The following is a 72,089-nucleotide window of genomic DNA, read 5'->3' as shown; positions in this document are numbered from 1 at the left end:
TCTCTATTCGAGTGGCTTGAACAGAGGCTGTTGCTGATTTGGAAAACATAATTTCATGGGCCTGGAACTAGTCTAAACAGCTTATGCTAATAAGCATTTTACCATGTTATTTTGGTTTTTGGGAAAATTTTATCCCCCAAATTCAGATCTTATGCACTGTACCTAAATTGGGGGAGCTGCTTTTTTAATTTTTTAAATGTTCATTTTATTTTTAATTGATTTGAAAGGCAGATGGATGTATGTGTGTATTTAGAGAGAGGGAGTGAGGGAAAGAGAGAGAGAGAGAGAGAGAGAGAGAGAGAGAGATCTTCCATTTGCTGGTTTGCTTGCAAAATTCCCATAATAGTCAGGGCTAGGTCAAGCCAATGCCAGGGGGCCTGGAACTCCCTCCAGGTCTTCCAAGGGGTTGACAGGGTCCCAGTCAACTGAACCATCATTTGTTGCCCCCAAGGATGCATTAAAAGGAAGCAGATTAGAAGCAGAGGAGCTGGGACTCCAAGTAGCACTTTGCTATGGGATACAGGCATCCCAAAAGACAACTTAACCTGCTGTACCACAACCACTGTTCCAGAGAGCTATCTTATTTTGCAATTCACACAAAGTCACAAATGTGGATAGAACATTCGAGTAGATCTGTAGATCTTCAAATTCTCTGTTGCTGGTTTTCCACTTTTAAAATGAAAGAATTGGCTTCATTCAAAGAAAACTTATCACCACATACTCTAAAATTATCTACTCTTGACTGCATGGAAACTTCCAGTGCTGGTGTTTGATGCAGCAGTTAAGTTGCCACTTGGGATGCTGTGTATCACATCAGAGTATCTGTATTGGAGTCCCAGTTCCTCTGCTGCTTTTTTTTTTTTTTTTTTTGACAGGCAGAGTGGATAGTGAGAGAGAGAGAGACAGAGAGAAAGGTTTTCCTTTGCCATTGGTTCACCCTCCAATGGTCGCCGCGGCTGGTGCGCTGCGGCTGGCGCACCGCGCTGATCCGAAGGCAGGAGCCAGGTGCTTCTCCTGGTCTCCCATGCGGGTGCAGGGCCCAAGGACTTGGGCCATCCTCCACTGCCTTCCTGGGCCATAGCAGAGAGCTGGCCTGGAAGAGGGGCAACCGGGACAGAATCCGGTGCCCCGACCGGGACTAGAACCCGGTGTGCCGGCACCACAAGTCGGAGGATTAGCCTGTTAAGCCATGGCGCTGGCCTCCTCTGCTTCTGATACAACTTCCGGCAAATGCACATTCTGGGAGACAGCAGGTGATGGCCCAAGTACTTGAGTCCCTGCCACCCATGAGGGAAACATAAATTGAGTTCATGTCTCCTATCTTTAGCCTGGTCCAGTCCTGGCTGTAACTGGCATCTGAAGCATGAAATAACAGAAGAAAGATCTCTGTCTCTTTCTCTGTGTGTGTGCGTGTGTGTGTGTGCGTGCGTGGTCTATCTCCCTGTCTTTTTGTCTCTGTCTCCTTGCCTTTCAAATAAAATAAAAATAAATAAATAATTAAAAAATAAAATTGTCAATTCTTCAAAACCCAAAGAATGATTGCCTAGCTCTACAAAATACTAAGTAGTTATTGAAAAGAAGCTGTTGAGAGCCGGGCGGCGGGAGCCGAGCCACAGAATCTCGCCAGCGCGGGAACCAACGGAGGAGGGTAAGACTTCAGAAACCCAAGACATTGGGGGGGGGGGGGGAAACAGAGGCCTCTCCCTTCACTCACCAAGCAAAACAAAGAGCACCGCGATTTTACATATCTAAAGCACAGCCAAACTCAGTAACTTTAGGAAAACTGGAGAACACATTGAGGACTGAATAAACTTTTTGTGTGGTCCCAGAGGTAGATCAAACGAATACTCACAGAGGCCAGATTTCAACTACCCTCAACTCCACTCCCAACTGAGTCAAAAAAAAAACAAACAAAAACAACAAAAAAAAACCATAAATTACCTCCAACATGCCAAACAACAAACATAGAAACCGAGTAACAAGAGCAAGGAAGACACTATGATGAGCCAAATGAACAAGACACTCCAATCCAAGATTATGAAGATGAAGAGATAGAGGAAATGCAAGAAGCAGATCTCAAAAAATTGATAAGAACATTAAGAAGTTCTCAAAAACAAATTCTTGAACTACAGAAATCCTTAATGGACAAGATAGAAAATCTTGTGAAAATTAAATATTAAGGAGGAATCAAAATGAAATGAAACAACTAGTAGAACAGGAAACTGTGATAGTGACAAAAAACCACAATGAAATGAAGAACTCAATAGATCAAATGACAAACACATTAGAGAGCCTTAAAAACAGAATGGGTGAAGCAGAAGAGAGAATATCGGAATTAGAAGACAGAGAACAGGAAAGGAAACAATCAAATCAAAGAAAAGAAGAAGAAATCAGAAATCTAAAAAATACTGTCAGGAATCTGCAGGATACTATTAAAAAACCCAACATTCGGGTTCTAGGAGTTCCTGAAGGCATGGAGAGGGAGAAAGGATTAGAAGGCATTTTCAGTGACATACTAGCAGAAAATTTCCCAGGTTTGGAGAAGGACAGAGACATCCTAGTACAGGAAGCTCATAGAACCCCTAATAAACATGACCAAAAGAGATCCTCACCACGACATGTTGTAATTAAATTCACCACAGTGAAACACAAAGAAAAGATCCTAAAATGTGCAAGAGAGAAACGTCAGATTACTCTCAGAGGATCTCCAATTAGACTCACAGCTGACTTCTCATCAGAAACCCTACAAGCCAGGAGAGAATGGCGAGATATAGTCCAGGTAATAAGAGAGAAAAACTGCCAGCCCAGAATATTATATCCTGCAAAGCTCTCATTTGTGAATGAAGGTGAAATAAAGACCTTTCACAGCAAACAGAAATTGAAAGAATTTGTTGCCACTCGTCCAGCTCTGCAAAAGATGCTTAAAGATGTATTACATACAGAAACACAGAAACACAGTAGCCAATATGAAGGAAGGTAAAGGAAGGAAACCTCACAGCAAAAGATCACAGGAATCTCAAACCAGATATTAGAAAATATCTTTGGCAAATGGCAAGGCAAAGTTACTCCTTCTCAATAGTCACATTGAATGTTAATGGCTTGAACTGTCCAGTTAAAAGACACCGATTGGCTGATTGGGTTAAGGAACAAAACCCATCTTTTTGCTGCTTACAAGAAACTCATCTTTCCAACAATGATGCATACAGACTGAAAGTGAAAGGCTGGAAAAAGATATACCATGCCAACAGAAATGAAAAAAGAGCGGGTGTAGCCATCTTAATATCGGACAACATAAACTTTACCACAAAAACTGTCAGGAGAGACAAAGAGGGACACTATTTAATGATTAAGGGATCCATTCAACAAGAAGATATAATGATTATCAATGTATATGCACCGAATCACAGGGCACCAGCTTATTTAAAAGACTTGTTAAGGGACTTAAAGGGAGACTTAGACCCCAATACAATAGTACTGGGGGACTTCAATACTCCACTCTCAGAGATAGACAGATCATCAGGACAGAAGATCAACAAGGAGACAGCAGATTTAAATGACACTATAGCCCAAATGGATCTAACAGATATCTACAGAACATTTCACCCTACATCTAAGGACTTTACATTCTTCTCAGCAGTACATGGAACCTTCTCTAGGATTGACCACATACTAGGCCATAAAGCAAGTCTCAGCAAATTCAAAAGAATTAGAATCATACCATGCAGCTTCTCAGACCACAAAGGAATGAAATTGGAAATTAGCAATTCGGGAATCCCCAGAGCAGGTGCAAACACATGGAGATTGAACAACATGCTCCTGAATGAACAATGGGTCATAGAAGAAATTAAAAGAGAAATCAAAAATTTTCTGGAAGTAAATGAGGATAACAGCACAACATACCAAAACCTATGGGATACAACAAAAGCAGTGTTAACAGGAAAGTTTATATCAATAGGTGCCTACATCAAGAAATTGGAAAGGCACCAAATAGATGAGCTTTCAAGTCATCTCAAGGATCTAGAAAATCTGCAGCAAACCAAACCCAAACCCAATAGAAGACGGGAAATAATTAAAATCAAAGAAGAAATCAACAGGATTGAATCCAAAAAAACATTACAAAAAATCAGCCAAACGAGGAGCTGGTTTTTTGAAAAAATAAACAAAATTGACACCCCATTGGCCCAACTAACTTAAAAAAGAAGAGAAAAGACCCAAATCAATAGGATCAGAGATGAAAAAGGAAACATAACAACAGACACCACAGAAATAAAAAGAATCATCAGAAATTACTACAAGGACCTGTATGCCAGCAAACAGGGAAATCTGTTAGAAATGGACAGATTCTTGGACACATACAACCTACCTGAATTGAGCCAGGAAGACATAGGAAACCTAAACAGACCCATAACTGACACAGAAATTGAAACAGTAAGAAAGGCCCTCCCAACAAAGAAAAGCCCAGGACCAGATGGATTCACTGCTGAGTTCTACCAGACATTTAGAGAAGAACTAACTCCAATTCTTCTCAAACTATTCAGAGCAATCGAAAAAGAGGGAATCCTCCCAAATTCTTTCTATGAAGCCAGCATCACCTTAATTCCTAAGCCGGAAAAAGATGCAGCATTGAAAGAGAATTACAGACCAATATCCCTGATGAACATAGATGCAAAAATACTCAATAAAGTTCTGGCCAATAGAATGCAACAACACATCAGAAAGATCATCCACCCAGACCAAGTGGGATTTATCCCTGGTATGCAAGGATGGTTCAACGTCCGCAAAACAATCAACATAATACACTACATTAACAGACTGCAGAAGAAAAACCATATGATTCTCTCAATAGACGCAGAGAAAGCATTTGATAAAATACAACACCCTTTCATGATGAAAACTCTAAGCAAACTGGGTATGGAAGGAACATTCCTCAATACAATCAAAGCAATATATGAAAAACCCACGGCCAACATCCTATCGAATGGGGAAAAGTTGGAAGCATTTCCGCTGAGATCTGGTACCAGACAGGGATGCCCACTCTCACCACTGCTATTCAATATAGTTCTGGAAGTTTTAGCCAGAGCTATTAGGCAAGAAAAAGAAATTAAAGGGATACAAATCGGGAAGGAAGAACTCAAATTATCCCTCTTTGCAGATGATATGATTCTTTATTTAGGGGACCCAAAGAACTCTACTAAGAGACTATTGGAACTCATCGAAGAGTTTGGCAAAGTAGCAGGATATAAAATCCATGCACAAAAATCAACAGCCTTTGTATACACAGGCAATGCCACGGCTGAGGAAGAACTTCTAAAATCAATCCCATTCACAATAGCTACAAAAACAATCAAATACCTTGGAATAAACTTAACCAAGGACGTTAAAGATCTCTATGATGAAAACTACAAAACCTTAAAGAAAGAAATAGAAGAGAATACCAAAAAATGGAGAAATCTTCCATGCTCATGGATAGGAAGAATCAATATCAACAAAATGTCTATTCTCCCAAAAGCAATTTATACATTCAATGCAATACCAATCAGATACCAAAGACCTTCTTCTCAGATCTGGAAAAAATGATGCTGAAATTCATATGGAGACACAGAAGACCTCGAATAGCCAAAGCCATCTTGTACAACAAAAACAAAGCCGGAGGCATCACAATACCAGATTTCAGGGCATACTACAGGGCAGTTGTTATCAAAACAGCATGGTACTGGTACAGAAACAGAAGGATAGACCAATGGAACAGAATAGAAACACCAGAAATCAATCCAAACATCTACAGCCAACTTATATTTGATCAAAGATCCAAAACTAATCCCTGGAATAAGGACAGCCTATTCAATAAAATGGTGCTGGGAAAATTGGATTTCCATGTTCAGAAGCTTGAAGCAAGACCCATACCTTTCACCTTACACAAAAATTTACTCAACGTGGATTAAAGACTTAAATCTATGGCCCGAAACCATCAAATTATTAGAGAGCATTGGAGAAACCCTGCAAGATATAGGTACAGGCAAAGACTTCTTGGAAAAGACCCCAGAAGCACAGGCAGTCAAAACCAAAATTAACATTTGGGATTGCATCAAATTGAGAAGTTTCTGTACTTTGAAAGAAACAGTCAGGAAAGTGAAGAGGCAACCGACAGAATGGGAGAAAATATTTGCAAACTATACTACAGATAAAGGGTTGATAACCAGAATCTACAAAGAAATCAAGAAAATCCACAACAACAAAACAAACAACCCACTGAAGAGATGGGCCAAGGACCTCAATAGACATTTTTCAAAAGAGGAAACCCAAATGGCCAACAGACACATGAAAAAATGTTCAAGATCACTAGCAATCAGAGAAATGCAAATCAAAACCACAATGAGGTTTCACCTCACCCCTGTGAGAATGGCTCACATCCAGAAATCTACCAACAACAGATGCTGGAGAGGATGTGGGGAGGAAGGGACACTAACCCACTGTTGGTGGGAATGCAAACTGCTTAAGCCACTATGGAAGTCAGTCTGGAGATTCCTCAGAAACTTGAACATAACCCTACCATACAACCCAGCCATCCCACTCCTTGGAATTTACCCAAAGGAAATTAATTTGGCTAATAAAAAGCCATCTGCACATTAATGTTTATTGCAGATCAATTCACAATAGCTAAGACCTGGAACCAACCCAATTGCCCATCAACAGTAGACTGGATAAAGAAATTATGGGACATGTACTCCATAGAATACTATACAGCAGTAAGGAACAATGAAACCCAGTCATTTGCAACAAGATGGAGGGATCTGGAAAACATCATGCTGAGTGAATTAAGCCAGTCCCAAAGAGACAAATATCATTTGTTTTCCCTGATTAGCGACAACTAACTGAGCACCAAAGGGGAAACCTGCTGAAGTGAAATGGACACTATAAGAAACAATGGACTGATCAGCTTTTGTCCTGACTCTAGATGTACAATGTAATACTTTATCCTTTTTAGTATTTGTTGTTGTTGTAGTTATTCTAGTACTAGTGGTTAAACTCTGTAAATAACACACAATTATTCTTAGGTGTTTAAATTTTAACTGAAAAATGATCCCTGTTAAATATAAGAGTGGAAAAAGAGAGGGAGGAGATGCACAGTTTGGGACATGCACAATCAGTCTTGCCCCAAATGAAGGAGTTAGAAATGTGCCAGGGGATTCCAATACAATCCCATCAAGGTGGCATGTACCAATGCCACCTCGCTAGTCCAAGTGATCAATTTCAGTTCACACTCGATGGCTTAGACAGGTCTAAAAATCAAAGGGATCACACAAACAAGACAAGTGTCTGCTAACACTAACTGATAGAATCAGAAAAGGAGAGAAAGATCCAACATGGGAAGTGGGATACACAGCAGACTCATAGAATGGCAGTTGTCCTAAACAACACTCCGGCCTCAGAATCAGCCCTTAAGGCATTTGGATCTGGCTGAAGAGCCCATGAGAGTATTGTAGGCATGGAAAGCCAAGATACCATGGAAAAGCAAAAAAAGAAGAAGACCTAAATGAAAGATCTCTGTTAGTGAGATCCCAGTGGAAAGAACAGGGCCATCAAAGAAGGAGGTACCTTTCTCTGAAGGGAGGAGAGAACTTCCACTTTGACTGTGACCCTATTGGAACAAGATCAAAGTCAGCGAACTCTAAAGGCTTCCATAGCCCTGGCAACTCATGACTAGAGCCTAGGGAGATTACTGACGCCATAAACAAGAGTGTTAAATTGTTAAGTCAGCAACAGGAGTCACTGTGTACTTACATCCCATGTGGGATCTGTCCTTAATGTGTTGTCTAATGTGCAGTGATGCTGTAACTAGTACTGAAACAGTATTTTTACACTTTGTGTTTCTGCTTGGGTACAAACTGATGAGATATTTACTAATTACATACTGAATCGATCTTCTGTATATAAAGATAATTGGAAATGAAAAAAAAAAACCTGGTGTTAAATTGGAAATGGCATAGAAAATTAATTAATTTTAAAAAATATATATTATGTAGGATCTCTGTCTTTAATGTGCTGTACACCCTTATTTAATGCTATAACTAGTACTCCAACAGTATTTTTTTTTTCTTTCTTTTCTTTTCACTTTGTGTTGCTATATGGGGGCAAACTGTTGAAATTGTTACCTAATATATACTAAACTGATCTTTTGTATGCAAAGAGAATTGAAAATGAATCACGATGTGATAGGAAGGGGAGAGGGAGCGGGAGGGGGGAGGGTTGTGGGTGGGAGGAAAGTTTTGGGAGGGGGAAGCCATTGTAACCCATAAGCTGTACTTTGGAAATTTATATTCATTAAATAAAAGTTTAATAAAAAAAAAAGAAACTGTTGAAAGTTAGACAAAATCACTCCTAATGAAAGAGGGATTGTTAAAAGCATGCATTTCAGCCCATCACTCAGGAGTAATTAGCAATTCTACCTACCCATTAGTTTGACTAATTTCACTGGCTTATCATTTCTAACACATTTTATAATTCCATTGACACTGACTCCCAGATTCTGCTGTACCACATAAATGCTTCTGAAAAGGAACACACTTTTATAAACACCAAAATACTCTGCCAATGGCCTTCTTGACTGGGTAAGAAAATGTTCATCTTCATACAATATACATATTGAGCCACCTCCATATATTATGAGCTATTTGCTTGGCTGTCGATTTTCTTGAAACACAGCAAGACTTCATTATTTGAATTGCTGGCTAAACATTAATCTCAGAAATAATCTCCACTGGGCATTATTTGTGAATGTTAAGGTCTTAAATGATTCTTATTCGGTTTAACTCACATTCACAATAATAATCACACTAAGGAGGACACATTTTAGAGAACATGATGTTAAATTGTTGTTCTAAAGAATTTATAAAATAAAATTTGTGTGTTTTCTTCCACAGCTTTCTCAGTGAATCACTGTGGACTCCTAATGACATCACCAGGAAACTTCTGTTTGAAGTGGGGTGTGAATTTGGTGAAAAATTATGGTGAAATGTGGCATAATACTGGGAAAATACAGAAAACATTGTTCCACTGCTTCATCTTACAGGAATAATCAATGTCAGGGAATAGTTCAAATCATAAGTTATATTTTTCTATGAAAGCCTGTGGAAATAAACATCTTCCCTCTCAGCTACTAACACCTTTTAAGTCTAGGTAGAAGCTACTCTGCACACATTCAATGTTCATGCACACTCAGTTATGCGCCATGCAATGATGTTTCAGTCAATGATGGGCCACATATACATCAGTGGCCATAAGGCTATAAAGGAACTGAAAGCTTTCTGTTGCCTAGTGCTATTTTTATGGTAATATCACAATGCAGCCCTTCAATCCCATGTTTGTGGTAATGTTTTAATCAAATCTGCCCTGCTGCAAGTCATAAAAAATATAGCACATGCAATTATATAGTGCATAATACTTGATAATAATAATAATAAATGTTACTAATTTTTTATTTAGTATGCTATATTTTTAAGATTAGTTTAGATGGTACTCATTTTACTTAAAAAAAGCAAAAATTGGGATATGCCTTTGGCATAGCAATTAAGATGCTTGGTATCCCTTCATACCATATCTGAATATCTGGGTTCAAGTCCTGGCTTTGCTTCTGATTCTAGCTTCATGCTAATGCACATCCTTGGAGGTAGCAGATAATGGCTCAACTACTTGGATCCCTGCCATACACATGAGAGATGCAAACAGAGACACGGACCCCTGGCTTCAGCCTGGCCCAGCCATAGCTATTGTGACTATTTGGGGAATAAATCATCAGATGGAAAAATCCTCCCCTCCACTGTCTCTATCCTTTTCAACTAAAGTGAAATGATAAAAAAATATTTGATTGTGAAACCATATGCTAATGTTATGCCAGTAAGAACCTCATACATCTCATACTTGTCATGTCTTTTTTATTACATTAAGAGATAACATTGGTCCATGCCATCTAGGTTTGTATAAGCACATTCTATGATGTTCACACAATGATGATATCACCTCACATTGTAGTTCTCATAATGTGTTCCCAACATTAGGCAACATATAGCTTTTTTTATAAGTCTTGTTGGATAAGTATATTGATGCAACATTAGTTACCGCATGGAGAATGGAACACAATAGGCAAAAATGATGAGTAAGTTGTTGAAAAAGTAATATTTATTGGCAATTTTTACAAGTATGTCAATATCTCAAGTGCTTAAGTCCAGTATACTGTTTCTCTTAACATCCCTTTAAGTAGAGTACAAGTGATTGCTCCATATTGTAAATGAAGAAACTGAGCAAAGGAAAACCAAGTAATTTCTTCTATGTTAACTTCATAAAAGACAGACTCTCGATTCCAGTAGTTCTGCTTCTGATACAGCTTCTTGCCAGTGCCTGAGAAGGCAGCATATGGGGATCCAAGTACTTGACACCTCGCCATCCAAGTGGCAGACCCAGATGGAATTCCTGGCTCCTGGCTTCGGCCTGGCCCAGCTCTGACTGTTGCAATCATTTGGGGAGTGAACAAGTGCATAGAAGCTCCTTTTTTTAAATTTATTTGACAGGTAGAGTTATATATAGTAAGAGAGAGAGACAGAGAGAAAAGTCTTCCTTCTGTTGGTTCACTCCCCAAATGGCCACTACAGCTGGCGCTGCATTAATCAGAAGCCAGGAGCCAGGTGCTTCCTCCTGGTCTCCCTTGCGGGTGCAGGGGCCCAAGCATTTGGGCCATCCTCTACTCCTATCCCAGGCCACAGCAGAGAGCTGGACTGCAAGAGGAGCAGCCAGGACTAGAACCAGTGCCCATATGGGATGCCGGCACCGCAGGCAGAAGATTAACCAAGTGAGCCACAGCGCCGGCCCCTAGAAGCTCTTTCTATCTCTCTATCTCTCCTTCTCTCTAAGTCCTTCTATCTTTCAAACAAACAATCTTCAAAAAACAAAAACAGACTCTAGTATATGCTTAGTCACCATGCTGACCTACATTAATGCAACAAAACAGTGGTCACTTGGGCCAATGGGTTGCAATGGAAATCGAGAGCGGTGCTAGATTGGAGATACACTTGCTTTATTTTGCTTCATCTATCAGAGTAAAAAGTGGCAAACAATGTTAATCCCCAACATTAAGGATCCAATTTAATCAATTTTAGCATATCTATGCAAAGGTACTCCAAAATATTAATGGGAAATGGAATAAAACATATTTATTTCAGTGCAAAAAAATGAAATCCATGTGTAAGTTTTTCATATGCATTTTATGAACTATTTGAAGGCCTCTAGTCTGAACACATTTCCATTTCTTGCACCAAAACTAATATCTTATTCCCATTTCCATGAACTTTTTGAAGTATCTTCATATAAAAGAACATCATGCACCTATTCTAAATCACCTTTTACAGTCATATTGGGTCAGATGCATGAAAGTACCATTTATTATTGACCTAAAATATGCTAAATGGAAAAATGAGTATTAAAATACCCACTTTGATAAATGATGTGTGTGCAAGTGTGTGTACATATGTATATAATACAAAGAAGAGATAAGAAATCACATAAAATGGGCTAATACTGGAATGTACCAATACTAATTGAACTCTGCATGTTTTACATTTTCTATTTTATACCTTTCTTATTTTTAAAAAAGATTTATTTTATTTATTTGAAAGACAGAGTTACAGAGAGAGGCAGAGTTAGAGAGAGGTCTTCCATCCAATGGTTCACTCCCCAGATGGCCGCAATGGCTGGAGCTGCCCCAATCCGAAGCCAGGAGCCAGGAGCTTCTTCCAGGTCTCCCATGTGGGTACAGGGGCCCAAGGACTTGGGCCATCTTCTATTGCTTTCCCAGGCCATATCAGAGAGCTGGATCAGAAGTGGAGCAGCCAGGACTCGAACCAGCACCCATATGGGATGCCGGCTCTTCAGACCAGGGCTTTAACCCGCTGCTCCAGAGCACCAGCCCCATATCTTTCTTTACTTTGGAATCCTTTGTACTAAAGCAGGCATTTTATCTGTAACCAGCAAAATTATTTGGGGATAACAAAAGGAAAATGAAACCACAGTTCAATCATGAGAATCAGAAAGGTCAGTGCTGATGCAAGACATGGGCTGATGGGAACAATGGCATGAATATGAGATTAACACTGAAGCTTCAAGCTCTTCAATGAGTCCATCAGGCTCTGTCAGTGGTGACCCAGGCACCAGGGGAAGCTGGGTTTGCAAAGAAATAGTCTTCAGTACCTGCTCCTGGACAACACTGGAAAAATCATACATTGACAGAATCAGAATAAAAATAGTGCACACAGGTCCTCATACAGGACTGAGCATGCTGTGCACTGAAAATGGGAACAGAAGGGGAGCAAGGAAGGAAGGGGGCTGGAGTAGAGCAGGTGGAGCTTTTAGTCATGCATTCCCTGCTATTGGGGGTGGAAAGCCCTTTGATATATGCACAAAGGTGGGCCACCTGCAGTCAAGATTACCAAGATAACCTGAGGCCAGATGCGGACTCTTTGGATTCCAGTCCTCAAAGTTGAAGGATGGATGGGATTTATATCAGGGAGTAGGAAGAAAAGGAAGAAAAGTAGCACCAGGGTAGAGAGAAATTTAAAAATTAAAGTTTAAAATAGGACCACAAACTGGATTTAAAGAGAATAAATAAGAGAAACTATTGGGATATCAGTATTTTCAGACTAACACGCTCAATTTTTTACAGCTAAGTGATAGACATAACAGGAATTTAGTCCTTACTGAGTCTGATTGGAACATTTATGGAAAAATGGAATTAAAAGATAAGTTTATTTTATTGCAAAACATTTTGACATTCATTCATGAGGGGTCTTCAAAAATTTAATGGAAAAAACATATTATATTTAAAAAAACTATGCATTGGGGCCGGCGCCATGGCTCACTAGGTTAAACCTCCGCCTGAGGCGTCAGCATCCCATATGGGCACCGGGTTCTGGTCCCGGTTGCTCCTCTTCCAGTCCAGCTCTCTGCTGTGGCCCGGAGGGGCAGTAGAGGATGGCCTAAGTGCTTGGGCCATTGCACCCACATGGGAGACCAGGAAGAAGCACCTGACTCCTGGCTTCGGATCGGCGCAGCACCGGCTGTAGTGGCTATTTGGGGGGTGAACCAATAGAAGGAAGACCTTTCTCTCTGTCTCTCTCTCACTGTCTATAACTCTACCTGTCAAATAAATAAATCAAAAAAATTTAAAAAACTATGCATGAATTTCAAAATATTTTACATATAATCTTTTAGTTCAATTTTCTACAAACTAGTTGAAGTCCCATCGTCCCAGCATGATGATGATCATTACATTAACCATGTCACTATACCTGGATAGCTTTTTTTCTTCAGATTTCAGCTTTCTCATATTTCTTCCCAAACTATCTGCCGTCTGGTTCAAGACTGACTTTTTGTAACTGGTGTCCCCATTGAGACTCTCTTCTTCTGCAGTAGAATTAAAACTCTACTAAGGAACATATAAAGAGATACATTCTTCAATTTGAACTATACTGAGGCCCACCACCCACTCTGCCCCATCCCATCTAGCCAATTATTTGTGCAGAGAGCCAGGAAGAGCAGGTGAAACTTTCGTTCAGCATTTCAAAGATGTTCTACTGAGAATATGCTTATTTCCCCAAGTGTGGGTTTAAGCATAATTTACTTGTCTTGGACTATGCAGTTCCTGGTCTATTTGCATGCTGTCAGTCATCCCTCTTTCTGCAGGGCATTTTACTGACAAGCACATTCCTGTGATTTATTAGCTAGTCCTCCACTAAAGGCTGAAAAGTTGTTGCTTCCTCCATGTTTATGGATGATAAAAGCAGAGCTACAGATTCATTAAGTGTCTTCCATAAGGTCACTCCACAAGTTTGAAGGACAGAGCTGGGGTTAGAACCGTTGCTCCCTGACTCACTCCATCTGAGGGGTGCACTGGGCCACACTGCCTCTCTGCAGGACAACATAACATGCTGTCAAGGGCAGATGTTGCCTGTCACCCTGACCATCCATCATGCTTGTAAGAAGGTGCAATTACAAAAGGAGATTTAAAAAAAAATAGCTCCTATCCAGGTGGCAAAAATCTCATTGGTGAATTAAAGGCTTAGAAACCAATGTCTGAGGGGTGGCCATATTTCTATCCTTTTTCTTGCTAGCTACCCAGCACTCCTCTGAGCCACTTTGCCCTGAAAGGTACTCAAAGAAGGAAAACGAAGATCATTTTAATGTTTGCCTAAGCAATTAGGAAAGGGAAACATAGTGAGAAGGAAAAGCCATCTGTTAAATTATAGAAGCAGGAAGGGGACTGGGAGATTCACACAGCCTTGGATCTTTCAGCAAAACTTCTCAATCCTGCCTGCTTATCTCTATCCTTTCCCTTTTTAGAAGAACAACTTATCATAGGTGTTTAGGAGATGACTTTAAATGTCACCAAGAACAATATGCCACAGAATTGATCTAGAAAAGAATAGCTTCTCCTGCTCCGTTATGATACAAGAGAGGCAACTGAAAGGGAAATTTCTGAAGACTATATGGCTAGTGACTGACTGCACAAGGTCTACAGCAAAGATCCATTGCCTGCCAGGTACAGTGTTTTCTACACCCACTCTGTACATAGCTGAATTAACATTATTCAGTCATTCACTAAACAAACTGTCATTAAGGTCATTGCTTTTGAAACAGTTGTGGCCAAAGGAATGACAGTGTAATACAATCTGATTTATAATTACAACATAATTTTATGCAATGTTTTAAATGTGTATTTATTTGAGAGACAGACCAACCATCTGCTGGTTTACTTCCTCAAAATCATATAATGGCTAGGCTGACTGTACAGAAGCCAGGAACTGGAAATTCAATCTAGGTCTCCCACATGGGTGTCAGGGACCCGATTACTTGAGCCATCCCAGAATCTGCATTTCAGGAAGTTAGAGTTAGAAGCCACAGCCAGTTCTAGAACTCAGGCAAGAATGAGTGGGATTCAGGCAGCTTAACTTGTATCTTAACTACTAGGACAAATGTACATCCCTACAACAAATTTTAAAATAGGTAACAATGTGAGGTAATAAAATTAATTCTGGGTTGACTTAAGATATAACATATTTGTAGTGATTTTAAGATTAGGGGAAATCTGAGAATGCCCAAGTCCTTTGTATAAAATAATGTAGTATTTGTATATATCAATTACACATCTTCCCATATATTTTACATCATCTCTGGATTACTCATAATACCTCAAACAGTTATAAAGTTATAAAGTTGGGGTAAGGAAATGTGCCTGAGGCCAGGAGCATGAGAGACCCAAGCAGTAGAAAGAATATTTTGCCTCATGGCTCTATTCCTGTGGAGTTCCTTACCTGCAAAGTCCAAGGAGGAGAAAAATGGGAGCTGGAAAGATAAAAGACTCTTAGAAATTAAATACTCTAACAGACTTTTCCAAATTTGACTACTGAGTGGAAACTAAGATAGAGACAGACATTATCAATTCCATCATGGCATCCTCTTGAGAGGACGAGTTAGAGAGCATCTTCTTTCCCAGGAGAGGAGAGGAGCAGAGGAAAGCATTGAGTTTAGGAAGTCATTTTTTAAGAGAGTTAAAGTCTGATAAAGTGCTTCAAAACATCCATAGACGGAATTAAGAGATAGATTTATTTGGGTACATTATTTTTGAAATCCATGCATAGAAAGGATTTTCGAAAAAGTTCTTGAAATGCATATGAATAAAAAAGCTGTGCATTTTGGATTATTGTCTTCAAAATAGTAAAAGAATTTAGGAAAGAAAAAGAATCATATTAAATGGGTAAATAAGAATTTAGGAAAGAAAAAGAATCATATTAAATGGGTAAATAGAAAGATAGCATTTTATCAATACTAAAGGCCATTTGTGTAGAAAAAAAGAGAAAATAAAATAGAAAGCATAATATTTAAGAAAAAGTAAGTGCTGATCCCGTTTATACCTATTCCAAGATAAATAGATACAAAACTTTTATAAAATATTACTAGTGTTCTGTTGAACACTAATTTGAACAGAACTTTAGTGGTTTTCTGGCCCTATCCCACACCAAATACGGAAATATTCTCCATAATTTCTGTAAGAATAAAATTTCAAAAAAACAATGGCAACTAACTTACTTCCTCATAGTCAATGATGCCATTTGCAGAATGCTACAAAAGTTTAAAAAGCTATTGCTTCGGCAGGCGCCGCGGCTCAATAGGCTAATCCTCCACCTTGCAGCGCCAGCACACCGGGTTCTAGTCCCGGTCGGGCACCGGATTCTGTCCCGGTTGCCCCTCTTCCAGGCCAGCTCTCTGCTGTGGCCAGGGAGTGCAGTGGAGGATGGCCCAAGTGCTTGGGCCCTGCACCCCATGGGAGACCAGGAGAAGCACCTGGCTCCTGCCATTGGATCAGCGCGGTGCGCCGGCCGCAGCACGCCAGCCGCGGCGGCCATTGGAGGGTGAACCAACGGCAAAGGAAGACCTTTCTCTCTGTCTCTCTCTCTCACTGTCCACTCTGCCTGTCAAAAAAAAAAAAAAAAAAAAAATTAAAAAAAAAAAGCTATTGATTTAATCCAGACAAATACTACTTCCATCTAACTACAACCCAAGTTCTTTTTCTTGGAGCAATGAAGAATGAAAGCTCCTCAGGCAAATGAATACAAATGTTTTGTACTGACTCCCTCCATTCTATTGACAATCTTCAAGTTGTACATAGGACATTGTGAGGGACGAACTTCCCAGATATAATCAGCATGCAACATGCTGGTGACTTTCCCATCCATGGTTCTCTAATTAGTTTTCTAAGAAAAATGGAAATTGTTGTTTACAAGTATGCACGTTTGACCTGGAAATTTCACTTAAAGACATTTATTCTAAGGAAGTAACTGGACAAACGTGAAAAAGATATATATACAAAAACATGAAATATGATGCTTCCATTCTATTGAATATCATGTAGAATTTTAAGATGTTGATGTATGGTTATATTTATTGCAATAGAAGATATTCACGTATATACAGTTAAGTGGTAAAAAAAAATCAGTTCAGAGAATTATGATTTTTTTCATTGCATTATTGTTTCATTTTCTTTATATGTAAGGGCAAAATACATATATGAATAGAAACATAAATAAAGGACTAGACATAAAAATTTAATAATGATTATTGCCACAAGTGTAATTATGGTTAAATGGGTTTTTTCTTCATACTATGTGTTAAACTTTTTACTTAGTGTGATCTTATGAGTATAAAGTTAACTGAAGTTGACTTAGTGAACATCCAGAAGACCCACGAGCAGATGCAGACGGAGAACAAGATTTCTCCCTATTACCGGATCAAGCTGCGGGGCCTCTACACGACCGCCAAGGCCGATAAGGAGGCCGAGTGCAACATCCTCCGGAAAGCCCTGGATAAGATCGCCGAGATCAAGTCTCTGCTCGAAGAGAGGCGGATTGCGGCCAAGATCGCGGGCCTCTACAATGACTCGGAGCCGCCTCGGAAGACCATACGCAGGGGCGTGCTGATGACCCTGCTGCAGCAGTCGGCCATGACCCTGACGCTGTGGATCGTGAAGCCTGGTGACAAGCCCCCGTCCCTCTGTGGGGCCATTCCAGCCTCCGGGGACTATGTGGCCAAGCCTGGAGACAAGGTGGCTGCTCGGGTCAAAGCCGTGGAAGGGGACGAGCAGTGGATCCTGGCTGAGGTGGTCAGTTACAGCCACGCCACCAACAAGTAGGAGGTGGATGACATTGATGAAGAAGGCAAGGAGAGGCACACCCTGAGCTGGCGGCTAATCATCCCACTGCCGCAGTGGAAGGCCAACCCCGAGATGGACCCGAGGCCTTGTTCCAGAAAGAGCAGCTCGTGCTGGCCCTGTATCCCCAGACCACCTGCTTCTACCATGCCCTGATCCACACGCCCCACAACGGCCACAGGAACTACTCGGTCCTGTTTGAAGACACCTCCTATGCGGACTGCTACTCCCCATCCCTCAACGTGGCCCAGAGGTACGTGGTGGCCTGTAAGGAGCCCAAGAAAAAGTGACGCAGCGGCAGACCCGCCCTGCACTGCCGCCCTCCCTGGAGAAGGCAGCCAAGGATTTTCTGTGACCAAATAAATCCCCTCAGCTCGCAAAAAAAAAAAAAAAAAAAGATCTTTGTAAAATATAAGAATGGGAATAGGAGAGGGAGGAGGAAGAAGTGTGGGAGTATGGGCAGGAGGCAGGGTAGGGTGGGAAGAATCACTATGTTTCTAAATTTGAATATATGAAAGAATGAAGTTCACATTTCTTAAATAAATTAGAATAAAAAAACTCTTATTTTTGCTTATATGTATTTCCTGTTTTTCGATAATGAATATGGATTTGCACAAGAGTTGTTTCTGTTTAATGCAGGGAATATGGATGAAAACCATAACATATTAGAATGAGGAATTTGATGCAGAAAATAAAGATTGATTATTCTCATGGTGGCATGTGCTCCTTCCTACTGGAAGATAAATAAGTGTTTTGTTTTTTTCTTAGGACACCAAATAAATCAGTAAAATCACTAATATCCTTTTCAGCCCATTTCTGCCCCTAACCTCATCTTCTTCCCCAGTCACATGTAGGGACCATTGAACAAATTCTTTAAACAAACAGGGAAAACACACAGTGGCTCTGACATGGTCCCAATGTCATACATGTTCTGATGCCATTTTGTTACACAAGCTTACCTGTGAAACACCTGAGCAGAGCCAGCATGAGCCGTTCAGGTGAACAGTTCACTTTCCTCAGATAGTATCTCACGGATGTAGAGAACCACTGACTGCCTACAATACCTTAGTATTTTCAAGGCTCGCAAAGGTTAGAAGTGACTTGTGTCTTAGGGAAAAATCCATGCAGAAGATACCTTCACTTTCCAGTCCTCCATAGGAGCCCTGATGTCCTCCACCTATCACACTGAGAGCAGCTCTCTGCTCACCTGTGATTTTATGGGTGAGCGTGTGTGTGTGTGTGTGTGCGCATGTGAGCATGCTTGCATTTCTCAAGTGGGGAAGAAGCAGAGGAAGCAGAGAGAATAAAGGCCTCAGTGTAGCCTCTCCCGTCCTCAGAAGTCAGGAGATCTCTCCAGTAAACCTCACTTCCGTCAGTGGGGAAACACTCAAGCTCCTCAACAGTCTGCTAACCTGTTTCTGATCCAGATGAGGTACCATAAATATTGCCAGTGACAACACACTAATATGATTATAGTCTGGTTTAACAAAAAAAGTTCCTCAGGAACAGGTTTACCACATCTCAAAGACTTTGGTTTTGTGTTTCTGGATGATGTCTTTCACTCCTTTCCACATAACTGTCTGGAAAACTCAGCCAGAACTCAGGGAAAGGGAGAGAAACTTTGGCAATAAAAGATAAATGATAACACTCTAGACATAGAACTTTGGGGGAACTTTTACAACTCCTGTGAGCTGTTTTCTTCTCAATGAATGAAGCTATGCAAACATTGCTACATAAGGCTTGAAGGAAGGCTAAGCTATCTGTAGGGAGAGCATCATCCAGAAAATGGTCTCTTCTGCCATGACCTGAGTACCACCTCTGAAAGTGAAAATGTGCAGGAGGTATCCAAAGACTCCTCATTGATAGGCATTCACATCTTCATAGAAATCGCAGTGTCATCTCCTGGAGGCAAGTAATAACTTGTAACATGGAAGAGAAGACTAAACTACAGATTAATTAAGTGTCAGGTACATGTTACAATTTCTGTTGGATGTAAAAACAGCTAGTGACAGGATTAATAAAAGAAAATGATTTCTGGAGTCCACTAGTCATGGTACACCCTATTAAAACATTGGCCACCTAGTCAACTCCATCAGGAAATGGTGCGACCAGAGCATGTAGGGGGTCTCTTCAACTCCAACCTTCTTTATTTCATGACTTCCTTCAAGCTCCACACTCTCTTACAAAGAAAACAAAACCAAGTAATTCAGATGTTACTTTTGTGGGTTGTGTGTGTGTGTGTGTGTGTTCTCACATTTATGTTACTGCCTGACCTAAAAGACAATTTTATCTAACTAAGTTATAGATCATTAAGCTGAAAAAAAAGTTTGCCTGTTACTGCTGTTTTACCATCTTGCTCCATCTTGTCTCATTAGCAGGAACTGATTGAGCATGAAGGTGTTCTCTGGCTGTCAGTAGATAAAGTAGGTGCTCTTGGCTTTCATCTGTTCTGAATTCTCCTTGTCTCATTATCTTCCCAAGGTCGGATTCTCTGACACGGCGGCTGCTTGCTTAGCACTCCAGCCTGGCAGTTACTTGCCAGTCCACCTTAGCCACAAGAAGATTTCTCATCTTTGGCATCAAGGCTGGCATAAGCACCAAGAGTCCTGTATCTGGTTCCCATCCCACTCTGTCTGTAACTCCTTTCTCTAATGCTATAGTGTCAAAAATCAGTGTGGCTGGTTCAGAGTTGCATCTAATCACCTTCAAAGCTCCATCCACTATGACATTCTAATAAAGTTTCAGTCCCATACATACCATAAAATGGTGCCCAGTCTAGTTTTATTTTGAGCAAATTGTTATATCACAGACCTCAAACTTTGAGGTCCCACCCTTAAACTTCTTTGGTTTATTTCATTGAAAGGCATACAGTTGCAAAGCCATAAAATCCTGGTTCTTAAGTGCGTTTTCCTTTCTCCACCAATAATTCCTCTCAGACTGCCTGTTCCTTTGAGAGGCTGTCAGGGGCATCTGAGTAAAGAGAAAATGCTCTAGGCTCAATCTGCAGGAGCATGACTCCAAGAGAAGTTTGTGAAGGTGAATTTGGTCACAAGAACTGTGTGAATTAACTTCCTTCTTTCCTAGGGCAGGCACAGTCATTAGGGAGAGTGTTACTTCGTGAAGAATCTCTGTAAGAAAAATCAAGGAACAGATCTCTAAGCTGGTCCATTGGGGATCACAGTTTCCTTTGAACACTGGAGAAGAATCTCGGCTGTTTGCACTGTGTACAGAGGAACAGGGCTGCTGGGCAGTCTTCTGCTTAAACTATCAAAATTGCTGTCAGATTAGATGCAAATCCACTCTGAGTACCCATGTCCTCCCCAGGTTGAAAAACAGTGTGCAAGTGCACACACATCTTTGTGAGGGAGGAGTGACCAAGTCATCTGGGAAGCTTCCAGATAGCCATGCAGGAGAGCAGCCAGGTGTGAGCCTTCTGCAGGTTGAGCAATCGGCTCACCAGGAAAAATCCAGCCATCTGCCTTTTTTTCTAGCACAATTCACTCACCTTTATTTCCATACTTAATATGTACTTACAGAAAGCTTCTTTCCAACAAAGGATGCTTAACCATTACTTTTAATGCATTCTTTACACCAAATCTCAGAGAACTCAGCTCAAAGCTCAGCTGTCTCCCACAGGGACATCTATTCTGTGCTCATCACAAAAATAACCCAAACAAGGGAATTCAAAATATTTCCTGCTTTTCATTCAGCAGTATGTCCAAAAAACTTCAGGCCAGAAAAATAATTCTCAAGAACTGTTGTCCAAGAAATAAACACAGTAACAGCACAGTGAATAAATCCAATACTTGGATAGCTACACAGCTGTGTAGATCAGAACCTCGTTGTTTTCTAAAATTCTGCAAGGATCTTAACACACATAGCTTTATCTTTAGCCAGTGTCTTTTGGATATTCAACATTTGGGTCTATAAAAATGTACAAAGCTATTTGACTCAATATCCAAGAAATTCAGAAACATAACTTTAGGACTCAGCCTTTTAATATTTTATTTCCCCAAAACCTTCATCTGTTGATAATTCAATAAGCTTCCTAACTTATTCATATAGATTTTAAGAATTCCCAAAGATTTAAAATGTTTCTCTATGTCATGCGCTGTAATGTGTGATTAGTAATTGTTTAGAAGTACAGTTCTTTTTAATAAAAAAAATGGGGAGGGTTATTTCATATGTAAGGAACAAGGTCTTCTGGCTTATAGAAGCTCAGAGTTGGAGCTGACTTTGTGGTACAGTGGGTTAAGCCACCACTTGCGATTCTGGCATCCCATATGGGTGCAGGTTTGAGTCCTGGCTGTTCCACATCTGATCCAGTTCCCTGCTAATGTGCCTAGGAAAGCAGCAGAAGATGGTCTAAGTACCTGGGCTCCTGCCACTTATGTGGGTGACCTGAATGGAGTTACAGGTTCCTGGCTTCAGCCTGGCTCAGCCCTGGATGTTACGGCCATATGGGGAGTGAAACAGTGGGTGCAACATTCATTCTCTCTCTCTCTCTCTCTCTCTCTCTCTCTCTTTCTAACTCTGCCTTCCAAGTAAATAAAAAAGTATTTAAAAAACAAAAAAGAAGCTAAGATAATAATCCCTTTTTTGAATTTCTGCAACTTTTTCTTGGCTTCTTAGGGAATTACACAGATATGCAAGGTATGAGACAGGATCTACTACCATCACAACTAGAAGGTAGAGGCTTCAATTGGGTATAGTCATTTTAAATTTGCATCACCAAAGTAAAGAGAAAAGACTACACCCCCCTGATCAAAAATAAAAGCTAAGCAAAATGGTCTCTGAGGGATGGAGAAACTGGAGTTTCCCTCTCCCTCTCTCTCTCCCTCCCTGCCTCCCTCCCTCCCTACATCTTGCATTACCTTGGAACATGATTGCTCTCAGCAGCTGAGTTTTATCTGTGAAGACAAATAGTAATATTTGTAGACAATATATGAGTATTTATTCTATTCCAAGAAATATGTTAAATATTTAAAAGTGTAACATGTAATTCACCCACAATCCAGTGGAGCAGATTCCCTTCTTATTCTTATTTTTCAAATTAAGTAATCAAGACTTTGTAATTTACAACACATGAAGGAGTTGATAAGAAATGGAGCCAAGTTTTAAGAAAGGGCCTGGCATAAAGAACATATTTAGAAAGTCAAAGCCTACAAGAAATATATAGTATTCTACAAATTGCCCTTCACTAGATGATACTAAGATGGGAGCAAAGATCCTTGCATAGTCCACTCTATATTTTTTCACTTTCTCTGTGTGTTGACTTCCTTTCAAAAATTTTTCTATCTTAAATCATGAAAGGATTTATATGGTGTTAAGTGTTAAGAATAAAGATATTCAGATAAAGATGACCATGTTAACTATACTGAATGACTCAACAGAATGTAAAATTGAGTGGTGGAAGCATACTATAATTCATTTAAAGGTCATAGTATTACAGTCTGCTTGTAGGTTTGTAGCCAAGGATCCATGAGCTGAAGACTTGGTCTCCAATTGGCAGTATTACAAGGTGATGGGAACTTTAATGCAAGTGGGGCTTCATGGAAGGCGATTAGGTCATTGGGGCACTGCCTTCACAAAAGAGTCATGTAGTTCTCCTGGGATCTGGGTTAATTTTTACAGGGCAGGTTATTATAAAGAGTCCAGTCCCTGCACTGGCTTTCTGCATGCTGTCATTGCCCTTATTGTTTTTCTGCCACATTGCAATGAACAAGGGAGGGCTTCACCCAGGCTGGACAAAGAGGCTACCCGATCTTGTGCTTTCATGCTCAAAAACTATGAGCTAATTAAACCTATTTTCTTTATAAAGTCCCCAGCCTCGGGTATTTTGCTACAGCAAAAGAAGATGGGCTAATTCCAACACCCATATCACTGCTTAAAAACCCCTTTTCTTAAAAATCTTGTTCATATTTATTTGAACAAAAGACTGTTTCTTTTTCTACAAAGCTGGGAGTGAAGATACAGTGGAGACATAATTTGCTCTAGTTTTCCATCAACTGTGGCTTCCACACTTTCAGTTTGCCCTTTAAGGGGTAAGGTACCATCTCATGATCTTGAAGCCCAAAGAGAATCTATTATCATAAAACATTACCCAGCAGTCTTATCATATCACTTGACAGTATCACTTTAGTTAACATTGAGTTAGTGTTTCTATTATAAACCCAATTTACTGAAGGGTGGGAGGACAAGAAAAAGAGATGGGCTCATATGTCAACCATGTGAAATGACATGAGGCTGGAAGCAGGTTGCAAAACAGGAAAGAACTCTTATACCATAATGTTTAGGGGGGAAGAACTCATTTATGATCCATATGTAAATTAATCAAAATGGGGTAGTACAGACATTACCTAAAAAGTTAAGACAGTACCAATGAGCTTACCTATTAATGTGACCCCTCTCTCTGGTCAGTGAGAAGAGCCATATAAATGGGAATAAAAGGTAGAACAAGATGTAATAGGAAAGACAATAAACCAGGAATCAGAAAAGCTAAGCTCTAGTCTTGTTTATGCTATTTGTTAGCCACATCATAATTAAGTCTATTTAAATTTTACATCAAGTAATATTGTTTTCCTCATCCCATAAAATAGAGACAACAGTATCTGATGCTGCCTGGGTCCTCCAGGGATCACAGGAGATCAGACCAGGACAGCACATTGAAGTCGGGAACCTACAGAACAAATGAGGAACACTATAATAGCCCTTACCTAGTGAAAGTCACCCCAAATCATTTAGACAGAGTCATTGCTTTCCTATGGTGAGACTTTTTAATACCTGTTGGCTGTGCTCTGACTCCACCACATTGATCCTGCTCAAATCTCACCTGGCTCTGCTATCAGCTTAGCAGTGGGAGAATTTCCCAGGCAGGGTCAGAGAGAAGACCAAATGACACTGATTAACTCTCTACAGATGAACAAGCCCTTGGAAGAGGCCCCAGTGAATCCAGACTATAGAGTACTTCAGCTTTCAATTAAAAAGTTAAATCATACAAATTGTAAAAATCACACAGATATAAAAATGACATAAAAATATCACATATGATCCTATATATACTTGTATATAGGATTTTACATTTTAAATATTAATATACATAAGTAACTTCATTTATTTTACAGTTCTATATTATTTACATTTGAAATCACATATGCAAATTGTGTGTGTGTATGTCTCTGATTTACATACAGACTGGTCTTATTGATATGAGACAGGCAGGGAACCAGTGAGTGAACAAAGGATCTGAGAGAATCTTAGCAGTCTTTGTGCTGAAGCCCAGCATCACTCAAACTCCACTACATTCCATGAAGATTTAGCACACTCACTTTCCCATGATGCACTTGAAGTCCCTCCATCATACAGAAGATACCATAATGAACACGTTCATGCAAAGTTTCACGAAACCTTCTCAGAGAGTATCACACGCACTGAGACCCACCCTATTTGTATATTTAAGTAGAGTACCACCTTCTACCTGATAAAGGGGATGAACAAGCTGGGGAGGGAAAGATTCTCCCTCATGAGGTTGCCCACATTCACCTATGAATGTGTATTATCTTTTCAATATCTTTAAAGGAAATTCCTGCTCCCATTCTTGCACTTGATTTATATCTCTACTTTGAATTCTTCCCTCAAGCCAAGACAAGAACTTGGAATAAATGCAGCTAGGGACACACACATGTCCATAACCCACAGGACCACCAGTTTATCAAGAAATTCTTATTCATATATGAGAAAAATGTTCTCATGAAAATTTTTACTTACTCACTTAGAACTTTATTATTTAGTCATATTTGTGTGCCTAAAATTTGAAAAGTAGCAAATAAGAAGTTTGACAGCTCCTGAGCAGAGAATAGAAATCAAGAAAATTAAAGTAATCCATGTGTTACTGGACAGAGGAATCTTGATTAGTACCTCACATATAATTTTGTAGCATCATTCAAAGATTTGAGGGAAAAAAACTGCCTTCAATTGTATTTTTGTGCTTTTTTTGAGCATTAGTTCAACATGATTCTATATGAAGGACATTATAAATATTAATTTATGTAATATACAGTAATAGTGAATATCAGCTTGAAATTCCACTCTCAGAGCAAAATGCACTTTTAAGATTTATTTATTTATTTGAAAGTCAGATTTCCAGTAGGAAGGAGAGACTGAGAGAGAGGTCTTCCATCTACTTGTTTACTCCCCAAGTGGCCACAATGGCCAGGGCAGAATCAGGCAGAAGCCAGGAACCAGAAGCTTCATCAAGATCTCCCTCATGGATGGCAGAGGCCCAGACACCTGTACCATCTCCTGCTGCCTTTCCCAGGCCATTAGCAGGGAGCTCGATTGGAAGTGGAGCAGCCGGGACAAGAACCAGTGTCCATATGGGATGCCAACATCACATGTGGCAACCTTACCTGCTATGCCACAATGCCGCCTACTTGAAGACAAGCTTTATATGTGGATTTCAATGGGAAAATTGGAGTGGTTTAGGTAAGGAAACATAAAGGACAGGATGAATTGTGACTATGAACATTTAGAGGACAGTTAAGAAAATAAGATAAGGTAAATGCCTAAGGAGGGAAATAGCACTGATTAATAAACAGGGACATTAGTCAAGATATCCCTTCTTGCCTAATGGCAACAGAATTGACAAAGAATGTGGGCATTCTCTCTTATTTGCATGGCATTCTCTCATCTGAAACTAATGGCGATTGTTCATTTGAAGTGGGAAATACATCAGTAATGGTGATGGCACTCATCTAGGTGGCCAAGAGCAGGAGTTCTGTGAACAGAGTCACTCATGTCTACCTCCTGGTTCTGTTGTTTATTTATTTTATTACTTTGGTCAGTGACTTAACTTTTCTAGACTCTAGGCCTCTCAACCTTGAAATGAGACAACAACATAACCAACATCTTCAGGTGTGTCTCAGGATTAAATATAATAAAATATAAAAACAGCTTATCCAAGTTCTTGGCAGTATGTGGGCTCATAACATGGGCTGTGTCATTATCGTTAGAGGAACACAGGACTGCTGTCTTGTAGAGCTTGGGGGATGCTTAGGAAGTGCACCCATTGGGATACTGAGGATACATGGAATTTCATGTACCCTGAAGCATTGGGCAGTGCTTTGTGACCCCAACAAAAACTGTTTTGTGTCTTCAACTTTAAGAATGCTGATAAATAAGCATCTGGCTTGCAATTAAGCATCTGAAAGATAATCAGAGAGTGATAAAGGGGCCTGGGAGTAAATGGTTAAGTCCTTCTACTTTTCCTGTTGTTATAACCCACACTACACTCCAGCCAACATCAGATCTGTCTTTCAAAGATTATGTTCAGGAAAAAGAGCCATGGGCTTCCACCGAAACTTACTAGAATCTATTTATCAGTTATTTAAACAAGTTAGCACTCAAACTGCTCATCCATGAAAGGAAAATAATAATCAAAAATAATATGAGCCAGCACTGCGGCTCAATAGGCTAATCCTCCTCCTAAGGCGCCAGCACACCGGGTTCTAGTCCCAGTCAGGGCACCGGATTCTGTCCCAGTCGCTCCTCTTCCTGTCCAGCTCTCTGCTGTGGCCTCAGAGTGAAGTGGAGGATGGCCCAAGTGCTTGGGCCTTGCACCCGCATGGGAGACCAGGAGAAGCACCTGGCTCCTGGCTTCGGATCAGCGCGGTGCGCCGGCCGCAGCACGCTGGCCACAGAGGCCGTTGGGGGGTGAACCAATGGAAAAAGGAAGAGCTTCCTCTCTGTCCCTCTCTCTCGCTGTCCACTCTGCCTATCAAAAAATTTTTTAAAAATCCTTGAAAAAAATAAGAAGAAAATAAAATAAAATACGAAGATCAAAAGAGAAGCCCTATGTGAAGGCAGTACTCGGCCAGTTTTTAGTCTATAGAAATTTCACAGGCAAAATACCATTCTTTGGCACCAGTAGAGTTTTACTACAAATTCAGGTTTTCTATATTATAAAAATCTTTTTTCAGTAGCACTGAAAAAAGCAAGCAAAAGTTGCTTGCATCACCCCTCCCCAAGCTCTTAGGAGCATGGTGTGAAGAAACACCTCCCACTTTGGAGAAGGAGGCAAACTGAACCTGAACAACAATGCCAGCACTACTGTAAAAAATTCAGTCAGATAGGAGACCAGGAGGAAGCACCTGGCTCCTGGCTTCATATTGGCTCAGCGCGCAGGCGGTAGCAGCCACTTGGGGGTAAACCAACGGAAAATGGAAGACCTTTCTCTCTGTCTCTCTGTCTCACTGTCTAACTCTGCCTGTCAAAAATAAATAAATAAATAAAAATTCAGTCGGGCTGAGCACTCCTGCCCCAGTTCCCAGGCCCATACCTGTAGAGTATGTATTTAGAGCCTCCACAGCCCTGTGGTCTCTGTTAGCTTGGTGGACACCCCTGGGATTTTGTAGAACTGTGACTGTTGGATCCAGGTGTGACCAGCCTGAAGCCAGACAAGGTGGCCAGAGGGCTGCTTTATAGCCTTCTTCCAACCTTGCACTGGAAGCAAAGGACTATGGGAAAGTGCTTTAGGACTCAGGGCTGTGTCAAGCAGAGACCTCACCCTAGTGAGAAAGACTTCTTTGGGCATATATCACCACCAGCCTCCTGCAAGCTTAGTGTCCACCACCAATATTAAATAGGCCCTGGTGACTCTGAGACCCTAGGATGATCCACCTAGGATCTGTTTGAAAAGCTTAGGGTCTGCCTCTATTTCCCCTCACACAATATGGTGTGGAGAGCAAGGAATCATAGGACTGCTTTGGGACTCAGTGACAGGCTGATAAAACTCAGCATTGAGCAGATCCTAATGGTCCTGGTTCCCAGGCCAGTGCCTGCAGACAGAATCTCTAGACCTGCTTCAGTATCCAACAGAGTTCTGGGGTCCCAGTCGAACAGTTTAGTACCCCAGCCAACATTGTCAGTGGCCGAGAAATGTGGCAGTGAGCCCACTTTCTTTTTTTTTTTAAGATTTTGTTTATTTATTTGACAGGTAGAGTTACAGACAGAGAGAGAGACAGAGAGAAAGGTCTTCCTTCCATTGGTTCACTCCCCAGATGGCCATAATGGTCAGAGCTGCACTGATCAGAAGCCAGGAGCCAGGTGGTTTCTCCCTGTCTCCCATGCGGGTGCAGGGGCCCAAGCACTTGGGCCATCCTCTACTGCTATCCCAGGCCACAGCAGAGAGCTGGACTGGAAGAGGAGCAGCTGGGACTAGAACTGTGCCCATATGGGATGCCAGCACTGCAGGCGGAGGATTAACCTAGTGCGCCATGGCGCCGGCCCCTAGTGAGCCCACTTTTGCACCACAGAGACCACAGCAGGGTGACCTTTGATCCTACCTGCAGGCTGTACTGATCATGGTAGGCTGAGGTTTCCAAATGTTATCTAGCATTATCACATTTATGGATCCAGGACAGGGAATTTGAGCCTACCACATTCCCAAGAAGTGTCTTAGAAGAACATACCACCCTTTTTAAGGCACTTTCCCAATTCATACTGATAACACATCAACTGCAGACTTTGGACAACTTTGAGTTTGGGGAGTATTCTGAAGAATACTGAGACTGAGAATCAACACAAGCCTATCAACAGAAGGCCTGGGGCAAGCCTTGACTTAGGGTGTTACCTAGTGCTAAAATAGCAGAGGTGTACATAGTCTCAGAGAAAGTAAACAGACTGCTTAGAATTTCTAGAAGGACAGGTACAGATGAAGCCAGATTACTCAAATCCTTCATTGCACAGATGGTATTGTACATCAACAAACATCCAGACCTTCCGGAGAGTGATGACTTCACCTAAAGAGCAAGAAAAAGTACCAGAATCCAATAAGCTGAATGAATTTCATGTGTTTTACATATACAGACTTAGGAACATAGTGATACTTTCAACCCTACCCTCCCTCCCACCCATGTTTCCACCCTACTTCCTCCTTCCTTTCATAACCTTTCTTTTAATTTTTATGGTGACATACTTTCAGCTTAATTTATAATCATAAGCTTAACCCTCCACTAAATAAAGAATTGAGCAAATAATAAAAAAAAGCATTGCTACTCAACAGTAAAGATAAGGGCTGTAAACAATAATCAAATCTGAAAATGTCAATTTCACTCATATACATAACACTTTTTTGTACTCTATTAGTTACCACAGATCAGGGAAAACATACGATATTTGTCTTTTAGGGACTGGCTTATTTCACTAAGTATAATGGTTTCCAGTTGCATCCATTTTGTTGCAAAAAAAAAACCAAACAAACAGAATTTCATTCTTTTTTATGGCTGAGTAGTATTCATAGTATATATATGACATATTTTCTTTATCCAGTCATTGGTGGATGGACATCTGGGTTGATTCCATATCTTAGCTATTGTGAATTGAACTGCAATAAACATGGAGGTATAGAGAACTCTTCCATATACTAATTTCACTTCATTTTGATAAAATTACCAGTAGGGGGATGACTAGGTCATACGGTAGACATATTTTTTACTTTCTCAGGAGTGTCCATACTGTTTTCCATAGTGGTTGTACTAGTTAACATTCCCACCAACAATGGATTAGGGTACCTTTTCCCACACATCCTCACCAGCATTTATTGATCTTTTATTTTGATGTAAGAGCCCTTGTAACTGGGGTAAGGTGAAACTTCATTGCGGTTTTTATTTGCATTTCCCTGATGACTAGTGATCTTGAGCACTTTTTCATGTGTCTGTTGGCCATTTGAATTTCATCTTTTGAAAAATCCCTGTTCAAGTCCTTTACTGGATTGTTTGTTTTGCTGTTGTTGAGTTTCTTGAATCTTATAGATTCTAGATATTAATCCTTTGTCAGTTCCATAGTTTGCAAATATTTTCTCCCATTCTGTTGGTTGCCTCTTCATTTTGTTGAGTGTTTTGTTGTTTTGTTGCAGTGCAAAAGCTTCTTAGCTTGATGTAATTTCAATTGTCTATTTTCGCTTTGATTGCTGCGCTTCAATGGTGGTTTCCAAAAAGTTTTTACCTATGCCAATGTCTTGCAGAGTTTCCTCAATGTTCTCCTCTAGTGATTTGATGGTATCAGGTCATAGATTTCAATTCTTGATCCATTTTGAGTGGATTTTTGTATAAGATGAAGGTAAGGGTCTTGTTTCATATTTCTGCATTCCAATTTTCCCTACACTATTTGTTGAACAGGCTGCCCTTTCTCCAGGGATTGATTTTAGTTCTTTTGTCAAAGATTAGCCAACTATGCCACAGTGCCAGCCCCATCACTATCACATTTTTCTGTTATTATTCCTCTGGGTCTCTTGAGTTTCGTTGTTTCCTTAAAACAGCTACTTTGAAATTGTTGTCTGCAGTATGAATGTTTTGATATTAATTCTTCCAATCCATGAACATGCAAGATTTTTATAGATGTATGGATTAATTTCTGGGGTTTCTATTCTGTTCCATTGCTCTACATGTGTATTTCTTTTGCCAGTACCGGACTGTTTTGATTATAACTGCCTTACAGTAGGGCTTGAAATCTGGTATTGTGATGCCTCTGGTTTTGTTTTTGTAGTTTAAGACTGCTTTAGTTATTTAGGTTCTTTTGTGTTTCCATATGAATTTTAGCATCATTATTTTCTTTTCTTTTTTTTTAAATTTATTTGCCAGGTAGAGTTATAGACAGTGAGAGAGAGACAGAGAGAAAGGTCTTCCTTCCGTTGGTTTACTCCCCAGATGGCCGCTACAGCTGGCGCTGTGCCGATCCAAAGCCAGGAGCCAGGTGCTTCTTCCTGGTCTCCCATGTGGGTGCAGGGGCCCAAACACTTGGGCCATCCTCCACTGCCCTCCCAGGCCACAGCAGAAAGCTGGACTGGAAGAGGAGCAACCGGAAATAGAACCCAGCACCCATATGGGATGCTGGCACCACAGGCAGAGGAATAACCAAGTGAACCATGGCGCCTTTTTCTTTCTTTTTTTTTTAGATTTATTTATTTATCTGAAAGAGTTCAGAGAGAAGGAGATGAAGAGAGAGAGGGGGGGGGGGAGAGAGAGAGAGAGAGAGAGAGAGAGAGGTCTTCTGCCCGCTGATTCACTCCCCAATTGGTTGGAGCTGCACCGATTTGAAGCCAGGAGCCAGGAGCTTTCTCTGGGTCCCTCACGTGGATGCAGAGGCCTAAGGACTTGGACCATCTTCTACTGCTTTCCCAGGCCATAGCAGAGAGCTGGACGGGAAGTGGAGCAGCCCGGTCTCAAATTGGCACCAGTATGGGATACCGGCACTGCAGGCAGCAGCTTTACCCACTCTGCCACAGCACCAGCCCCAGCATCATTATTTTCTAGTTCTGAGAAGAATGACATTGGTATTTTGATTGGGATCACAGTGAATCTGTAAATTGCTTTTGGTAGTATGGACAATTTGATTATATTAATTCACAATAACTACAAAAAATTCAATACCTTGGAATAAATTTAACCAAGGAGATGAAAGGTCTCTGCAGTGAAAATTACAAAACATTAAAGAAAGAATTAGAAGACATAAAAAATGGAAAAATCTTGCATGTTCATGGATTGGAAGAATTAATGTCATCAAGATATTCATACTGTAGACAATGATCTCAAAATAGCTGTTTTAAGGAAACAATAAAACTCAAGAGACCCAGAGAAATAATTTAATATTCTAACAAAGAAATGTGATAGTGATGGGGCTGGCACTGTGATGTAGTTAACTAAGCCTCCACCTGTAGCACCAGCATCCCATTCGAGTACCAGTTCTAATAATGGCCACTCCTCTTCTGATCCAGCTCTCTGCTATGGCCTGGGAAAGCAGTAGAAGATGCTCCATTTGCTTGGGCCCCTGCACTCACTTGGGAGACCCAGAAGAAGCTCCTGTCTCCTGGCTTTGTATTGGCTCAGCTCTGGCGATTGCGGCACTCTGGGGAATGAACCAGTGGAGGGAAGAGCTTTCTCTCTGTCTCACCCTGTCTCTGTCTGTAACTCTACTTCTCAAATAAATAAATAAAATCTTTAAAAAATGTGATAGCTACATAGAATAAATTAAACAAAATCAAGAAGAAACCCATCAACTGAAGAGTACACTTGTGAAATGAAAAAGGTGATAGAAGGAATAAATAGCAAAATAGATCAAATAGAAGAAAGAATAAGTAAACTTAAAGACATATGATTTCAAAATACACAATTGAAGGAGAAAAAAGACAACTTCAAAAGGAAAGATGAAAGCTTATGGTAAATAATCACCATGAAAACAGCAAATACTCAAGGTATTGTGTTTGAAGAATGGCTTAAAAAAAAAAAAAGAAGAATGGCTTGAGAATGTCAATGAAGTAGAAAAAATATTCAAAGAGATAGTGACTGGAAACTTCCTAAACTTAGGGAAAGATACTATACAGGTACAGGAAAGTCAAAAGTTACCAGTCAGATTCAACTCAACCACGTCCACCCCAAGATATGTTATAGTAGAGCTCTCTGTTTAAAGATATTCTTAAATCTGCAATAGAAAGAAGCAAATGACACATAAAGGAGTCCCAATTTTTCTGACTGTAGACTTCTCAGCAGAAATCCTAAAAGCTGAAAGGTAATGCGATGAGACTTCTAGAGTACTGAAAGAAAAAAAGAATAACGACCAAGAAAACTATATCCAGTAAGGCCATCCTTCAGATATGAGAGTAAAGAGAGTTCCAGACAAACAAAGCTGAATTTATTACAAGAAATGCTAACGGGACTTATCCAAACAGGAGGAAAGAGATGGTAACAAATAAGAAGAAAATTCAGAATGTAGAAAATTCACTAGTATGAGTAACTATATGAACAAATTCAGAATGCTCTAATGTTGTAAACATGGTGTGTAAACCATTATATCTTTATTATTAAGACTAAAAAGTTATAATCACTATATTGAAATGTTAGGAAATAGGCAATATGGAACTAGGTCAAATGTAACATGAAAATTTCCAAATTGTGGAAGGAATGGGGTTCAAATGTAGAATTCTTTGTTAGAATTTCTTATCTCTTTGTTTTTTGCTTATATATGTCTTTGTCTTTGTATCAATGTTAGTTTATCATTTCAAGATAGCTTGTAATAGCCAAAGAAGATTTTAGTAAGCCTCACGATTACCACAAAGCAAGAACATAAAACAGCCTTACCAAAAATAGTAAATAAGAAATCAAAGTACATTACTAATGAAAATCAATTAGCCATAAATTAGAATTCTAAAAGGAGGAAAAGAAAGAATGAAAACACAGTACAAATACAAAACAAGTATCAAAATGTCAGTAGTAATAATTTATGTATCAATAGTTACCATAAATATTAATGTATTAAATTCTCCAATTAAAAGGTATGGAGTGACATAATGGATTAAAAAATAGGACCCAACTGTTTTTCATATAATGCTTATAATAAAATCACTTCACCTTTAAGGATACCTATTGACTGAGAGTGAAAAAATGCAACAAGGTGTTCCAATTTAGTGGAGCACAAATGAAAACAGGAGTAGGCATATTTCTATGAGATAAAAAGAGATCAGGAATGTCATTATATAATGATAAGGACCTCAATATAGCAAGAAGAATTAATACTTACAAATATATGTGCATCCAATATTCAAGCCCTTAAATACATAAAGCAAACATGAATACCTAAAGGGAGAGACATTCTAATATATTAATAATAGGGGACTTTAACACCTCACATTCAGAAGTGGGCAGACCACCAGGACATAAAAGCAACAAAGAAACAGCAGCGTTAAATTGCACTCCAGATGAATTGGACCTAATAGCCATTCACAGAATCTTCCATATAACAGCTGCAGAATACACATTCTTCTCAATAGTACATGGGACATTTTACAAGATAGATTGTATGGTACGTCCCAAAACAAATACCAACAAATGTAAAAGAGTAAAAACTACACTGAGTGTATTTTCTGACTATAGTGTAGTAAAACTAGAAATCAATAAAAAAAAACTTTGGAGACTACACAAACACAAGGAAATTAAACAACTTTCTCCCAATGAATCAATGGATCAAGATGAAATTAAGTTGGAAATTTAAAAACTTCTTGAAATGAATGAAAATAGATGTACAGCATACCAAAACTTAAGGAATTTTAGCAAAACAAGTAGTAAGGGACATTTCTATAAGTCAATGGCTGTATGAAAAAGAAACTCAAATTAATAACTCATCACTGTATCTCAAGAAAATAAAAAAAGCAAGACTGAATCAAATTCAAAATTGGTAGAAAGAAAGAAATAATAAAACTCAGAGCACAATAAATGACATTGTGACTAAAAATTAAACAAACAAAAGAGTCAATGAAATGAGTAAATATTTCAAAAGCTAAACAAAATTGTTAAATTCTTAATTAAACCAGCTTAGAAAATAAAAGAGAGGATTTAAATACATGAAATTAGAAGCGAAAATGGAGACATAACAACAGAAACCACAGAAATACAATGGATTGTTAGAGATTACTATGAACATGGCAACAAATTCGATAACCTAGAAGAAATTGACAAATTATTGGACACATGTAGTTCACCAAGGTGAATCAAGAGGAAATAAAACAAGTAGAAATATTAAATAGTAATAAAGGATCTCCTATTAAAGAAAAGCTCAGGACCAGATGGCTTCACTGTTGAATTCTACTGAACTTTTGAAGAGTTAACACTAATTATTCTTAAATTCCTTCAACAAATAAAAGAAGACAGAATTTTCCAAATTAATTATATAAGGCCAACATTATCTTGATACAAAAACCAAAGACAAAATGACAATACAAGAAAGCTACAGGCCAATATCTTTGATGAACTGATGCAAAATTTTTCAATAAAATACTGCTGAATCTAATCCAGCAGCACATTAAAAAAGATCAATTACTGTAGTTAAGTGGGATTCATTCCAGGGATGCGAGGAAGGTTCAACATACACAAATCAATAAATGTGACCTAGCACATCAACAGAATGAAGGGCAAAAATCACATGATCTCCTCAATAGATTCAGGAAAGGCATTTAATAAAGTATAAGATGTCTTCATGATTAAAAATTCCAACCAAATTAGGTATAAAAAGAATATACCTAAACATAATAAAGGTCATATATAATAAACCAACAATTAACATCATGTTGAATGGGAAAAAGCTTAAGGCTTTCTCTCAAACTTCTGGAACAAGATAAGGATGCTCACTTTTATCACTTTTATATAACATAATACTGCAAGTCTTATCTAGAGGAATTAAACTAGAGAAAGAAATAAAGGACATCCAGGTTAGAAAAAAGTCAAATTGTTAGTATCCACATATAACATGATCTTATATACAGAAAAACCCCAAAGACTCCCCAAAAAGTTGTTCAAACTAACAAATTCATCAATGCTGCAGGATATAAATTCAATGTACAAAAATCAGTATTGTTGTTATAAATCAACAATAAATACCTGAAAAACCAATGAAGAACTCAGTCCCATTTCCAATAGCTACAAAAATAATTTAAATACCTGGGAATAAATTTAACCAAAGAGGTGAAAGAGCTCTATAGTGACAACTATAAATCACTGGTGAAAGAAAGTGAAGGGGACACAAATAAGTGGAAAGACATCTGTGTTTATAGAAAGAATAAATATCATTAAAATGTGCATATTTCTCCAGCCAATTTACCGATTGAATACAACCCCTAATAAAATCCCAGTAATATTCACAGAACTAGAAAAAAACCTACTAAAATTTGAATAGAACCACAAAATCCGCTGAATAGCCAAACAAAGCTTGAGGGAAAAGAATAAAACAGGAAACATTACACTGACTCCAAAATAATTACAAAGTTACAGTAATAAAAACAGCATGGTATTGGCATAAAAGCAGATCCATAGCAATGAAACAGAAGAAATAACCTGGAAGTAAACATGTGCATGTATAGTCAACTGATATTTGAAAAAGATCCTAAGAACATACCTTGGAAAACTGATAGTCTTTTTAATAAATGGTGCAGGGAAATTTGTATATCCACATGCAGAAGAATGATATTTATTAATATATATTAATAATATATTATAGCATATTATATTTATCATTATATTATTGTATATGCAGAAGAATGATACTATGTCCCTGCCTCTTACCATGTACAATTTAGTAGAGTCATGGTGGAATCCAGTACGGATGTTCTCAAAAAACTAAAAATGGAGCTACCACATCATCCAGAAATTGCACACTGAGTATATATCCAAGGGAAATGAAATCTATGAGTCAGAGACATCTGCACCCCATGTTTGCTGCAGCACTATTCACAACGGCCAAGAAATGGAAATAATCTAATTGTCCAACCACCAATGAACGGATAAAGACTGTGGCACATATACCCAGAGGAATATTACTCATCTTAAAAAGGATGAAACCCTGTCATTTGAACTGCACAAATGAAGCTAAAAGTGAAATAAGTCAAACACAGAAAGACAAATAACAAATGATCTCACCTATATGTGGACTCTAAAAATAGGTGTTCTCATAGATGTTAAAAATATAACGGTATTTACCAAATACTGGAAGGGATGTGCAGAAGGAGGTATGGGGAAAGGTTGACTGATTGGTACTAACTAGATAGGAGTAAGAAGTTCTGGAGTTTTATTGAGTAATAAAATGACTGTAATAATGTTAATGTATGAAAAAATCTCAGAAGTTAGGATATTGGATGCGTTCCCTAAAATAAATATTAAATTCTTGAAAGGATCAATATATTTATCCTGATTAGATATTGTACAATGTATATATGAATAAAAAAATCACATACTACCCCATAATTATGCATAATTTTATGTATGTTAAATTTTAAACATTTTTAAATAAAATCAAAATAATACCATCCCTCCAAAAGAAATAACTACAACAATGAAAGTGGAACCATCCCAATCTTTCCAAGCCTATCTTAGAGTCAGGACTACAGTCTGATATAAGCAATGGTATAAGAAGGAAAATCACACATTCAAGTTCTGAGCTGTGCCCTTAAGGGAAAAACACATGCCTTTCTATTCCCTTTACTCACTTACTGAGGCTGGAATATAGATCAAGTGTTGTAAACTGCCTTAGTTCATTGGAGAAGCACAGTTCCCCAGGGAAACTAGAAGATATCTTGACTTGTGATTTTCTAGCTTACAGACTTGAACTTTTATAGGAGTAGAAAGTAAATGTCTTGTACTGGCTACTGCTGTGTTCAGTCTCTCTCAGATAAACCAAAATTATGTTTTACATCATCTTTCTTCTTTGCAAGAGGGCTAGCACCAAGCCACTATATTTGTGTTGACAACCTTGCCAGAGTTTCAAGCAAAAGCTTGCTCACAATATTAAAGATTGTCATAAAAGTTTCTGCTATAGGAAAAATACATTTCTAATACACAATTATCTACTTAAAGATTTTGGGGCCAAATAAAAGCTTTATCAACAAACAAACCAAACAACACACAATGCTTCTTCAAGATCACCAGCTCCCTCATTTCCCATAAATCATCACATGAGGGGGTAGGCGCTGTGGTGCAGAGGGTTAAAGCCTTGGCCTGAAGCGCTAGCATCCCATATGGGTGCCAATTCTAGTCCCTTCCTGTTCTGATCCAGCTCTCTGCTATGGCCTGGGAAAGCAGTAAAAGATGGCCCAACTTCTTGGGCCCCTGCACCCACATGGGAGACCGGGAAGAAGCTCCTGGCTCTTGGCTTCAGATCAGCGCAGCTCCTGCCATTGTAGCCATCTGCAGAGTGAACCAGCAGATGGAAGACCTCTCTCTCTCTCTACTTCTCTCTGTAACTCTGTCTTTCAAATAAATAAAATAAATCTTAAAAACAAACAAACAAAAATCATCACATGAACTTACTTATCTTCCAGCCAAGAAAGAACCAAGGAACTCTTTCTCCTCTTTGCCTTAACTTATTACTGAAATATATCTTTTGGAAAAATCCAACATCTGGCTTTGATTTTCCTGTATTTATAGGATTTGTTTGTATATGCACTTGAGAGTGTATGCATTGCAGTGATATCATAGTTCACTGGGAAATAATAGCTTTTTGATCTCTTTCTTAGTAAAAACATAATTTTTATTAGTACAGGAATTCAGTGAAGATAAAAATGAAAGAATAATTGAAAAGTTACTCATTTCTAAAATGTTGTATTCATATTGCTTTATATTTTATATACTTAATTTGCTAATCAGAATCACCTTTGATTTTAAGGGCTTTCAACTATTGAAAGCATAACTTTCACTGTAATAGAGGCAGCATTATCTTTCACTTATCATCCTTCCAGTAAAATAATAGATTGCAGAAACTAATCTTATTGCAGTACTGTGCTACATATAGTAAACTTCACAATAATACATTTTTTTATTTTAAAATAGAAATCTTGAAAAAATGTAGATGCAGAAAATTCAACCCAAGTAACTTCAGGAGGTCTTGCTCTTTCAAATTATGGAGTTTTTACCATAGAGTAATGGTTTGCTAACTTGCAGGTTAAATTTTCTCATTTTAAGGGAAAACAATCCAACATATAAGAGATTGCATGTATGGTAGGCTGCTCATTCAAAAAGGGATACATTTGATAATCACACTGCATTAAGGGGCACAGATGGCATAGGTGAAGCCTCTGAGATGCTTTTACTATCCCACGAATTAAGTCATTGTGTTATCTTTGGTATTATATCATTTCCTGTTTCTACAACTTAAAAAGTCAGACTATGATTTCTTTTCTAACTTTACCCAGTGTAGTGCCATGCAGAAGAAACTACCTTGTGACTTCATTACCCTGTGACTTCAACTGAGGTCACATTTATGTTAGTGCTGAAATTATAAATACTTGGAGCTCCATCTTCTCGCAGATACTTACCCACATTCACTGAGCCCATGGTCATTTTTGACTGCACCCAGGTGTGTTGTCTAAAGTCCATTTGCATTCTGCTTCTGCTCCAGTACTTTCTTGTATTTTTTTTAATAAGATTTATTTATTTATTTGAAAAGCAGAGTTAAAGAGAGGCAGAGGGGGAGAGAGAGAGAGAGAGGTCTTCCATCTGCTGGTTTACTCCCCGGATGTCTGCAATGACTGGATCTGCGTGGATCCGAAGGCAGGAGCCAGGAGCTTCTGCCAGGTCTTCCACTCAGGTGCAGAGGCCCAACGACCTGGGCCATCCTCTACTGCCTTCCCAGGCCATAGCAGAGAGCTGGATCAGAAGAGTAGCAGCCAGGACTCCTACATGGGAACGCCAGAACTGCAGGTGGTGGCTTTACCTGCTATGCCACAGCACCAGTCCCTCCTGTACTTTCAACAGGCAAATAGTTCCACCATGCACAGTCCTAACTAGGGCTCCCTCTTTAGCTTGCCTAACTTTTGCTTCAAATAGTGTCAGGCTTTCCCAGAGTCCCAGGCCTTAGTCTCAAGAACCAGGTTTTTCTCAGTTTCACCAGGCATCCTTGTCTTACTGTTTCACCACTTCTCTCAGAAATGAGCTTCTTCAGTAGCCAGCCCCCAGCAATTGGTTTGCCATCAACTGCTACTCCAAGAAATAGAAATTTCAACAAGGAGAAAGAAAAACAGTTCTTCTTAAAACTTTAAGTAGGAAAGAAAACAACATATTTCTCTCAAGGCACTCAAATACAGAAGAAATACAATTCTTCTTACTGCATAGAAAAATGTTAGATTATCTTCAATGAGCAGCAGTGTAGTTGTCTCACACAGTTTGCCTAGTGGCAACTCTGCTCCCCAACTGTAGAGTTAAATGATCCCCCTTCAAGAGCTTTCCCTGGGCTGTCGCCATGGCTCACTTGGTTAATCCTCCACCTGTGGTGCCGACATCCTATACGGGCACGGGTTTCCAGTCCCAGTTGCTCCTCTTCCAGTCCAGCTCCCTGCTGTGGCCTGGGAAGGCAGTGGAGGATGGCTGAAGCACTTGGGCCCCTGTTCCTGCATGGGAGACCAGGAGGAAGCACCTGGCTCCTGGCTTCGGACCAGCGTAGTTCCAGCAGTAGCGGCCATATGAGGGTGAACCAACAGAAGGACCACCTATCTCTCTGTCTCTCTCTCTCTCACTGTCTATCTGTCAAATTAAAAAAGAGCTTTCCCTGGTCAAAGGAACAGACTCTTTCAGAACACAAAATTCTTGCTCGCTTTTCACCTTTCATTAATATATTAAAAATATATTTTCAGGAAGCACTGGACTCTTATTACTAAGCTCTTTATCCCACTCCTTCTCAAATTTCCAGCTAATAGAAATAGAGCTCAATTCCAAGACATTAGCTGCAGAATCCACTATATCTTGCTTTAGTGATGTTTGTATTTTGCCAGGACTTTTTCCATAGAATCTAAGATCACTGCTAAAGTAATGTCTGTTCAAAAAAAAAACAAATAAATAAGTGGATTGATGACTAGATACAATCTCTAGAACAATTTTTCTATTGTACTCTTAGTAATTTATAATTTAAATTTTAGATCCTTGAGACGATTAGAAATTATAAAATACCTTAAAATATTATAAAAAGGAAATTATCTTAATGTCATAATCCTTTTATAAATATTACAGCATAAAATTATATATCCTTATTATCAAAAATTTAATTAAGGTCACTATCTCAGTTTCCTGTTCTACTAGTTGTTTCATTTCATTTTGATTCCTCCTTAATATTTCATTTTCACGAGACAGATTTTCTATCTTGTCCATTAAGGATTTCTGTAGTTCAAGAATTTGTTTTTGAGAACTTCTTAATGTTCTTATCAATTTTTTGAGATCTGCTTCTTGCATTTCCTCTATCTCTTCATCTTCATGATCTTGCATTGGGGTGTCATGTTCATTTGGGTGCGTCATAGTGTCTTCCTTGCTCTTGTTACCTCGGCTTCTACGTTTGTTGTTTGGCATGTTGGAGATAATTTATGTTTTTTTTTTGTTTGTTTGTTTGTTTGTTTGTTTTGCTGTGGTGTTTTTTTTCTCGTTATACTATGCCTCTAAGTGGGCTCTCTGCTTTGTTGGATCCTTAGGGGCAGTGATGGGTGTGGCCAGAGAGCTCTGCTTGATTCTTCAGGTTTAAGGCTGTGCAAAAAGTGACTCACCCAGATTGTTCTCTCCCTTGCTGCTTGCTGGATCTCTCTTTTTTTTTTCCTCAGTTGGGAAGTAATTCCGCACAGGTTGAGTGGAATTGAGGGTAGTTGAAATCTGGCCTCTGTGAGTATTCGTTTGATCTACCCCTGGGACCACACAAAGTGTTTATGTGTTCTCAAGTTTCACCAAAGTTCCAAAGTTACTGAGTTTGTGTACTCATTGGCGGCGCTTTACATATGTAAAATGGCACCTGCTCTTTGTTTTGCTCGGTGAGTGAAAAGAGAGGCCTCTGCCTTTCCCCACCAATGTCTCGGGTTTCTGAGGCTTTTGTCTTACCTCCCATTCGTTCCCGCGCTGGCAAGATTCTGTGGCTCGGCTCCTGCAGTTGGGTTTCCATGCGGTGGGCTCCCTGTAGGTCCTCTGTGTCACATCCACTAGATCCGGAAGCGTTTCCTCTGCAGCTTTTTTCTTGAGTCTTTTCCTGAGGCTACAGTAATTCCACTTTTATGAAACTTTATTTTCCCAAACTATTGGTGCACGTCCTCACTATCCACCATCTTGGCTCTGCCCCCACATTTTGGTACAATTTCAATTCTCTGCGTACTCTTTCATATATGGAAGATCTTATAATTTTATAATTTCACAATCTGCTTTACTCATTCCAAATATATAAGAACCTAACTGCAATTGATGTGATTCTCAACTGCTCTTTGTAACAGCTCCATGATATTCCATCAGTGAATACAGCACAGTTTACTTAAGCATTGCTTACTCCTATTGTTAAACATTTAGGTCTTCTTGTTTTTAGCTATCATAGAAAATGTGGTAAAAGCATAGCTTTGTGCCTAAATCTTTGTCAATATCTTGAATCATTTCTTGAGAATATATTTTAGTATAATTTTGATACCTAGAATATTTTGATATAAATATATTACCAAACTAGATGTTAATAAATTGTGGCAGTTTATTTAACTTCATAAATATGAACGTCCATTTCACTACATCCTTATCAACTTTGATCACTCTTATTAGTCTCTGCTTCTGATCAAGATGGAGCATCAAGTTCTAAATATAACCTTCCCAGTTAAAACTCCAGATAGAATCAATGAACCAAAGGCAATCATGGCATTGGATACCAAGCAGTGAATTCTAGTGATTCTTGAAAGGAGATGAGCACTATGATTACTCAGCTACCTTTTTGGAGGAAGCATCTGGGGAATAGAGAGAAAGGAGAGTCCAGGAAGAGCTCAGAGGTCACAGGAAGCTAAGGAGGAGCTGGGTCTCCAGAGAAGTCAAGGGAAGGCAGAGTACCAGAGATGCAAAAACTCTACAGTGAGAAAGCTCCAGTAATCTGCATCTGATCCCAAGTCCAGAAATGAGTAAAAGTCAGAGAATGCCTGTGAGAAAAGGCCAGGATCAAAAGCAACCTAAGGGAGCAGGGGCAACAGTGCTCAGATCAAACACAGGACTGGGAATAGTGCCTATTCCCAGTAGCCAGAATGAGACACCTCATATTTTGGAAGCCATCTGTTACAATACTAAGAAGGGTCATGGATCAGTAGTGTGGAAAATTAACCTTAGACTAAATACAGTGCTGGTCTCATCTCATTCAACAGAGCTTCAAAGCATGACCTGAATGTCTCAAACTTTCCAAGAATCTAGTCACATCCTAAATAAAGTTCAATAATAATTATAGAAATATAAAAATATCTAACATTTAACAAGATAGAATGTATAATGTCTGGTAACCAATCATAAGTCACCAAACATGCAAAGAACAGAAAAATTCACTTGTAATGAAGAGAAAATCAATTTACTAAAACTGACCCAGAAATGGCACAAATTGCCGAAGTAGTAAACAAGAATGCTAAAACAATTATAGCTGCAGTCCATATGCTTGAGTGACTAGAAGAATACTGACTATATGAAGTAGAGATATGAAAGACACAATAGGGGTCAGCTCTGTGGCATAGTGGGTAAAGCCACAGCCTGCAGAGCCAACAACCCATATGGACATGGGTTTGAGTCCCGGCTGCTCCACTTCTAATCCAGCTCTCCTCTATGGCCTGGGAAAACAGCAGAAGATGGCTCAAGTCCTTGGGTCCTTGTACCCACATGGGAGACCTAGAGGAAGCTCCTGGTTCTTGGCTTCTGATCTGCCCAGCTCTGGCCATTGCAGCCATTTGTGGAGTGAACCAGCAGATGGAAGACACACACTCTCTCTCTCTCTCTCACTTTCCCTCTCTCTCTGCCTCTGCCTCTGTAACTCTGCCTTTCAAATAAGCAAATAATTTTTAAAAACCTCAAATTAATATTTCAGATATGAAAATTAAAGTAATTGAGGTGAAAAAATGTACTGGTTGGCATTAATTACAGATATTATGGAAGAATAGTGAACTTGAAATCATAGCAATTCCTATCCAAAACAACTCGGAGAAGAAAAAGAGTGAATAAAGAGAAACAGAGAGGCCGGCGCCTTGGCTTAACAGGCTAATCCTCCACCTTTCGGCGCCAGCACACTGGGTTCTAGTCCTGGTTGGGGCGCCGGATTCTGTCCTGGTTCCCCCTCTTCCAGGCCAGCTCTCTGCTATGGCCCGGGAAGGCAGTGGAGGATGGCCCAAGTCCTTGGGCCCTGCACCCGCATGGGAGACCAGGAGAAGCACCTGGCTCCTGGCTTCGAATTAGTGAGATGCGCCGGCTGCAGGGGCCATTGGAGGGTGAACCAACAGCAAAAAGGAAGACCTTTCTCTCTGTCTCTCTCTCTCTCTCACTATCTACTCTGCCTGTCAAAAATAAAGAGAGAGAGAGAAACAGAGCATTAATAAGCTGCAGGGTAACTTCAAGCAGCCAAATACATGTGCAATTGGGGGCAGGCATTTGTTACCATAGTTGTTAAATTGCCACTTGGATTGCTTGAATCTCACATTGCCTTGTTTGTGTCCTGCTTTTCTATCTCCAATACATCTTTATGCTAATGGACACCCTGGGAAGGCAGCAGATAATGGCTCAAGTCCTTGGGTCTCTGGCCCTCACACGGGGGATCCAACTGAGTTCTGGGCTACTTATTTTGGCCTGGACCAGCCCCAGCTCCTTGGGCATTTGGAGACTGAACCAGCAGAGGGGAGATCTCTTTGTCTCTCTCTCTCTTTCTCCCCTCTGTTTCTCTGCCTTACAAATAAATTGAAAGTAAATTTAAAAATTTAAAAACTAATTCACAAGTGGAGCCACAGAAGGAAGAATGAGAGAAGAAAAAATTGAAAAAAAGAACTTAAAGAAAAAATGACCAAAATTTTTCCAAATTTCATAACTGTAATCCTACAGATCTAAGATACTCAACAACTCTAAGCACAAAAAGCCAAAGCTAATTAAACCAAGGCACATGGTAACCAAATCAGCCTATAGATTTAATGTGACACCTACTCACGTCACAATTTTTATTTATTTATGTCTATCATTTGAGAAGTAGAAAGAGAGAGAAAAAATAAGAGCTCCACTCTAATGATTCTCTTCCCCTAAATACCTGCAATGGTGAAAGCTAGGAGCCAGGAACTTGGTTACAGACCCAACTGCATAAACCATCACCCACTGCTTCCCAGGGTACACATTAGCAGGAACAGAGCTGGAACTTGAATCAGGCATTCCAATATGTGATGCAAGGCCCAATCAGATCTTCTTAAATATTATTAATTTTATTTGAAAGGTAGAGTGACAAGAGAGATAGGGATAGAGATAGAGATGATAGAGAAAGAGATAGACACACACACACACACGGGGGGGGGGGGGGGGATCTTCCATTCCCTAGTTCATTCCCTAAATGCCTATAGAGGCCGAGGATAGGCCAGTCCAAAGCCAGGATCCATTAACTCCATCCAGATCACCCACATGGGTACCAAGAGACAAAGTATACTAGCCATTGTCCACTGCCTCCCAGCTGCCTTAGTAGAAAGGTGGATTAGAAGTGTGAGTACCCAGGACTTGAACCAGCACTCCAACATGGAATGTAGGCATCCCAAGCTGGGGCTTAACTTACTGTACCACAATGGCCACCCCCACAACCAGCTTTTAACCACATCAAATGTCCATCCCTACAATAGGTTTTTTGGTAGAATTTCACAACCTGAATTTGAAATTACGTGGAACGGCACTGAAATAGAATTGTTACAAGAAATACAAATAGAATAGTTACAGGAAATATAAACAGAGTAGTTACAAGAAAATGTAAAAAGAACAATGTTTGAAGACTAACTACCTAATTTCAAGTCGTATTCTAATGCTACAAGAATCAACACAGTACTGCATTGATGTAAAGGTGGAAACACACACACACACAAAGGATCTTCAAAAAGATCCTAGAAGTGCATAACTATGCATGGAGTTCCAAGATCTTTTTGCACCAAAACAAGCTTATCTTCTAATTCCACCTTTTAATGAACTTTTATAAGTACCCTTGTACATTATTAAAACACAATAAAAAGACTACAAATAGACTCAAATTAATACTTGACAAAAATGCTAAGGTTAGTCAGTGTCAAAATAATTATTTCTTATTAAATAACTTTGAAATAACTGCATATCTGTATTTTTTAAAAATCAGAACATTAGTGTCACAAATTAATTCAAAAGGGATCAAAAGCCTAAATATAAAAATTAAATGTGTAAAATACCTAGAAGAAAACACTTAAGACCTTGGGCAAATATTTCTTAGTATACAAAAGAAAAAAACACCACTGCTAAAAACAATAGATAAATTAGGCTTCATTAAAACTAAAATCTGTTATTTAAAACACTGTAAAAACATTAATACACAAGGAGAAATTGTTAAGGATTATATACAGCAGGTAACTCATATCAGAATATATATAAATATATTATAACTCAATTATACAAAGATACTCAATTTTAAAAAAGAAAAACTCCAAAATATATTTCACAAAATCACTTGAAAATTATTAGCTTTAATAATCATCTGGAAAATCACAATGGGACACCACTTCACATCTACTAAACAGCTGAAATCCAAAGTACTAAGAACAACATATTTTAGGGACTAAAATCCAGTCTCTTATTTACAGCTGAGTGATCATAAAGTGACAGAGCCAGTTGGAGAAACTGGCAATTTTCTCAAAGGTGAGATACACACTTAGCCTGTGACCCAACATTTCCACTCCTAGGTATTTGCTCAAAGGAAGAAAAAAAAAACACAAGTTGTAAAGAATCTGGTTCCATTTTTTATGTTTCACCAACAACAACAGCTCCATTCCTCCCCTCCTACTTTTGGCCGCATCATGGGAAGCTAATAAGACAGCTGGTTCACCCTTCCTTTGGGAGCAGAGAGGATGTTCACACATGCCCTTGGGAGCACTTGCCTTGGTTACACTCCTAACTACAGTTAAAATCAAAGCCCCTAGCCCCTCTCTTGCACAAGCAATTCTGCACCAGGTCCTTTGCTTACTCTGTTCCCCTGAGACAGTAATAAACATCGTAATGACCTCTTGGAGTGTGCGGCAGCATCACTAAACACTCCAACCAATCTCATGTGGAATTGGTAGAGCCCCTCACAGAACAACCACAAACTAATATATATCCACAGAAACACATGTACACCAATGTTCAGAGTAGCTTTATTCATTATGATCCCAAACCGTAAATAAACCAAATATTATCAATGGGTTAATAGATAAATGATGGTATATTTATATAATGGGTTATTACTTTGTCAAATAAATTTCCCCAAACTATTGATTTTTTAAAAGATTTATTTATTTATTTATTTGATAGAGTTACACAGAGAGAGGAAAGGCAGAGAGGGAGAGAGAGAGAGAGAGGTCTTCCATCCGCTGGTTCACTCCCCAGTTGGCCGCAATGGCCAGAGCTACGCCAATCCAAAGCCAGGAGCCAGAAGCTTCCTCCGGGTCTCCCATGTGGGCAGAGGGGCCCAAGGACTTGGGCCATCTTCTACTGCTTTCCCAGGCCATAGCAGAGAGCTGGATTGGAAGTGGAGCAGCTGGGTCACAAACCGGTGCCCTTATGGGATGCCAGCACTTCAGGCCAAGGTGTTAACCCATTGTGCCACAGTACCGGCCCCAGAAACTGCTGAATGTTTAAAAATTTTTCTTAAGTTATACAAATTCCCTGTATTTCATATATACATATTTAGCAACATAGTGACACTTCCCCCCAACCCTCCCTCCAGCCCACGCTCCAACCTTCTTCCTCCTCCTTCTCACATTTACACTCTTAATTTTTACCAAGATCTATTTTCAGTTTACATAATTATCATAAGTTACCTCTACACTAAGTAAAAGAGTTCAACAAATAGTATGAAAGGAAAAAAAAAAGAAAACCTGTTCCTCAACAGAAGAGACAAGGGCTCCAAACAGCTGAATTTTAACAACATTATAATGTAAGGAGATGTTATGCATCTTCCATCTGCAGAATCACTCCCCAAATGGCTGCAATGGTCAAGACTGGGCCAGGCCAAAGCCGGGAGTCAGGAGCTTCTTCTGGGTGAGCAATATGGGTGGCAGGGGCTCAAGTACCTAGGCCATCTTCAGCTGCTTTTCCCAGGCCATTAGCAGGGAGCTGGATTAGAAGTTCAACAGCTGGGACACACCCCTCACCCACATGGGATGCCATTGTTGCAGGCAGCAGCTATACCTGTCAAACCATAATGCTGGCTCTTTTTATATGAAAATCTTAAGCCAACAAAATGAATGAAGCTTCCTAAAAATAGAATCAGTGGTTCACTGGGGGTGAGGGGAGATGGTCTGAGATTGGTTGCAGCAGAGAACAATGGGAAGTGGAAATGTTCTATATTATGATTTTGATGTTACTTCCAGGTAATTGTACATCTGTCAAGCATTATTTCCCTGAAAATGAGTGAAATTGATGACATATAATGATATTTCAAGTATGGTGATTTTGAAGAAGATTTACAGGTTTATCAGGTGACTCCTCACTATATTTCACAAGAAGGAAAGACTAAGGACAGGAAAAGTATACAGCATGCAGAAAGCAATATAATAATATGGCTGTCCTCTGTAGACTGGGATTGCTCAAGGGATTTGGACAAGTAGTGGCATTTCAGTATCAGAAATAAGATGGGACTAATTACCACAATAGGTGCCATAACCATTCTATAATAAGAATACTATCAATGAATCTTCAGTGGTAAGAAATTGATTGTGGGAGGCATTGGACTGGAAAAAGTTGGCCATCCCAATAAGTATTACAATCCTCCCTCTGTATCCATGAGTTATGAATCCATAGATTCAACCAGTAATGAATCAAAAACAGTCCCTGGAAAACTGCATTTGCACTGAAAGTGAAGACATTTTTCTTGCCATTATTCCCTAAACAATATAGTATAGCAGTTATTCAAGTAGTATTTTCCTTGTATGAGCTATTGCAAGTCATATAGAAAAGATTTAAAGTATTCAGGAAGATAATATAGATTATATGCAAATACTATGGCATTTTATGTAAGAGACTTGAGTATGGATTTTGGCATCTGGGGATTGAGGGGGGAAGGAACTAATCTTCTATGGGTACTAAGAGACAACCTTGCATATCAGTAATAACCATAAGCTACAAGTCTGGTAAGCAGAATTCTAAACTGCATTCCTAAGGTACAGAAACATCACTCTTCAGGGCTGGTACTTTGGCACAGAGGGTTAAAGCCCTGGACTGCTGCACCAGCATCTCATATGGGCGCTGGTTATAGTCCCGGCTGTTCCACTTCCAATCCAGCTCTCTGCTATGGCATGGGAAAGCAGTAGAGGATGGCCCAAGTCCTTGGCCCCTCTGCCTGCTTGGGAGACCCCAGAGAAGATCCTGGGCTCCTGGGTTCGGATCAACTCAGCTCTGGCCATCGTAGTCATTTGGGGAGTGAACCAGTGGATGGAAGACTCTCTCTCCTCTCTATGGCTCTACCTCGCTCTATAACTCTTTCTAATAAATAAAAATAAATCTTTTTTTAAAAAAGAAACATCATGTTTCTTCCAATTCTTTTTTTTTTTTTTTAAGATTTACTTATTTACTCAACAGGCAGAGTTACAGAAAGGCAGAGGCAGAGAGAGAGAGAGATGTCTTCCCTCTACTGGTTCACTTCCTAAATGGCTGCAACTGCCAGAGCTGGGCAGATCAGAAGCCAGGAGCCTGGAACTTTCTCTGGGTCTTCCACATGAGTGAAGGGGCCCAAGGACTTGGGCCATGTTCCTCTGCTCTCCCAGGTACATTAGCAGGGAGCTGGATCAAAAGTGGAGCAGCCAGGACTAGAAACGGTACCCATGTGGGATGCTGGTGCTGCAGGCGGCAGCTTTACCCACTACCACACAGTTCCAGCCCCGATGGGCAGCCTTTTAAACCCTAATACTTAAGTTTACCTCAATAGCCAACAGTGAGTATTAATGTATCATATTTGGTTGGCTTACAGGGTTTTTGGCCTTATATTTGCAGAATTGAAGTTATAGGTAGGACTGCTTATTCTTGTTCTGAAGATCAAACAACCATACAAGGGTAGAAATTTCCAGGACACAGTGGAGGGTTTCTAGAGGTCAAATAACAGCACTTTGATCAAAATCCAACTTATAGTAAACCCAATAGGACACAAATTCATCTTGAGCGTACTTCTCCAATTTTTAAGTAGAAAATTCTGCATCAGAATAAATATCCCTAATGGAAGACACACGCCACATATCAGCTCCCTAACATATAGATAAGGACTGTCATGGCAGAAGAGGCTAATGCAAATCTTTTTTAAAATAAAACATTTATTTATTTATTTGAAAGACAGAGTTACTAGGTGGGGGGAGGAGAGAAAGAGAGGGAGAGAGAATCTTCTATCCTCTGGTTCACTCCCCAGATGGCTGCCACGACCAGAGTTGGGCCAATCCAAAGCCAGGAGCCAGGAGCTTCTCCTGGGTCTCCCACGAGGATACAAGGGCCCAAGGCCTTGAATCATCTTCCATTGCTTTCCCAGGTGCATTAGCAGGGAGCTGGATTGGAAGTGGAGCAGACAGGACTTAAACTGACTTCTGCATGGGATGCTGGCACTGAAGGTAGCGGCTTTACCCGCTACACCACAGCACCGGCCCTAACACAAATCGCTCTTCAATATGTGGTCTCAATCAATTAAATCTCTGGCACCTGGATACACGACTATCACTTAAGTGAATGTTTTTTCTGTGGTCTAGCACAAAATGTGAAAACAGTATATTTCACTTAACAAGTAGAATAATAAACATCTTCATGCAACCCAACAACCATTCATGATAAACATTCTTAACTAAGAAAAGAAGAGAACTCTCTCAACATAATAGAATATATCTATAAAGAAACCACGCAGGTAAAATAACACATAATGGTGAAAGGCTCAAAGCTTCATAACATTGGGAAGAAGACAAGGTTGTTTGCTCCTGCCACTTCTATTCAACATTATATTTAATGCTCTATCAAGGAAAGTTAGGCAAGAAAATATAATAAATGCATCCAAATTAGAAAGTAAGAAGTGAAATTATCTCAATTTTTAGGAGACATGATTTTACAGAGATGAAATCCTAAAGAATTCACACACAAGAAAACTATTTGGGTTAATAAATTAGTTTAGAAAGATTGTAGGGTACAAGATTGAGGTACAGGGGCCGGCACTGTAACATAGTGGGCTAAGCCTCCACCTGTGGCACTGGTTCTAGTCCCAGCTGCTCCACTTCTGATCCAGCTCCATGTTATGGCCTGGAAAAGCATTGGAAGATGGCCCAAGTGCTTGGGCCCCTGCACTCAAGCAGGAGACCTAAAAGAAGCTCCTGGCTCCTGGCTTCAAGTCAGCCCAGCTTCAGCTGATGCAGCCAATTAGGGAATGAACCAGCAGACGGAAGATCTGTGTGTGTGTCTCTTCCTCTGCTTCTCTGTGACACTACCTCTCAAATAAGTAAGTAAAATCTTAAAAGAAAAAAATATTGAGGTACAAAAACATTGTCTGATATTAATATAGCTACTCCCACTGTAGAATTTATCAGAATTTACTCTGCTATTTAATTTGTTTTCTATATCTTATGTCTTTTTAGTACATTCTTTTGTGTTAAATAGATATTCTTGGTGTGTAATTTTAATTTAGTTTTCATTTATTTTACTATATATTTTTATTTACTTTATTATTTATTATCACAACCTAAGATAACTCAGGTCAACATCAATTTAATTTCAATAGTATGAAAAAGACTTCCTCTGCACAGCTTCCTTCCCTTCTCTTTTTTTTAAAGATGTATTTATTTATTTGAAAGTCAGAGTAATGGCCAGTGCCGTGGCTCACTAGGCTAATCCTCTGCCTGCGACGTCGGCACTCCAGGTTCTAGTTCCGATTGGGGCACCGGTTCTGTCCCGGTTGCTCCTCTTCCAGTCCAGCTCTCTGCTGTGGCCCAGGAAGGCAGTGGAGGATGGCCCAAGTGCTTGGGTCCTGCACTCGCATGGGAGACCAGGAGGAAGCACCTGGCTCCTGGCTTCAGATCAGCGCAATGCACCGGCCGTAGTGGCCATTTAGGGGGTGAATCAATGGAAGGAAGACCTTGCTCTCTGTCTTTCTCTCTCACTGTCAAACTCTGCCTGTCCAAAAAAAAAAAAAAAAGAAAGAAAAGAAAAGAAAGTCAGAGTTACATAGAGAGAGGAGAGGCAGAGAGAGAAAGAGAGAGAGAGAGAGAGAGATGTCTTCCATCTGCTGGTTCACTCCTCGGTTGGCCACAATGGCCAGAGCTGCGCCAATCCGAAGCCAGGAGCCAGGAGATTCCTCCAGGTCTCCCACGTGGGTGCAGGGGCCCAAGGACTTGGGCGATCTTCCACTGCTTTCCCAGGCTATAGCAGAGAGCTGGATCGGAAGTGGAACAGCCAGGATTCAAACCAGTGTCCATATGGGAGGCCAGCACTGAGGTGGCAGCTTTACATGCTACACCACAGCACTGGCCCCTCTTCTCCTCTTCTGAATCATTGCTATTTACAAATAACATCTTGCTAATATTCCCATAGGCACAGAGTTATAAATAATTATTGCTTTATGCAGTAATTTTATAAATCAGGTAGAAGAATTATAAGCAGAAAATGCATTTATATGGTCTTTTTGTATATCTATGTAGTTATCTTTACAATGATCTTTATTTATTGTCTGAAATTCTTTCATTTGGATTTGAAGAACTTCTCCAGTATTCCTTATAGGGCAGGTTTGTTTGCAAGCACTCTCTTAATTTTATTTATCTTAAATATTTTTATTTTACTATATTTTTGAAGTAATATTTTTCTGAATATAGAACTTAGGCTGACATTACTATGAATATATCATCTAACCATCCCTAGTTTCCATGCTTTTTAATGCTTTATTTTTTTATTTTAAGCCCTGCAAAAGCGAGGCCCTCAAAAAATTGGGTAACGACTCAGAATTGTTCCTCTCCACGGAAATCTTTAGTAAAAGGCGAAAGATTTATATGATCTGAAGAAAAACCAGAGTATTTTAATGCTTTATTTTTTTAAATCTTTTATCTAATGAATATAAATTTCCAGTGTACAGCTTATGGATTACAATGGCTTCCCCCCTGCATAACTTCCCTCCCACCCGCAACCCTCCCCTTTCCCGCTCCTCTCCCCTTCCATTCACATCAAGATTCGTTTTCAATTCTCTTTATATACAGAAGATCAGTTTAGTATGTATAAAGATTTCAACAGTTTGCCCTCACATAGCAACACAAAATGAAAAAATACTGTTGGAGTACTAGTTATAGTTAATGCTTTATTTTTTATGTTAATGTGATATTAATACAAAGAGAACACATTCAGTATAGTTCATCGATTCGACTCAAAGAATATAAAGATATCCTTTTCCTCCTTACCTCCTTCATTCCCACTCTCCCTCCCTCTCTCTCTCTCCTTCTCTTTCTTTCTTTCTTCATTTTGAGATAGCATATTTTTATTTTATATTATAGTTAAAGGTTTAATGCTCCACAAAATAAAGTGTTTAACAAGTGAAAAGTAAAATGACTGAATTCAGCAGGAATCTAGGCAAGGACTACAAACAATAATCAAATAAAAATTTGAGCATTTCACTCATATACAGTAAATTTAAAAATAATCATAGATCATTAAATTCATAATAATATGTCATGCTTAATCATTTATTTAACAAATATATAAAGCAAAGTTTGACAAAACTATATCTACAGCAATACTGATACAAATAGGCATGTCTTTCTTTTTTGTTTTTACTTTCTTTCTTTTTAAATTTTAGATACCACATATAATAAAAAACATGCAGTGTTTGTCTTTCTGTGTCCAGCTTATTTCAATCAACATAATGTTCTCTGGTTACATCCATTTTGCAACAAATGGTAGAATTTCATTCTTTTTATAGCTCAATAATACTCTATTGTGTACATACACATTTTCTTTATCTGTTCCTCTGATGATGGACATCTTGGTTGATTCCATATTTTGGCTATTGTGAAAAGAATAGCTATAAACATGATGATGCAGGTATCTCTTTGATACAGTGTGTTCATGGCTTTTGGGTATACGCATTCTAGTGGGGTTGCTGGATCTTATGGCAGGTCTATCTCTAGTTTTTAAGAAATCTCCACAGTTTTTCACAGTGGCTGCACTAAATTACTTTTCTACCAACAGTGTGTAAAAGTTCCCCTTTCTCCACATTCTTGCTAGCATTTGTTCTCTCTGTCCTTTGGATAATAACCATTTTGACAGGGCTGAGGTGTTATTTCATTGGGGTTTTGAGTTGCATTTCCCTGATGACTAGTGATGCCAAGCATTTTTTCTTATATTTGTTGGTCATTTGTATGACTTCTCTTAAGAACTGTCCATTGAGGTTCTTTGCCCACTTCTGGATTGTTTTGTTGTTGTTCTTGTTGAGTTTTTTTTTTCAGTTGCTGATATATTCTGAATATTAATCCTTTTCCAGATGGGTAACTGCAAATATTTTCCCATTCTGTTAGACTGTCTTTTCACTCCATTGATCCTTTCTTTCCTTCGCTGTACAGAAGTTTCTGAGTTTAACAAGACAAAGATGTCCATCTTGACCATTCTTATTCAATATGGTACTGGAAATAATCTCAAGAGCAATTAGTGAGGAGAAAGAAATAAAGGGCTCAAAACTGGAAAGGAAGAAGTCAAAATGTTCATGTTTGCAGATGACATGATATTGTACATGGAAAAACCTAAATACTCCAACAAAAGTCTGTTAAAACAGATAAACCAATCCAGTAAAGTTACAGATTACAAAATAAACATGTAAAAACCAGTAGCTTTTTATGTATGCTAATGATGAACTCAAGAAAGAATTCCCAGTCACAATAGCCACGAAAAAATCAAATATTTTGGAATAAATATAACCAAAGAAATGAAAAATCTCTACAATGAAACTTAGAAAATACTGATGAAAGAAATCAGCAAAGGGATTGGTGCTGTGGCACAGAAGGCCTTGTGCCAGCATCCTGTATGGGCACTGGTTCAAGTCCCAGCTGCTCCTCTTCCAATCCAGTTCCCTGTTAATGGCCTGGAAAAAGAAGTAGAAGATGGCCCAAGCACTGTCACCCACCTTGAAGACTCGGAAGAGTCTCCTGGCTGCTGGCTTCAGCCTGGTCTAACACTGTTTTTGCACGAATTTAGAGAATAAACCAGTGAATGGAAGAGCTCTCTCTGTCTCTCCTTCTTTCTTTGTAACTCTGCCTTTCAAATAAATAAATAAATAAATCTTTTTAAAAAAAGAAATTAGCAAGGACACAAAAAAAAGGGACAGATATTCCTTGCTCATGAAATGGGGGAAAAAAGTTCATTAAAATATTGATACTACCTAAAGGCATCTATAGATTCAATGCAATCCCCATCAAAATACTTATGACATTATTTACAGAATTAGAAAAAAAAAGTCCTAAGGCCAGCCCTGTGGCACAGCCAGTTAAAGCCACAGCCTGTAGCTCCAGAATCCCATATGGATGCTGGTTCGAGACCCAGCCGCTCCACTTCTGATCCAGCTCTCTGCTGGTGTGCCTGAGAAAGCTGCAGAGGATGGTCCAGGTCTTTGGGACCCTGCACCCACATTGGGTACCTGGAGGAGGCTCCAGGATCTTGGGTTCATACTGGCCCAGATCCAGCCATTGTGGTCATTTAGAGAGTGAACCAACTCATGGAAGATCTCTCTCTCTCTCTCTCTGCTTCTCCCTTTTCCTTCTCTATCTATAACTCTGCCTTTCAAATAAATAAGTAAATCTTTAGGAAAAAAGAAAGAAAGAAAAGGAAAAAAACAATCCTCAAATTCATATGTTCTTACAAAAGACCCAGAATAGCCGAAGTCATGTTGAGCAAAAACTGCAACAACAAACAAAAAAATGAGCTGGAGGCCTCACTACCTGACTTCAAAGTATTCTACAAAGCCATAGCAATTAAAACTGCAGAGCACTGGTATAAAAACTGTCACATAGATCATTGGAACAGAATAGACAGTCTGAAATTAACACATGTACTATATTCAACTTGTTTTTGACAAAACTGTCTAGACCATTTATTGGAATAAGAATAATGTCTTCAATAAATGTGCTGGCAAAATTGGATACATGTAAAGAAGAATGAAATTAGATACATACCTCTCACCATATACAAAAATCAATTTAAGATAGATCAAAGACTTAAATTCAAGACATGAGACTGAAGTTTATGGAAGAAAGTGTAGGAGAAACACCTCAAGACACTGTTGTTTGTGATGACTTCTTTGCTAAGACCCCAAAGCACAGGCAAACAAAACAAAGCTAGATTAATAGTTTCTGTGAGTTCTCATAAGAAAACAGCTGATAAGCCGGCGCCGCGGCTCACTAGGCTAATCCTCCGCCTTGCGGCGCCGGCACACCGGGTTCTAGTCCCGGTCAGGGCACCGATCCTGTCTCGGTTGCCCCTCTTCCAGGCCAGCTCTCTGCTGTGGCCAGGGAGTGCAGTGGAGGATGGCCCAAGTCCTTGGGCCCTGCACCCCATGGGAGACCAGGAGAAGCACCTGGCTCCTGCCATCGGAACAGCGCGGCGCGCCGGCCGCAGCGCGCCTACCGCGGCGGCCATTGGAGGGTGAACCAACGGCAAAAAGGAAGACCTTTCTCTCTGTCTCTCTCTCTACTGTCCACTCTGCCTGTCCAAAAAAAAAAAAAAAAAAGAAAAGAAAACAGCTGATAATATCAAGGATATCTTATACTTGAGGAATCATTTGTCTCTTAGTGCTTTCATGATGGTCTCTTTTTCTTTGGTTTTCAAAACTTTGATTATGATGTGTTCTAGGAGTGAATACATTTGAATTTATTCTATGTTATTGAGCTCACATGTCAAGCTTACAGACATAAATTCAAGTGTACTAATATTTTTCATCAAATTTGGAAGTTTTTAGTCACTATGTCTTCAAATTTTTTTTATTCCTTTCTATTTCTCTGCGCTTCTGGAGTTCTCATTGTATGTGTGTTCGTATGTTTGGTGGTATTCCACAAATCTCTGAGGCCTTGTTCATTTTCCTTCATTCCTTTTCTTTCTGTTCCTGAAAATTGGAAGCCTAATGTAACCTATCTCCATATTCTCTAATTCTGTCTCCTCAAGTCTTCTGTTGAGAATTGGTAGTGAATTTTTACTTCAGTTTTTATATTTCTCCATTGAGGTTCTGATTTTATCATTTCCCTCACTGTATTGATACCCTCTATTTAGTGAGATACCAGTCTTACTTTTCCTTGATTCTTCAGACTTGGAAAATTTTAGTTATTTAAACACATTTAAAACAACTGATTTAAAGTTTTTATCTGGGGGCGGCACCATGGCAAAGTGCTTAAGCTGCTGCCTGCAGTGCCAGCATCCCATATAGGCGCTGGTCCGAGTCCCAGTTGCTCCTCTTCCGGTCCAGCTCTTTTATTTTTGTGCTTTTTTTATTATTTTTTATTATTGTGCTTTTAAACACAATAATAACTTTGCAGGCTAGATAAGATTAATGCAACTTAAAACAACATATGACTTTCCTTTTTTTTAACTTTTATTTAATGAATATAAATTTCCAAAGTACAGCTTATGGATCACAATGGTTTCCCCCCCATAACTTCTCTCCCACCCACAACCCTCCCCTCTCCCGCTCCTTCTCCCACACCATTCACATCAAGATTCATTTTCAATTATCTTTATATACAGATGATCAATTTAGTATATATTAAGTAAATATTTCAACAGTTTGCACCCACACAGAAACACAAAGTGAAAAATACTGTTTGAGTGCTAGTTATAGCATTAATTCACAATGTACAGCACATTAAAGACAGAGATCCTACATGAGGAGTAAGTGAACAGTGACTCCTGTTGTTGATTAACAAATTGACACTCTTGTTTATGGCATCAGTAATCACCCAAGGCTCTTGTCATGAGTTGCCAAGGCTATGGAGGCCTTTTGAGTTCTCTGACTCTGATCATATTTAGACAAAGTCATAGTCAAAGTGGAAGTTCTCTCCTCCCTTCAGAGAAAGGTACCTCCTTCTTTGATGACCTGTTCTTTCCACTGGGATCTCACTCACAGAGATCTTTCATTTAGGTCTTCTTTTTTTTTTTTTTTTTTTTTTTCGCCAGAGTGTCTTGGCTTTCCATGCCTGAAATACTCTCATGGGCTTTTCAGCTGGATCCGAATGCCTTAAGGGATGATTCTGAGGCCAGAGTGCTGTTTAGGACATCTGCCATTCTATGAGTCTGCTGTGTATCCCATTTCCCATGTTGGATCATTCTCTCCCTTTTTGATTCTGTCAGTTAGTATTTGCAGACACTAGTCTTGTTTATGTGATCCCTTTGACTCTTAGTCCTATCATTATGATCAATTGTGAACAGAAATTGATCACTTGGACTAGTGAGATGGCATTGGTACATGCCACCTTGATGGGATTGAATTGGAATCCCCTGGCAACATACAACTTTCAGTTAAATTAAAAGTATACCAGGAAAGGCCAGCTCTAAAAAATGATTTTAAATAATAGTAATTAAACTAAATCCAACATTATTTTCCTCAATCTACTGTGGCCTGGGAAAGCAGTAGAAGATGGCCCAAGTCCTTGGGCCCCTCTGCCCACATGGGAGACCCGAAAGAAGTTCCTATCTCCTTGCTTTGGATCAGCACAGTTCCGCCATTGCAGCCAGTTGGGGAGTGAACCAGCGGATGGAAGATCTCTCTCTCTCTCTCTGCCTTTCCCTCTTTCTTTGTGTAACTCTGACTTTCAAATACTAAAGTTTTTATCTAATGAGTTCAGAATTCGATTTTCCTCTGGAATAATTTACATTGATTTTTCCATGGACTTCACTAAGAGCCTGAGAAAACTTCATTTGCACAAGATAACATTACTAATGTTAATTTTATTTAAGCCAACTACTAACAAAAATGTATCAGATGTTGAAATAATACAGGTTAGAAAAGTTATGCCTATTTGCACCAAACATACTCTTCAAGTGTGAACATTCTTGAAATAACACAATGCTCTTCAGCAGCAAGGAGTAGAAAATGTTTATGCAGCGTTGTACATTTGCAAAATCAGGCACATTCAGAGTTTTATTTTCTAATCCACATAGTCCTTACACTATAGCTTATAAAAGCATTCCAAGGAAGATCCCTAGCTCTGAATGCAGCCTACCAGAAACTCAATAGTATTGCTGTTAAACACAATAATAACGTTGCAGGCTAGATAAGATTAATGCAACTGAAAACAACATATGACTTTCAGTTAAATTAAAAGTATACCAGGAAAGGCCAGCTCTAAAGAATGATTTTAAATAATAGTAATTAAACTAAATTCACCATTATTTTCCCCAATCAACACAAATGGAACCAGAAGAAAGGAAAGAAGAAATAATTTTTGTTTTGGTTCTCCTAAGAAACTCATAAGGAAAAATTTTTGTGGTTACCCCTTCTCCTACCCAAAAAGATAGTCCTCAGAACATATGTTAAAAAAGAACATGTACTGGGGTCAGTGCTGTGGTGTAGTGTGTAAAGCCAGCACCAGCTCAAGTCTTGGCTGCTCCACTTCTGATCCATCTCCCTCCAGCTCATGGGAAAACAACAGATTATCCAAGTTCTTGGGCCCCTGCACCCATGTAGGAGAGCCAGAAGAATCTCCAGTCTCCTGGCTTCAGATTGGCCCAACTCCAGCCATGGAGACCATTTCAAGAGTGAACCAGTGGATGGAAGACCTCTCTCTTCCTGTCTGCCTGTGCCTCTCTAACTCTGCCTTTCAAATAAATAAATCAATCTTTAAAAAAAAATAAAGAACACGTAAAAGAGAATCATGGAGCCTGGCATTGTTGTGCAACAGGTTAAGCCACTGCTTGTGATACCAGCATCCATATTGGAGTGCTAGTTTGAGTCCCAGCTGCTCCACTTCTGATTCAGCTTCCTGTTAATGGCCCCAGTATTTGGACCACTGACACCTATGTAGGAGACATGGTTGGAGTTCCTGGCTCCTGGCTTCAGCCAGGCCCAGCCCCTGTCTCTTTCTTTCTTACTCTGTCTCTCATCCCTCCTGTAACTTTCACTCTTTCAAATAAATATATAAATAAATGATATTTTTTAAAAAGAGTATTATATTACAGGGAAGAAAGCAAAATATTTAGTGGCTTTTCAGAAGTATAAGAATCCAATCCTGGGGCTGACATTGTGTGGCAGCAACTTAAGCTTCTGCTTGCAATGCCATTATCCCATACTGGAGCACTAGGTCAAGACCCAGATACTCCACTTCTGATCCAGCATCCTCATAACATGCCTGGGAAGGCAGCAGATGACAGTTCAGGGACTTGGGTCCCTGTCATCAATGTGGGAGATCCAGATGGAATTCCTGACTCCTAGCTTCAGCCTGCCCCAGCCCTGGCTGCTGCAGCCATTTGCTGAGTGAACCAGCAGGTGGAAGACCTCTCTCTCTCTCTCTTCCTCTTCCACTCTCTCTCAAATCCCCCTCTCCCTCTAGCTCTAACTTCCAAATAAACAAGTAAGTCTTTTTCAAATGTATTTCTTTTTTGTATTGTATCGTAGTTAATCTCAGACAGAGTTGTAAAAATCTGCACATACATATGTCAATTGCCTAGGTAATCTGTCTCTCTCACTTTCTTCTCTCTAAAATTCTTCATAGTGCTTTTCTGTAAAAATGATTTACAATTAAAATGTAACACTGGTCTGTGAAATGTCGTCATGGAAACCATGACAGTAGGAAAAAAAAAAGAAAGAGAAATTTGAAGCTTTAGTGAGTGTATTTTTTTATTTTTCGAATACAATAGTTCCCTTAGCAAAGTCAGTTGTGCCATATGGTGAACTGTGTGTAGTAATATTCTAAGCTTGCAAATAGAATTCTGCAAAATGTGATCAACTGTTAAGTCTATGCACTCCAAGTAAGCCCAAATTCACAGTCTTGCTCACTATTCCCAGGGGTATTTAATGTCAACACTGTACATACTTCAAACAAACAAATAACCTGTATTTAATTTTTAAGAACTCTCAAGTAATAACTCACAGGTAGGAATAGAAGTTCACCAAAGTCATCCAACTTGAACAACAGAGAAGTATTTGGTTTTGAAGGCCACAGATTTCTCTGCAAACCCTTTGACCAATTGTCTATCTGAAACTAAACTGGCTTGAGATTCAGATCCTGCCCTCTCTCTACCATCCCAAACCCACTGTTATTTTCTTCCACAGGCAAGCATTTTCTGTTCTCCAAGTCTTTAAATGTAAGTCAGATTTTGTGGAAAAGCCAAAAAAATCACAGCATATAATTTCCATAACAAAGAGTTTCATTACTTTTTCATGCACCTGCAGGTTGGCTGAAGTAGCTCTGCTTCAGGCTCTGGGTTTAGATAGCTCTGCTTCAGGCATCTAACACGGGAGCCCAGGCTGGAGGGCATTCAACTGCTTCAGCAAGCCCTTCTGTGACAAGAACAAAGTGCAAGATGATGAACTCAAGTAGGCAAATGCATTTCAGGCCTCGGATTACATTACATTTGCTTATATCTGGTTGGTCAAAGTATGTTATAGAATTGACTAAATGTCAAAGGGAAGCGACATATGCTTTTCCCATTATACCAGGGTAATGGAATGAACAATTACTTAACAAAAAGTTTATCATAACACACATTTTTGTTCTCCTCACTGTCTTCCCATATACAAACTCTACTTACCTTTTCTGCATTCCATATATCACATCAGACTCAGAATCCAGGACCTCATTTTCTATATCTTATTGGATGCAGATCCTTTCAATCCAGTGACCTCTGAACTAAAAACACAATTATCTGCCCCCCCAACACACACACATCCAACAATTGTGCAACTTGAATAAGAATTATACAATAAATATTCCTTTTGATAAAATTGGAAGAAAGGAAAGCATTTTAGATCACTGACTGATCTAAAATTGATACTAATTTTAAAGCACAATAGGGGCCTGCGCTGTGGCCCAGTGGGTTAATGCCCTGGCCTGAAGCGCAGGCATCCCATATGGGCACTGGTTCTGGTCCCGACTGCTCCTCTTCCAATCCAGCTCTCTGCTATGGCATAGTATCTGTACATATTCTACACATATCATTCTACATCCTTTAAGTTCTTCTGTAGCTTATTTTTAATAAATCTAATTCAATGTAAATGTTATGTAAAGAGTTGTTGTACCATATTTTTAGAAAATAATACCATGAAAAAAAGGTTATATATGTTCAGGCAGACACTTTTTTTTAAAAAAGATTTATTTATTTGAAAGGCAAAGTTACAGAGAGAGAGAGAGAGAGAGAGAGAGAGAGAGAAGCCTTCCATCCTCTGGTTCACTCCCCAAATGGCTTCAATAGCCAAAATTGGGCTGATCCAAAGCCTGGAGTCAGGAGCTTCTTCTGGGTCTCTCACACGGATACAGGGGCCCAAGCATTTTGACATCTTCAGCTGCTTTCCCAGGCCATAGTAGAGAGCTAGATCAGACATGGAGTAGCCAGGACTTGAATCGCCACCTGTATGAGATGCTGGCACTGCAAGTGATGAATTTTGATTTGTACTTAGTTGAATCCATGGTGCAGAAACTGTGGATACAGAGGGCTAATTATACTATGCTTGGCTCTGTAGAGACCAGTATATACTCAACATTTTCTTACTTATTTACTTACTCAACATTGCCTGCCTTTATTTACATATTTAACATTAGTATTATATAGATGAGAACATGGCAGGTTCCTTGTAGCGGAGAGAGAGTTTAGTGGGATATTGTGATAGCAACACAGCATCTTATAATGGGAGAAAGACCAAAGGTAAATATGACCAGGCTTCAAAACAAAAAAATGGGAATGCATATTATCAAAAAACTAGGCATGGATTTCAAAACTTCTTGCACCATAATAAATTCATAATAACTTCCTATAACATGTCTGAATATGATCTAGTGTGAGGCACCAAAAAAGATAAAACATCAGCTTGAAAAAAAAGACCCTATCAAAGCAATGTAAATTCTGCTAAAATGGAAGCCAAAATAAATATCAAATTGATAGTAAAGCTTGATTAGAAGAATGATGAAACACTGATGGTTTATGAAAAGTTTATAAGGACAATGCTCCCAAAGAAATGTGCAGCTTATAAATGGAGAGATGTTTTTTAAAAAAGGTTTATTTATTTATTTTAAAGACAGAGAAGAAACGTCCTCTATCCACTGGCTCACTCCTCAAATGACCACAATGGCCGAAGCTAGGCTGATCCGAAGCCAGCAGCCAGGACATCTATTTGGATCTCCAGCCTAGGGGCAGGGGCCCAAGCACCCAGGGCACCCTTTACTGTCCTCCCAGGCCATCAGCAGAGAGCTAGATCAGAATTGCAGCCAGGAGGCAAACTGGGGCCCACATGGGATGCCAGAGCCACAGGTGGAAGCCTAGTCCACTATGCAATGGCCCCTGTCCCTGAGAATCTGTTTTAAGAAGAAACAAGGTGATATTGAAGACAAATCCCAGGATGGAAGATTGTTCACATTAATTTGTGAGAAAAAGTCTTGTTTGTGCTCTGATTGAAAATGGTCAAAAATTAACACCAGAAGCAATAGCTTACACCATAGATATTTCAACGAGTTCAGCTTACGCAGTTCTGATCAAAAATTTTAAAATAGAGCAAACTTTTTGTTCTAATACCCAGTTCAGCTGGACACAAGAGCAGAGATTTCCTTAAAGTATTTATTTATTTAAAAAGCAGAGTGAGAGAGTCAGAGACAGAGACCTTCCTTCGACAGGTTCACTCCCCAAATGCCACAACAGCTGGAGCAAGACCAATGCAACTCCAGGAGCTCAGAACTCCATGCAGGTGTCCTATGTGATTGTCAGGATTCAACTTGAGCCATCACTTGTTGACTCCAAGGGTGAGCTCAGTTGGAAACTGGGCTTGGAAGCAGAATGAGAACTCAGATTTGTGTACTCCAATATGGAAGGCAGGCATCCCAAGCAGCATACTTAATCACACACCAAAATACAACCTGAGTAGACTTTTTAATGGAAATTGTAAACAAGTAAGATAAAGATCCAAAAGCATTTTCTTCCCAAGAGTTATAACATGACTTTCCTTGTATGGCTGCCAAGAGGTGAAAGTTGTTCAGTGAAAACAATAATGAACTTGGGGCCCACGCTGTTGCGTAGTGAGTAAAGCCGCCACCTGTGGTGGAATGAGAAGGCCATGCCATGATGGCTACTGGCAACGGAGCCTGCCTGGCAACAGGCTGTGATTGGTTAGGGCATAAACCACCCCTTGACTGGATTGGTTGCCTTGGCTATATAAGCTGCTGTACCAACTGCAATAAATGAGTCTCTAGGGGGCTGGCCTCTGGCCCGCTTTCACCTGACTCCCCCGGTCTGTGTGGTGACTCCATGCCTCTTGCCCCCACGGCGCTCATCCTCTCAGAATTCATCAACCACAACAACTGGCGCGCCAACATGACAGAAAGAGACAGCATGTCGGACTCGGCGAGGTCCCCCCTGGATTTCGGCAAGTAGGCCCCTCCGTGTTTTGTGTGCTGTTCGGTTCTGTGAGGGAGAGCACAGAACCCCCTCCTACGCCCATTCCCTTGTCCTTGTCCTCAGTCGAAGTGACCCCAGGTTAAGCACACACCGCTCAGAAGCGTTACACCACTTCTCGGCTCCTCCTTTTACTTTTGGTTCACCCAGCAAATTCACATAAGGGACTGATCATCCCAGAATTCGGAACCAAGTCATGTTCCCTCACTGGAGAAAGATGATGCTCCAGAGACACTGTGTGGGCATACGGCCTTGACCTAACGAATCAAGGAAGTCCCCCACTAAGCACAGGACATACGTACCTACCGGCGAACCGAAAGTAAAAGGAGGAGCAACAGCCGCCTGCAATGCCAGCATCTTTATGGACGCTAGTTTGAGTTCTGGATGCTCCACTTCTGATCCATCGCTCTGCTATGGCCTGGGAAAGAAGTAGAAGATGGCCGAAGTCCTTGGGCCCCTGCACCTGCATGGGAGACCTGGAAAATGTTCCTGACTCCTGGCTCCAGATTGGCGCAGCTCTGGCCATTGTGGCCAACTGGGAAGTGAACCAGCGGATAGAAGACCTTTCTCTCTCTCCCTTCACCCTCACAGAACTGAACTGCACACAAAACACCAAGGGGCTTACTTCCTTCTGTCTCTGTATAATTCTGACTTTCAAATAAACAAATAAATATTTAAAAAAAAAAAAAAGAAAACAATAGTGACAGGTCAAGAGCAAAGATCATGACAATAGCTTTCCAGTTTTGTTCAAGACATTTTGGTTGTTGATGCATTGAAGAGCCAAAGGATGATAGCATCTGCTTATGATGAGATTGTTTTGAGAACATTAGTCTAACCTTTAACAGAAAAATACCCTGGAAAACTTCCCCAGAGAATTCTTTTCCACCACAGCATTGCTCCTGCTATTTTATAAAGAAGGGTAATTTTGTGGCAGTTTCAACAGAAATTATTAGGCATTTACTTTATAGTCTTGATTTGGTTCCTTCTGACTTCTTTTTGTGTTTCAGTATTAAGACGTTGTGAAAGGGTATCCATTTTCTTCATTAATAATCAACATTTCAAATTCCCAGTTCTCCCAGTTTATTAGGAATGGACTAACTATTGATATAATTGCTTACAAAGTGTCTTAAACTTACAAAGTGTCTTAAACTAATACAGAGAAATAAAGGTTCTAAATTTTATTTTTTCTCTTTTAATTCTGTTTTCCCACAAACGGAATTTCAAGTCTCCTTGTAAAAATCTAAACTATGGGGTCTTTGAATGTTAGTTTGAAAAGTTTAGATGATCTCATAAGATGTTTTAAATCATAAAAATCACATGATTTACATTTTAGGAAGCCTTCTAGGGACACAGAAGAAAGGACCTGAAAGCTTAATGGCCAGGATGGCTATAAAACATTCAGTGAGTCCTCAAGAAAACTTTTTAAAAATCATAAAATATATTTTAAATTATAAAAATGCTCAAAACAAAAGAGCTTCAATAATGAGCCATTTATTTTAATGAAATATGAAGCAACTATGGAGGGGGTCTGGTGCTCTGGTGTAGAAGGTTAAGCCTCCACCTTCAGTGCCAGCATCCTAGATGCTCCACTTCTGATCGAGCTCCCTGCTAATACACCTGGGGAGGCAGTGGAAGATGGCCCAAGTCTTTGGGCACCTGCACCCATGTGGGAGACTCAGAAGAAGCTCCTGGATCCTGGTTTCAGCCTGGGCCAGCCTTGGCTGTTGCAGCCATTTGGGGAGTGAACCAGCGAATGAAAGATCTCTCTCTTCTCTCTCTTTCTCTCACTCTCTTGCCCCTTCTCTCTCTGTATTTCTGACTTCCATTCACCCATCATACAACTTAAGGAGAAAAACACCACAAATATAAATGAATCACCATGTGGTTTTCTCAAAACCCAATTCCAGGGCTGGTGCTGTGGCTCAGTAGGTTAATCTTCTGCCTGCAGAGCCAGCATCTGAAGTGGGCACCGGTTCTAGTCCCTGCTGCTCCACTTCCAAGAAGCTCTCAGCTATGGCCTGGGAAAGCAGTGGAAGATGGCCTAAGTACTTGGGCCCCTGCACCCATGTGGGAGACACAGAAGAAGCTCCTGGCTCCTGGCTTCAGATCAGCCCAGCTCCTTTCTCTCTGTCTCTCCCTCTGTCTGTAACTCTACCTCTCAAATAAACAATAAATAAAATCTTCTAAAAAAAAAAAAAAGCCTAATTCCTCCTTCTTGTTCAGAAGCTACTTCTATTCTAAATTTACTATTTATCCATTTTTCTCTTTTCTTTATTACTTTTCTCTTCCCCTTATCCCTTTCTTTGTCTCCTGTTACCATTTTCTTTGCCCAATGAAACTAAATGACAGCTTTAAATATTTACGTGTAGATATTCTAGAGGAGGTTCTTCCTCTCTAAGCTGAGCTCTTATGCTGTGGCCTTAGTAATCCTATTCTCCATGTGGCATGAGCTCTATATGTTTTCTAATTTATTCCTTGAACATAAAGTAGCAATGTGCCAGCTTCTATGTTAGTATATAATTGTTAGCAGGAATACAGAGTCAATAGTCATAATAGGTATACTGTAATTGCTGAATAACTATTTTGAATGAATAAATATTAGTCTCTATTCCTGACCTCAAAAGCATCTAGAATAATGAAGGAGAAAGATGCAGCAACTATTTGATAAGGATATTGGAGGAGCTTTGAAGTACAAACTGAGAAAAAGGCATTCCTTTGGTTTATTCTATAGCATATCGGAATCTTGTCACTTTAATATGATGACTCATCATTTAAATATTTGAAGACTACCATCCTTCCTAAGCCTTTAGGAGGTAGAAATATATAAAAAGTATATTTAATAGCCAATGTCAGGACCTCATGAAAGACATTCCAGTGTTCCCCTGAAAATTCTCACTTTCCCAAGAGTGGTACTTGGGAGAGAACCTCTGCTCATTTCCAGCCATCACTTCACTACTGATCTTGACCAATGGCTCGAAGCTCTGTCAACACAAGAGCCATGCCAAAGAGATTTCCTTATCTTTTTTATTATTATTTTTTTATTTTTTGACAGGCAGAGTGGACAGTGAGAGTTCAACCCCCAAATGGCTGCTAAGCTGGCGTTGTGCCGATCCAAAGCTAGGAGCCAGGTGCTTCCTCCTGGTCTCCCATGCGGATGCAGGGCCCAAGCACTTGGGCCATCCTCCACTGCACTCCCGTGCCATAGCAGAGAGCTGGACTGGAAGAGGGGCAACCCGACAGAATCTGTCACCCTGACTGGGACTAGAACCCGGGGTGCCAGCGCTGGCGGATTAGGCTATTGAGCCGTGGCACCAGGCAAAGATTTCCTTATCTTAATACTTCCAATAACCAACCTTGACTATAAGGCTGAGAAGGACTACTCACTCCTCATAGATACCTAATAAAATAATAAGCATAATAAAGCTAAAAATAATTGCTACACTATGTCATGTACTTAAAATAAAGTGACTTGTCATGCTGAGTGAAATAAGCCAGTCCAAAAGGGACAAATATCATATGTTCTCCTGATAGGTGACAACTAACAAAGCACCAAAAAGGAAACCTGTTGAAGTGAAATGGACACTATGAGAAACAATGACTTGATCAGCCCTTGTCCTGACTGTCGAGGAACAAGTTAATACTTTATCCCTTTTAGTATTCTTTTTGTTCTACTTAATACTATTGATTGAACTCTGTAATTAACACACAATTATTCTTAGGTGTTTAAATTTTACTGAAAAGTGATACCTGTTAAATATAAGAGTGGGAATAAGAGAGGGAGGAGAGGTACAGTTTGGCACATATTCAATCGGACTTGCCCCAAACGGTAGAGTTAGAAAAGTCCAAGGGGATTCCAATTCAATCCTATCAAGGTGGCATGTACCAATGCCATCTCACTAGTCCATTTGATCAATTTCTGTTCACAATTGATCATAATGATAGGATTAAGAGTCAAAGGGATCACATAAACAAGACTAGTGTCTGCTAATAATAACTGATAGAATTAAAAAGGAGAGAACAATCCAACATGGGAAGCGGGATACACAACAGACTTATAGAATGGCAGATGTCCTAAACAGCACTCTGGCCTCAGAATCAGCCCTTAAGGCATTCAGATCCAGCTGAAAAGCCCATGAGAGTATTTCAGGCATGGAAAGCCAAGACACCCTGGCCAAAAAAAAAAAAGAAGACCTAAATGAAAGATCTCTGCGAGTGAGATCCCAGCAGAAAGGATGGGCCATCAAAGAAGGGGTACTTTCTCTGAAGGGAGGAGAGAACTTCCACTTTGACTAGGCCTTGTCTAAATAAGATTGGAGTTGGCAAACTCAAAAGGCTTCCATAGCCTTGGCAACTCATGACAAGAGCCTAGGGTGATTACTGTCGTCATAAACAAGAGTGTCAATTGTTAAATCAACAACAAGAGTCACTGTGCACTTACTCCTCATGTAGGATCTCTGTCCTTAATGTGTTGTACTATGTGAATTAATGGTATAACTAGTACTCAAACAGTACTTTATACTTTGTGTTTCTGTGTGGGTGCAAACTGTTGAAATATTTACTTAATATATACTAAATTGATCATCTGTATATAAAGATAATTGAAAATGAATCTTGATGTGAATGGTGTGGGAGAGGGAGCAGGAGATGGGAGGGTTGCAGGTGGGAGGGAAGTTATGGGGTGGGGGAAGCCACTGTAATCCAAAAGCTGTACTTTGGAAATTTATATTTATTAAATAAAAGTTAAAAAAATAAAATGAGTTACTTGTATTATACAGTAATGAAAATAAAATAAAGTGAATTGTACACATGTAATATCTCCTACAAGTGTTATAAACTTTTCATTAAACAACAATTTTAATTATTGCCTTCAACTTTTCTAAGTTTCCCAACTGGACTTCAATAATATTAAGACATTCGTCCAATAACATAAAGCTAAAAATAGCTGGGGTAGGCTTATTGCAAAGCTATCAATCCTGTAGGAAAATATTACAGTAATAAAAGTAAGTTTTGACAAAACATTAGTAGTAGTAATAATTATAACTTAGTAAGAAAATGATGCAGACTGGTCAGAAGAGGTTCTTGATGGAGAAGCATCTTATCAAGACCAAGTGTAGGCACTATATAGATAAGACTACTCATTTGTCCAATAGATGACATAGAAGACCCAGGACAGGATAAGGGTTCACCTTCTCTCCACTTGCCTCCTATGCTGAAGTTTCAGATCACCTGAGGTAGCAGCGTCCCTGTTGCAGTTTGTGTTAGTAACAAGAGAGTTATTTCCTTGGTAACCTTACAGCTTCTGGAAACAATAATATATATTTTAAAAGCTTCGCTGATTTTTTTTTATGGAATCCCCCCAGCCACTGATACTTCAAAAGTGGCAAAGTCCACATTTTGTAGAATGTTTTCACATCTCATAATTATTAAGTAGCACATTGAAAAGACTAGAAAGGTCTTTTTAAAATGATACACATCTTGGGGCTCTCAGTGTGGCGCAGCAGGTTAATGCCATTGCTTGAAGCACCGGCATTCCATGTGGGCACCAGTTCAAGTTCCAGCTGCTCCACTTCTGATCCAGCTCTCTGCTATGGCCAGGTAAAGCAGTACAAGATGGCCCAAGTCCTTGGGCCCCTATACCCTCATGGGAGGCCAGGAAGAAGCTCCTGACTTCTGGCTTTGGATCGGTGCAGCTCCAGCCATTGTGACCAATTGGGGCATGAAGCATTGGATGGAAGACCTCTCTCTCTCTCTCTCTCTCTCTCTCTCTGCCTCTCTTCTCTGTCTGTGTAACTGACTCTCAAATAAATAAATCTTAAAAAAAAAGTACACATCTATGATAGTCCTTCTCAGAGCACCATGCTATTAGCCCCTGTTGCTGATGGATTATGGGGTATCCCCATTGGTCTTTGCTGGCTGGACCCTCACAGAACCCTGGGGACAGCACAGATGCAAAATGACAAATCCTCTCACTTTGGGACTAATGCCTGTGGGTGGTAGTAACTACAGAGAGCAATGAACTGATGGAGGGGAGGAAGTTGGACAAGATTGAAAATGTAGCCTATTTTTCCAGACAAAACCATTTACTTCCCTTAGGCACCACCCTTCTAAGAACATTTTCTACAGTATATGAGCTGAATTTTACAGGAAAATATAATTCACCAGGTGGGAAAGTAGGTGTAGTCCCAGCAGATGTAAATATACTGGAATGTTCTTCTCCTGTATTGAGATTAGTCATGAGGTGTACATGCCATTTTATGTTCAATTATACTATTTACTAGTTTTATGTTGGGTTTTTCTTAAATATTATATCAGGGTTAATAATTAAAATTCTTAAAACTATCATTTTTTGAAAACAGTATTTTGTTATATAGATGGGATCTAGTTTAACTACTAGTTTGTTGCTAGGAATTCAGTGGTTTTTTTTTCCCAGTCATTTAGCATTATAAACAAGGCTGCAAAGAATCATTGTGTATAAATAGCCATCTGATTTTCCGATTACTTATTTAGTGTATATTCCCAGAAGTGAAATCACTGAGCAAAAGTGAATAGCAGCAGTACATTAGCTTTTACACTGACAAATTGGTTTCCGGAAAGGTTATCTGACTTTGCATTCAGCTCGCAGAGACAGCGTGTTTCACAAAGTCATTTCCACCTCTGAGTACTAACTTTTTTTTTAATATAAAGTATTTTTCCTTTTATTTATTAGCTCTCTAATAATATCTAAAGAGAAATACTCTGGCACATTTTAAAACAAATGGCGGAATAATTTCAAAGAAAAAGGTGAAACAAACAAAAGACCTGTGGCTCCACTGCCCTGGAGCCTCACCTGGCTGCCTACTTTTGACAGCTTGAGTTCACTAGCAGCCTGGAGCCACAACCCCTGTGCCAGTCTGCACAGGCTTGGTCTTTGTTTTCTTTTTTTTAATTTTTATTTAATAAATATAAACTTCCAAAGTATAACTTTTGATTTATAGTGGCTTTTCCCCCCATAACCACCCGCAACCATCCCATCTGCCACTCTCTCCCATCCCATTCTTCATGACAATTCATTTTCAATTATCTTTATATACAGAAGATCAACTTAGTATATACTAAGTAAAGATTTCAACAGACTGCACCCACAAAGACACACAAAGTATAAAGTACTGTTTAGGTAGTAGTTTTACCATTAATTGCATAGTACAACACATTAAGGACAGAGGTCCTACATGGGGAACTGCTGTTACACAAACTTGCTAATGTGATTGAGGTAA

General features: G+C 39.5%; 1 non-coding gene and 1 pseudogene across 1 annotated transcript; one reads left to right on the top strand and one right to left on the bottom strand.

The window, feature by feature from the left end:
* Positions 1–17,236: 17,236 nt before the first annotated feature.
* Positions 17,237–18,039, top strand: LOC133758708 (SAGA-associated factor 29-like; annotated as a pseudogene).
* Positions 18,040–53,172: 35,133 nt separating this feature from the next.
* LOC133758910 (U5 spliceosomal RNA) lies at positions 53,173–53,289 on the bottom strand. Its single transcript, XR_009865816.1, has one exon. It is a non-coding gene; the product is annotated as a U5 spliceosomal RNA (small nuclear RNA).
* Between the last annotated feature and the right edge of the window lie 18,800 nt (positions 53,290–72,089).

The sequence above is a fragment of the Lepus europaeus genome, chromosome 4 (assembly GCF_033115175.1).
Source record: "Lepus europaeus isolate LE1 chromosome 4, mLepTim1.pri, whole genome shotgun sequence".
NCBI classification, from domain to species: Eukaryota; Metazoa; Chordata; class Mammalia; order Lagomorpha; family Leporidae; genus Lepus; species Lepus europaeus.
This window is presented reverse-complemented; position numbering and strand designations above follow the sequence as displayed.